General features: G+C 35.7%; 1 long non-coding RNA gene across 1 annotated transcript; it reads right to left on the minus strand.

The window, feature by feature from the left end:
* Window positions 1–29,051: 29,051 nt before the first annotated feature.
* LOC131894620 (uncharacterized) lies at window positions 29,052–60,734 on the minus strand. Its single transcript, XR_009374970.1, has 3 exons — window positions 60,607–60,734; window positions 51,338–51,428; window positions 29,052–29,250 (listed from the first exon to the last, which is right to left on the minus strand). It is a non-coding gene; the product is annotated as an uncharacterized LOC131894620 (long non-coding RNA).
* Between the last annotated feature and the right edge of the window lie 2,753 nt (window positions 60,735–63,487).

A 63,487-nucleotide genomic window follows, 5' to 3' on the forward strand; every position in this document is an offset into this window, starting at 1 on the left:
CCTCTGAGTTGAAAATGAACATGAAGGAGCTGCAGGGAGAAGTTAATTGCAGGCATGTAGACATGGATTATACTGAAAGAGCATACAAAGAAGAGCAGAATTAAAAAGTGCATCACTATAGAAATTGTCAACAATGAAACATGGTCATAAAATGGCAACTCTATTATCACTGTCTGACAATACCGGAGCCATAACGTGCAAAGGAGCATCATAGAGGAAGAGAAGACTACGTTATCAGGGAAGCCATCATGAACTATGATAAACTAAGTTATCAAAAAGTGTTATTCTGAGAATGAGTCACTGAAGACAAGCTGAATTCTCTACCAAGTGGTTCTTATGAAGTGAATTGCATCTCTCTCAAATTCATGTTTAGAAGACACAAGCCCTAAATGTGACTACATTTAGAGATGGTAACATTTGGAGGTGTAATCAAAGTTAACGGAATCACACTTGCTTGGGTCTCACCCCGGAAGACTGATAGACTAATAAGAGGAGAAAGAGACATGTGAGCCCTGTACCCTGAATGTAAATAGAAGACTATTTTATCATGGCAGCCTTTGCTATCTGATCGTCTATGTTGGACTTAACGTTTTGTATTTAATTTTCACTTTTTACCAACAAATATATGTTTCTAACTCATAATAATTTTAATAGGTGGTAAATAGTATGACTGACTTAGAGTCATAAAGACAAATAAGTGAAATAAAATGGATCCACCCAGAAGAAAACTGTTGCTCTACCATGCTTTGATTCAAAGTTCAGAGACAAATGTTTTAGTACAGATGATTTTTGTTGTGGGAAAGATGAATTCCTTTTCTATTAGTCAATCAGTCTATTAGACTGCAAAATGCACTTGGACCCAAATCAGGCATTTTTTTTTTTCAAAACAATTCAGTACAAATAGTTTCAAATTAATTATTTAATTGAAATTATGTCATCATACAGTGATTCCACTTCTATAAACTGGGACTATGTATTCAATACAAGTTATGATCAATACACCTGCAATCCTGAATGAATTAATTAAGATAACACACTCAATCAGAAATTCAATTTTAAAGACTTATAAATCAATACAACATATTCCAAGCTACCCTTGATACAAAGAAAATATATTGTTTAAGGTGTGGCTATAATTTTAAATTGTCCCAAGTTACTCCAGAAATAATCACATTTTCGGATACTGTCTTTTCCATGTTAAAAATATTTTATTTATTTTTTGAGGATTTCATTCATTGCATTTTGATCACAATAACTTCTCTTTCAAGTCCATCCAGATCTACCCTCCATTCCATATCCACCCAAACTTTGAGTCTTCTTTTAAAAAAAGAAAACACCACCCCTGGGCTCTAAATTTGCTGCTTGTATAGTTTGGGTATGTGACCATTGATGGGATCACCATTAACCTACTAGGGATCAGACCATTAACAAACCAATTCTCCTTCTCCAGGAAGCAATCAGTTACCATTATTTCCTCATTTTTATTAAATTAATAGCTCCCAAGGAAACTGGTACATACTGAGGTTTTTGTTTGCTTGTTCTAAATATTGTTTATGATGTTTAAGTAACTCGGTCATGCAAAAATCAAGGGTTTATTATTTATATTATATTACATTGTATTACATTACATTATATGTCATCAGTCAAATTCTGTCTGTGCAGAGGTAGGTAGACAGATTACTGATAGTATCCCATCTTCCCGAATCCTCCAGAGCATTTTAAACTGGGTAGTGGTACAATATTTGCAATTTCAGAAAATTGTGTCGTGTAAAAGAATGTGTGAACTGGGCAGGATACAATGGAAGAGTAGTTTAGGGATTGTGCACAAACTGAGAAGAAGATGGATATAGTTATTGATACAATGTACAAGAGACGACTTTAGGTGATTGAGGTGGACTACAGGCAGATATGCAGGAATTGTTGACTGAGTAAACGTGAGGTTTAATAGAGATTCACTACCAGATTTCTGACTTGGGCAACTGTAATATTTAGTTCTACTTTGCCATAAACTCCCATAATGATTTGACAGTTAACCATGTTTTGTGTAAAATAATAGGAAACAGAAAAAAACAGAATAACTGTGAAAACCCTGTTTCTACTTTGGATCAAAATTGTCCATTTGCTGTTATTGGACTTGTAAACAAACGCAGCATGAATACCTCTCTGCTTCAACAGTCTCTCATCATAATTGTTTGCACCTATCATTTCCACAAATATTGCCAATATTTTACAGCTAACCAAGTTAAAATTGTTGAGATTTTGGTTGCTTACTTAATTCCTTCAAGGTATGATTATTGGAATACATTAGAAAAAGGTTAAACATGGCATTAATAAAATATCCTTCAAATATAATCAGTTTGAATAATTGCTGAATTTTTGAATTTGGTGATTAACTTAACAAGACCCCTAATAATATCCCTTTTTATTTTTGTGTTCTATAAAGGCAATATTTTTAATAGAGAGAAGTTTTATAAATCTACAACATACTTTTAGAGATATGTACATCATAACTTGGATAGATTTTTATAAATTGTACTTTCCCACATAAAGATGACTCCACCCCAGAAAAAGAACACTGTCAGACCTGCCAGTGGTTTCTTGGTACACCCATTACACCACGACAAATGGACAGGTCATTACCACTCTGACCTGTACTACGTGTCCTTGTCTGCTTTCTGTTGCTGTGGTAAACACCATGACAAAAAACAACTTGGAGAAGAAAGAGTTCTTTTGGATTATGGTCCATTATCCCAGGACCTTCAGGCAGGAATTCAAGGCAGAAGCCTGGAGACAGGAGCCAAAGAGATCAAGAAGGAATGCTGCTTATAGGCTCACTTCCTCTAACTGGCTCAGCTACCCTTCTTATCCAGCCCAGGCCCACCTCCACCAATCAAGGAGGGCTGGGTCCTCCTACATCAATCAGCAATCAAGAAAATGCTCTACAGATAAGTCCACAGCCTAACCCAATGGAGCCAATTCCTCAATTGAAGTTTCCGGTTCCAAGTATGTCAAGTTGACAACTGACACTAACTATGAAACTACTGTAGATTTGCTCCAATTTCACACATTTATGAAAGTGGAGCTATAAAACATATACTTTCATAAAAAATACCCCTTTGCACTGTAGTTTTACCCATACATTATCTGTGGGATTCGACTCATGGAACTGTACGTCAGATACTTTGTTCAATGTGATTATTATTTAGTGGATTTTTGTATGAAAGAATTGCAGTATATCCACTGTGCAGTTCTGTTTTTGTACTATTGTAAAAATATTATTAATAACATTTACGTACATTTTTAGGGCTCATATTGTACAATTTTATTGATTGCACACTCCCAAGAGGGATGCTAGGTCGTCCTTGATACATATTGCCAAGCAGGGACTTTTAAATATAATTGTAACAAGACATCCTTTCATCAACAATGTGGAACTGCATTTTGCATAAGAAGAAGTTGATTCGGTCAAATCAAATTTGTGTGTGTAAAATTTCACTATAATTTTGTCATCTGATGACAGGTGACCTTGTCCTGTGCTAGCAGTCATTTAGATTTCCATTCCTTTAAATATTTTGATGGAATCGTTACTTATTTTATTGACTTGAAACATTTAATCACATTCATTTATATGATGAAATTTTATTTGCTAGGGTTCTATGTTTTAGTTGTATTTTCATGAATGAAATTGGCATGTAACTTTATGTACTCATAAAATCCTTCAACTGCTAGTAAAACAGTTATGTAGACCCTGTGAAATAATTTGAGAAATGTTCATTTTTCCATATTCTATAATATTTTGTGTTTGGGGAAAACATCTAGATCTGAAGAAGGTTTTAAATATTTGATTATTGTAGCTGGAAGTTTTCTTCCAGTCCTGCCCATCCCTGCGGTCTTGCAGCTGCTTATAAAATAATCACTCAGAGGCTTCTATTAATTATAACTGCTTGGCCATTAGCTCAGGCATATTACTGATTAGCTTTTACACTTAAATTAACCCATAATTCTTATTTATGTTTAGCCACATGGCTTGGTATCTTTTCTCAGTTCTGCCTTGTCATCTTGCTTCCTCTGTGTCTGGCTGGTGACTCCTGACTCATCCCTTCCTCTTCCCAGCATTCTCCTCATCTGCTTGCCTTGCCTACACTTCCTGCCTGGCTACTGGCCAATCAGCGTTTTATTTATCAACCAATCAGAACAAAACACATATTCACAACATACAAAAAGACATCCCAAAGTAGATTAAGAATTCAATTTGCATAATGTACTTATGATTATTGAGAATTTATAATTATTTTGTCAGTTTGGTAAATTGTATTAAGTTTGTTATTTACTTTTTCCAAAAATTTCAAGTTTATTTCCATAACTTTATTTACAGTGTGTTATTATAATTAATAATTTTACAATGCCTATTTTAAAAGTTTTTAATGCTAATACTATCTTTGATTCTGATAAGATTTTTCTAGGGACTATAATCCCATAACTTTGGAAGTCAAGGCATGTGACTGAGAATTCAAACCCAGTCTGTCTACATAGAATGGGAGGAAATTTTTTATCAGCTATGTTCACACAGGGTTCAATATCCAGATTACAAAGAACTACAAAAATTAAAAACAAGGAAACAAAAGTGTCAATCAACAAATAGACAATGAAATGAGCGGTTTTCAAAAGAAGAAATACAAATGGCTAATGATGATTTTTATAAGTATTCAACATCCCTAGTCATTTAAACTACTTTAGTATACCACCTCATTCTAATCAGAATGCCAATCAAGAAATATGTCAACAAATATTGAAGATGATTTGGAAAGAAAGGGACCTTACTTACCAATGTAACTTTCTCTATTATTCTCCCTATAAAAGGAATGCATGGTTTTGTTTTTTCATTTGTGAGTCTCGATTCTAAAACACCATTAATAAAATGTTACTTAAAATAGTGTATAATAACACATCAAGAAATAATAACAGAATAAAGAAATTAATTAGGATAAAAGTTTCAGGGACAACTCCCCTGAGCTCCCTACCCATCCATCTGTACAGTTTGCTGTGTCAAACATGAGAGAATTTGTTACTGCACTTAAGTTTTATTAACAAAATTCAACAGGCCATTAATGCCAGTAAAAATCACTAATGAGGCTCTTTCCTGTCTATGCTGTGCTTATTATCTTACTGATAAAATAATTGGAATTTCCTTTATTCCCATCATAATTAAAGTCTACATTATGCAGGTCTTTTTAAATAAGAAGTTTAAAGCATGGATGAGCAACTTAAGATAATAAAGCTCATATCTTGACATTACTGACTTAAACACTATTTTCCTGAAATAGTGGTGGTATCATTAGTGGGGTTGGTAGTGCTGACAGTGGTACATGTGTACAAAATTTTCTTTTATATTAAAATAATATGCTTGGTAGTTTGTTGTTAAATTGACACAGGCTATAAGCATTTGGGAAGAAGGAGTATTATTTGAAGAACTGCTTGTATCAGATTGGTCTTGGCATGTCTTTGGGGCATTTTCTTATTTATGATTGATGTGGGAAGGCCTAGCCCACTGTTGTGCCATCCCTAGGCAGGTGATCCTAGGTCATATAAGAAGGCAGGGGGAACAAGCCATGGGGAGGAAGCCAGATAGCATTCCTCCACGGCCTTTGCTTCAGATCCTGTCTCCAGATTCCTTCCTTGAGTTCCTTCCCTGACTTTCTTTCATGATGGACTGTAAACTTTAGGATGAAATGAATGCATTTCTCCTCAAGCTGCTTTTGGTCATAGTGTTTATCACAGGAATAGAAAGCAAACTAAGAGAGAGAAGTTCTAGAAAGTGGAATCTTCATCTCCAACAGGAATTCTGTTATAGGTATTCAAGCTGTACATAAAACAAATCTTGTCCTCTGTATTGTTGTGGTATTGTATGGTTAGCCCTTACCCGTAACCTTAACATTACACTCAAATAACTATATTTTTATATTATTATATATAATGTATTTATTTATTTATTTATTTATTTATTTATTTATTTATTTATTTATTTATATTACATCCCAGCTGCAGTTTCCCCTCCTCTCCTCCCAGTTCCTCCCTCTATTTCCCCCTCTTTTCCTACCCCCTCCCCAATACACTCCTCTGTGACTGTTTAAGAAAGAGCAGGTCTCCTATGAGTATCAACAAAACATGACATATCAAGTTGCAGTAAGACTAAGCACCTCCCCATGTATTAAGGTTGGGCAAGGCAACCCAGTATGAGGAGTAGGTTCCCACAAGCCAGCAAAAGAGTCAGAGACAGTCTTGTTTCCCACTGTTAGGAGTCCCACAAGAGGACCAAGCTATACAACTGTAACATATATGCAGAGTGCCTAGGTCAGTCCCATGCAGGCTCCCTGGTTGTTAGTTCAGTCACTTTAAGCCCCTATGAGCCCAGGTTAGTTGATTCGGTGGGTTTTCCTGTGGCATCCTGGCTCCTACAATCCTTTCTCCCCCTCTTCTGTAGGATTTCCAGGATTCCGCCTAATGTTTGGCTGTGGATCTGCATCTGTTTCCATCAGTTGCTGGATAAGGCTTCTCTGATGACAGTTGAGCTAGGTGCCTATCTGGCCCCACTAAATAACTTTAAAGTGGAGATGGAGATGAATGTTTTCCCAGAAAATTTTCAGACATTAAGGGTCGCGGTGACATAATTCTTCACTTGGGAAGTGAAATAAAAGCTATGATTCTCTTCTGTATCATTTAGCACTTAGCACTTCCACATTTTTGCCAGGAAATACTTATTGATATTCATAATAAAAAGGCTGAAATATCAAATTCTAAGGTGAGTTGTGTAGCACCAAACAGAATTATATTTCAGTATATACTGTAGGTTAAAATTATGTGTATGTGTGTATGAGTGTGTGAATGTGTGTGTCTATATAACACAGTGGTTCTCAACCTTAACACTGTGACCCTTTTATATAGTTCCTCATGTTGTGGTGACGCCCAACCATAAAATTATTTCATACTGTAATTTTGCTGCTGTTATGAGTCATAATATAGATATATCTGATATGCGACACTTGCCTGTGAAAGGGTCATTAGATTCCCAAAGGGGGAGCGACCCACAGGTTGAGAACTGCTGCTCCACCTTGCTTTCTTTCAGATTCTAAGACATTTAGAATGGAATTTTCAAGATAAGGGGGTAATTTGCAAGGGAAGTTTACAGAATGAAAGCTTTAACTGTTCCATTTTTTTTAACATGCAGAACAAAACTATTTTCACTGGATTCTAAAATATGTTCTGGAACTAAACTTGCTACTGGGTGGCTATGAATGAATCTGAATACAAGGAAGTAAGTGATTCTAAGCAAGGAAGGTTTTCTTATATGCTTCCTCATTCCAAGTCATCAGAATTTCACGAATTCTGAATTACAGAACTCCGTCTTGTATTCGGCAGTGATGTAACGCCAGCAGAACAAAACCAAAACATGAGCATGCACAAACGCTTGCTCAGATGTAAATCCATCTCCTTGTCACTGTAGTATTTTGAATTTTGCCTATTTTTCAAGGCTCTATTCCCTTTGGTGGTAGGCTCATAACCAGACTGCTATATTCCCTGCACTAACACTTCAGCATCTCTGAGTTGTTGTTTTAATACGTGTGTACTTCTGGTATATTCATGCATCTGCATCTCTTTGATGTCTATTGAGACTGTGATGAACATATGCCAGTTTGTTATTTTAAGTTTTGTTAAATTAATATCAATGGTTTGGGGATGTAAAAACATGTAAAGAATATTTTTTTCTCATAAAAACTGCAACACATTAGGACTGCACAGTTTCTATGCAAGGAACTAAACATGTTCTTCAGCTTTCAGCTTTTGAATACTTTGTACAATTATCTAAAGGTAATGAGGGGAAAACATCTTTAAAGACTCCATTACTGTAAGTTATATACAGGTGCACAAATAAAACCTTATTAGTCTGTTAGTATACTTTAAATTCAAATATAACTATATTACCCCCTTCTTTTTTCTCCCTCCAACCTCAACACACTGAGACTACATATGATAAAACCACAGCCAACGTTATCTTAAAAGGAGAAAATCCCACAGAAATCCCATTAAAATCAGAAACAAGACATAGACATCCATATCCTCACTTCTTTCCAACGTAAGTGACCAAAGCAATAAAAAACAAGAAAGAAATTAGAGAAATACAAATCTGAAAATAAGAAGTCAAATTATTTGCAGATGATATATTACACATATGATATCCCAAAAATTCCACCAGAAAACTTCTAGAAATAATTGACAATCTTAACAAAGTGGCAGCATACAAAATCAACTTGCAAAACTCAGTAACCTTTCCATATACCAGCAGCAAGAAAGAGATCATGGGCAAACTTTCATTCCCAACAGCCTTAAAGACAATAAAATAAACAATGTGGTACGAGGACAAAAATCAACATGTTTTTAGACCAATGCCATAAAACAGAAATTTGACAAAGAGACTGAAAACATACATTGTTACCAGGGAAACATCTTCAGAAAATGGTGCTGAGAAAACTGGATGTTCACATACAGCATAACGAATTTAGAGCTGCATCTATAGCTCTGCACAAATATTAACTCCAAGTGGATCAAAGACCTCAACCTGACATATGATATGATAAAACTGCTAAAAGTAATCATAGTTAGTACCCTACAAGATAAAGATGCAGAGAAGAACTTCTGAATAAGACTCCAGTTGCCCAGGAATTAAGGCCAACAATGGATGAATGGGACTTCATAAAACTGAAAACTTTTGTACAGCTAACAAAACAAGCAATCTATTGAAGAAGAAACATAGAATCTTTGCTGGCTATATATCTGCTGGAGGATTAATATCCAGAATATACAAAGAATTCAAGAGTCAATGAAACAAATGGCTCAATTTAAAAAATGGGCTAGGGAATATAAACAACAGAATTAATAAAAATGGCTAAGAATACCCCAAAAAGTATTTATCATTTTTATCAACTAGGCAAATTAAAATTAAAACATCTTTGAGATTCATCTCACCCAAGAAAGAATGGCTGAGATCAACAAAACAGCCAGTAACAATGCTGGTTGAGAAAGGGAAGCATCACTCATTGTTGGGAATGCAAACTGGTGCAGCTACTCTGTAAATCAGTGTAGAACATTCACAAAAATCTGAAGATAAATGTTCCATATGACTCAGCTAGACTACTTCTTGGTATATGCCCACAGGACACGAGATCCTATTTGATTGACAATTGTTCATTAATGTTCATTGTCACCCTATTCATAACAGCTAGGAAATGGAAACAGCCTAAGCGACCCTTAACAGTGGAATGGATAATCACAATGTAGTTTATTTAAACAATAGGATACTATTCATCTGTAGGAAGTAATGAAATCATAAAAATTTCAGGTTAAATTTGGGTTAACGGACTTTAGTAAGCATTGTGATATACTTACAGGCAGCTCTTTGCACTTTTCTGGACTTTGGCTTTCCAACATAACATCTCAGACATGGAGGTAGCTTATTGATTTTGATATCAAAGACAGACTGTTTTTTCCTGCTAGGTCAGTTGCTTTTTGTCACTATACTTTTATATATAGCTTTGAATCATATCTCATTCTGAAAACCTAACCTTTCAGAAACAGAAAAAAAATCCTTTTATCGTCAAGTCTAAATATTCTGTACAAGTAACCACAATAAGGTATTTTTGTGTAAATGTCCAAGGTTTTGTTTGGGATAAACAGAAACCAAAATAGCATCTGACTGTTTTGCAGGCTTTAAATCAAAGGCAAGAGACTCTCATAGCCTAGCAACTCTCCCTTGGTACAAAGGAAGTGTGACAATATTCCCTTGACCACAGTTCTTCAGCTTAGCCACTGAGCTATACTGAAGAAAATGCCCACACAGGACACTTTTAATTTATAATTTTATAATTTATAATTTTAATTATGTTACAGTGTGTGTGATCTTAGTATCCTTACATCTATCACATTCACCCTGAAAGAAGAAACATGGGATTAAGGTCTCTTTTGTTGAGATAATAAACACGAAGACATTTCACTGTCTTGAATTTTCCTAAACAGAATTGAACAGAAGTGAAAATCATCATAGTGTTTCAGTGTACTACCCCTTTGAGCAGCACAAAATTCAATCATTGTCTTTTAAAGTTCTTAAACATAAATACACACTACCATAAATTGTAATTCTTCATCCTGAAGGCATAGCAATCACTCAAGTGGTAGTTTTTAAGTTGCCCTCAATATCTGAAACAGCAAACTGGCGTAACATTATATTTATTAAGATGTAAAGCTGGCTTACTGGAGCTGGAGAGATGGCTCAGTGTTAAGAGTACTGGCTGCACCAGATCTCATTACAGATGGTAGTGAGCCACCATGTGGGTGCTGGGAATTGAACTCAGGACCTCTGGAAGAACAGTCAGTGCTCTTAACCTCTGAGCGATCTCTGTGAGTTCGAGGCCAGCCTGGGCTACCAAGTGAGTTCCAGGAAAGGCGCAAAGCTACACAGAGAAACCAAAAAAAAAAAAAAAAAGAGTACTGGCTGCTCTTACAGAGGAACCGGGTTTGATTTCCAGCACCCACACAGTGGCTAACAATTTCAGTTCCAGGTGATCTGATGCCCTCTTCTGGCCGCTGTGGGCACTGCTTAAGCATGTACATTGACATACACGCAGGAAAACACCCACACGCATAAAATAAAAATCAAAGCTTTCGAGTGGGAGATCCCAGCTGGATCAACAACAGAGAGGGAGAACAAGGAATAGGAGACCATGGTAAATGAAGACCACATGAGAATAGGAAGAAACAAAGTGCTAGAGAGGCCCACAGAAATCCACAAAGATACCCCCACAACAGACTGCTGGCAATGGTCGAGAGACAGTCCGAATTGACCTACTCTGGTGATGGGATGGCCAAACACCCTAATTGTCGTGCTAGAAACCTCATCCAACTACTGAGGGATCTGGATGCAGAGATCCATGGCTAGGCCCCAGGTGGATCTCTGGGAGTCCAATTAGCGAGAATGAGGAGGGTTTATATGAGAGAGAATTGTTGAGACCAAGGTCGGATAAAGCACAGAGACAAATAGCCAAACAAACGGAAACACATGAAATATGAACCAGTGGCTGAGGGGTCACCAACTGGATCAGGCCCTCTGAGTGGGTGAGACAGTTGATTGGCCTGATCTGTTTGGGAGGCATCCAGGCACTGGCACTGGGTCCTGTGCTCATTGCATGAGTTGGCTGTTTGAAACCTGGGGCCTATGCAGGGTCGCTTGGCTCGGCCTGGGAGGAGGGGACTGGACCTACCTGGACTGAGTCCACCAGGTTGATCTCAGTCTGTGGGGAAGGCTTTGCCTTGGAGGAGATTGGAATGGGGGGCGGGCTGGGGGGAAGGTGAGGGGGGCGGGAGGGGGGAGAACAAGGGAATCTGTGCCTGTATGTAGAACTTAATTGTATTGCAAAATAAAAATTAAAAAAAAAATCAAAGCTTTCAAAAACTGGTTTATCTTTTAGATAATAAATGTAAGGTCAAAATAAAAGGTATAATATGTTCTGTTTTTATTTCTTTATAGAAGATTTTCTTCTTTCATACATTTTGATTATATTCTTTCCCCTCCTCCACAATCTACCAAATCCTCCCTATCTTCAACCCACTTAATTCATGTATTCTATTTCTCTCTTTCAACACACCCATACACACACACACACATACACACACACACACACACACACACACACACAAACACTCCAAATAAAAAAATGAAAAGACAAAAACCACCAAACCAAAAGAACAACAAAAATGTACACGAAAACTACAAATTTTTTTGTGATGTTCAACTACTCCTGGACATGAAGTCCGCCTTGGAGTGTGATTGACTGTCACCACATTGGAGAAAACTAAATTTCCCTCTCCAAGCAGGTATCAATTGTAAACAGCTTTTGGGTGAAGGGTGGGGCTTTGTGCCCACTTCTCCTTGTTTGAGCTGGGATTTTTGTCTGGCTTGAATTTATATAGGACTTGTACATTTGATCATAGTCTTTGTGAGTTCCTATGTGCACAAGTGTAAGATGACTCTTAAAAGGTCTTATTAATGAAAACAAACCCAGAGCCAGGTTTTGGGGCGAACGCTGAAAGATCAGAGAAACAGAACAAGCCACATCCAACCTCACCTTGCCAACTTCTCAGCTGATCCTGTTTCCTGGAACTGGAAGCCTCTGAGTCCTCATCTGAATGGATCTCAGCTGAACTTCTGCTAAAAGCTAAAAGCTTAAGAAGGATAAAGTTCCTGGTCTTCATGCTTTAAATACCTTTCTGCTTCCTGCCATCACTTCCTGGGATTAAAGGTGTATGTCTTTCCCAAGCAAGACATAAGATCTCAAATGCTGGGATTAAAGGTGTGTGCCACCATGCTTGGCTCTGTTCTCAATGTGGCCTAGAACTCACAGAGATCCAGATGGATCTCTGCCTCTTGAATGCGAGAATTAAAGGCACGTGCAACCACTGCCTAAACTCTATGTTTAATATAGTGGCTGTTCTGTTCTGTGACCCCCAGATAAGTTTATTGGGGTGCACAATATATCAACCAAACACGAGCTCTGTTGTGTCAGGAAGATGCTGTTTCCATGGAGTTGGACATCACCTCTGTCTCTTGAAAAGTTTTTCTCTCCCTTCTCCTGCCTAGGTTCCCTTAGCCTTGAGGGCAGGGTTTGATAAAGACAATTCATTTAAAGCTGAGAACTTAAAAGTCTCGGATTCTCTACACATTGTCCATGTGTGGATCTCTGTAAATTCCTTTTATATTGCAAGAAGAACTTCTCTGAGGAGGGTTGAGCATTAGGTACTGATCTCTGAGTCTAGCAATATGTTATTAGGACAATACAATGGCATTACTCTGGTGTTAAAGCAACCGATTTCCCTTGTAATGCCTGTTTGAAAAGAACAAATATAATCTCAAGAGATACTTGTGTTTCCTCCCCTCTTTGGCCACACACACACACACACACACCAGGGTCTTGGGGCTAAAGAAATGGAAAGATCACTCAGCAATTAAGTGTACTCGCTGCTCTTCCAGAGAGGTCCAATGTTGTTTCCTACATTAAGTAGCTCCAGATCTAACCAACCCTCTTATGTCTTCTGTAGGTACCCATACACATGTGGTATTACTCATATAAGTACATACACATATGCATAAATTTTCAAACAACTGTAAAAATGAACTTAGAACGATATCTCACAATGTAGCTTGGACTAGCTTTAAGCTTACTGTATAGCATAGGCTAGACTGAAAATTCTGCTCTACCTTCCCAAGTACAGAATTACACAAATACATTAGCAAGCAAGTCCAGTGAATGTGAGCTTCAATGAGATTTCTTAAGTGTCTGGATATATGTTGTGTATGAAATAGATATAAATAATATTTTCAGTAGAGCAGAACTCTCCTCCCCTCCCCCAAGTTTAAACAGTATAGCAGTATGACTTCTAAGAGTAGGTCTTAATAGGAATTATGATTTCTATTTTTACTACTGGACAATAATGACAGCTCCTGGCAGCATGAGTCTAGGCTACAGAACTGATGTTCTCCAACTGCATCAGACAACTGCCAGACATGCAGACCAGGCTTCTTTGAACTCTTCCATTTAACCAACACTCCAGTTCAGTGGAGACAGATGACAGAGACCAGACAGAAGCCATGCATAGGGACAAAGGGCAATCAGTCATTTATATTGTATAGGAAGATTTTCACGTAGCCATAAGTAGTTAAAATATTTATGTATTGTCTACAGATGTTTTTAAAAAATCTTCAGAGCTGAGCTGGGCGGTGGTGGCGCACGCCTTTAATCCCAGCACTCGAGAGGCAGAGCCAGGCGGATCTCTGTGAGTTCGAGGCCAGCTTGGGCTACCAAGTGAGTTCCAGGAAAGGCATAAAGCTACACAGAAAAACCTTGTCTCGAAAAACCAAAAAAAAAAATTTTTTTTCAGGCATTGAAATAATATAAAGCTCAATTTTTCCATTTTCTACAAAACAAACACTAAATATAATTTCTCACATGTTGCTGTGCTTTTTACTCTGCCTGTTAATACTAAATGTCTTTTTGCTTGATTGAAGTCACAGCTGGTTCTATTATAGACCTTTGCATGACTCAGAAAGAGTCTAAGTCAATAGTTCATAGATAACTTGATGCTGGGAATAATAAGACAATGGTATATATTTATTTTTCCATTTATAAAGACTCAGTGTCTCCACCTAATTATTTTCCCAGAGTATAGATAGAATTCAGATCTTCAGACTAGAATGAGAAATGTATCTGATATAGACCATCCACCAAAACAACCTGGTAAATTTCCATGGTAGAATGAACAATCTGTGCTGACTGTTCTCTGGGAGACAGAATAACATCTCCAAATCACTCTAGGGAAAATACAACTTTTAATTATCTTTCATGAATTTAAATGTCGAGTAGATGTATATAGAGTTTATACTGTACTTTTTGTGAGTATGAAATTGAAAAGGATAATGAGAAGGTATATATTGCTAATTTTTATTGCTTCTTATTATTAATAACAGTTACCAATGGACAATATGGCCAAGTAGATTAAAATATTCAGCAAAATTTGAAAATGACTCTTTATTGACTGTTAAATTATATATTTATAGTTTTTATCACCACTGAGTGATATTTTATCATATTCTTTAAAGACCATCTTTCTTTTATTGATATGTGGTTTTATATATGTGTGTGTTTAAATATATAAAAATGCTAGCTAGATCAAGACTGTTTACAATAAGTTTACCTAGATATCATTTATAGAAATTTGTGGTAGGTGATCAAAGTAAGAATTCTGTATTTCTATTTAAGTCTCCTGCTTTGAACACTGAAAACTCATATGCATTTTGTAATGCAGGGAGAACAGAGACAGCCCCTTCCCTGTAGCACCCTAAGCCACGACTCCTGAAATAATAAAGTGCAACAAGCGACCCCAAATCAGATACATGACACGTGGGACTTAAGTCTCAGCTCAACTCAATGAGCCATACAGGTTAATTCGTCTGTGTATGCACATTTCCTAGCGTTTGTTCAGTTTTGTCCATTGTAATATTTTTACAGGAAAGATGGAAACGGACTGAAAGGACCCCTTTTTTCTAAAACTGTAAGTAAATTCATTTTCCTCTATGTCATTTTGGCTTTCGTTTCTTGTGGTTCCTGTAGGATCCGGATCCAGAACTCCAGTGCCTTCCTTCACTGGCAAAAATCTCTCCTCATGATCCTTGAATGTGATGTTTTATGTTTTCATCATTTTGAAAAATCTGCCTACTCTGGAATTAAGACTTTTAATAATGCAAATTTGTTAGAAAAATGAAGATAATGTCACAGCTGTGAGACTGTAATGTAAAACCTCACTTACTTTAAAATTTATCAAGAAAATTAAACCCTTAGAAATTAAGATTTATTTTGAGAACAAAATCCTCCTACATCTATAAGGCATGGAGCAGAATCATCAGTCTCAATTTTTTAAGTAAAAGTTTGCTATTTCTGTAAGGAATGTCACAGGGGTTTTGATCAAGAGTGTATTGAATCTGCAAATTGCTTTTGTAGGCTGTTCATTTTTACAACATTAATTCTATAAATCCATGAGCGTGGGATGTCTTTCTATCTTCTAGTGTCTTTCTTAATCTTTTTCTTCAGAGATTTTAATTTTTCATTATAGAGATCATTCACCTCCTCAGTTAGGTATATGCCTAGATACTTTTTTATTTTGAAGTTATTGTGGATTTGAGTGTTTCCATGATCTACGTCTTCAGCATGCTTGTTAATTGGTAAATAGAAACATTATTAATTTTAAAGTTCACTTTGTATTTTGCCACTTTGCTGAAAGTACTAATCATTTCTAGAAGTTTTCTGATGGCATCTTTGGAACTTTATGTATAATATCATATTATCTACCAATTGAGATAATATGACTTTCTTTTTCTATTTGAATCCCTTTACAAAAATCAGTTGCCTCTTTCTATACTAATGCATATTAATATCACATACTATTCTAATATATTTATATTATTAAAATGTAAACCATAGTAAAATTATATATGTGAGTTTACTATATTTATATATTTGGATTTATGCCACACAGGTTGATAATGACCCCTCCAAGAGCCATAGATCAAGCTAAATCTCCTGGGTTAGGCATGGAAAACCTCCCTTTGACTTGTCCTCAAGGAGAGTCAAAGAGACTCCTGTAAACCATAAAGGCTATTATCCTTAGTCTTAGTTGCCTCTCAGAACTTGAAGGTAAGACCTACTTACTGAATACAGCCCACACTTTGGCAATAAGACTTGGAGGAAGCGATCTGAAACTGACCTAGAAACTTGCCCACTGGAGACTCATAGTATCAGAAGGTGCCATGCAAGTTTCCAAGGAAGAAAAAATCAATAGTCTTACCCAGCTGTAAAGTCATTGACTGGGCAGGCAAAATATCAGTGATGCCATAGTGATACTTTTACCAAAGGGATAACTAACAGCTGTATAACTGAACTGAGGGACCATTCAGTAGGAAGGAATTCATATCTGGTACAGTAAACTGAGACAACTACCTATGACTAGAGAAATCATAGACTCTAGGGGAGAATCTGCTACTGCCATTTTCCTTAAAAATATAGTTTTTAACTGTATTCTAAATAATTATCCTTAGACCCATAGACAAATATTGTTCTCATGCATCATCAAAGATGCTTTTGTATTTTGCAGCAGCCAGAGGATCTTATAGAGAATCTCAACTGATAAAATGCAGAAGAAATTGACTACTGGGCATTTAACCCCAATTGGAACAATGCCAGCACAACCCTTACACTTAAGGCTCTGTGGAAGGGGGGAACAGAAAAGTAGTAAGAGCTAGAGGATCAGGATGCCTTCTGTGGGATGGTGTCTTCTAGATACATTAGGGAAGCTGCATTTGTGAAATATAGCAATATGTTTGCTTAAACAAAACCAGTACAATGATACTATCAACTGACACATCAGCACAGATAGAAAATTTTACAAGGTCCCATCCCTAAATGAAGAGCTGCAAGCAATCAATGGCTTCAAAGAGTGTGAGAATCAGCTTTATCCAGGCCTTTGAAAGGTTATCCAATACCAAGAGATCAGTACTAAACACATATACAGAGGAGCAACACTAAATTGAATGAGCAAGACACATACACATTGTGTGACACTATTCCTGGGGAGATGTAACGATCCTACCAATCTTAAAGTTGTTAAACCAATGTCTTTTTTACTAGGACTACTTGTAGGAATGAGGGGGAAGTGTAGCTTACAGGAGCAGACATGGCTCACTTCGTGGGTGACAGCTCATGGACACCCCGCATGTACTACACAATCTCCAGATACCACAATAGGTTGGAGAGTGTCCTTGCTTAGTAGCTCAGATGTTTTGAGCCTCTTCCAAGCAGCTTGGTTAGTTTCTGCTTCTTTCAGGCAGCTCAGCTTGTCTAAGAGTCTTATAGGAACCTTAGCTTGTCTGAGAATGTCCCTCAATGGTTCTTACTGTTTACATATGCTTGGGAAGGGAAGAGCCTGGTGAATATGACCAGTTTCTGGGACGTCTTGAAATCACTGAGTTGTTTACTTCCTGAACAGTTACCAAAGGGTGGAATGTTTCACCTCCCCCTGAACATTGTGTGTTTTAATGAGGTCCCTCCAAGATCTAATGTTTTGATCTTGGAGGAGACTGCTACAAAACACACACACAACCTCCCCCCATATATATGCGTATATATAATATATGTAAACATATATGTATGCTATTAGATGTGTGTATGTGATAATAATAATTATAGAATAGGCCATGAATTCAAAGGGGATTAAAGGGGAGGCCAGAAAGGAGCTGGAAAAAGAGAAAGTACTGAAAATGATATAAATATAGTATTCATATATGAAAACCTATAAAAGATCAAAAATTAAAAAGATTTTTTTAAACTTTCTAAAACATTTTAAAATTTAAAACTTTAAAAAATATATTTATTATGTAATGCACAGTGTTTGGTAATGTCTATATGAAAACATGTATAAACACAATATATACAAATTGCATATATAGCATTATATTGCTACATGGCACCTGTCCATAGAGTTTTTAGAATGACAAAAATAACAATGTTTCTATAGTAAGTAGCAGTTAATGAAAAATGCAAATGGGGAAAATAATCTATGACTTTGTGTGGGAAAAATAATTGTGCCTGCTATGAGCTTACTAGTATACCTTTGCTCTTAGTTTTGGTAATATTGTCCACCTTATGGCTCTACACTTTTTCCACCTGATTTGGATATTTAACTTGATAACCATGTATAAACACTTCTGTTCAACTTTAATCAAGCCCCTGAACTTTTCTTTAGATATTTAATTCTAAAATGTATTCTTAAATGTATCCTCTTCAGTTTAAGGAGAACTTCCGTCTTTAAGATCTTGGCATCATATTAAATTCACTGCTTTCTCTACTATCCTATATTTCTGGAATAGAGAATATTTCTTGAAAGCATGTGCACATCTGACCATGACGCTGTCACCTTGAACTGAGCCTTTATGTTTTGTTTACGTAAGCATGGTAGTCTTCCCATTGGTCTATGCCTCTTTGAATATGCCACAAGTGTCTTTTAAATGCAAACACTATGCTTTTCAACTGAAAACTACAAGGCTTGTGGGGGTGTTTGTATTTATTTGTTTATTTCTTTACATCTCAACTGCAGTTTCCCCTCCACCCTTCCCCCTCAGGCCCTCCCCTCAACTCTCCTCTCTCCCCACCATCCATCTACAGTTCATGTCTAACTTTAATGTCTCCCATCCTCCCCGTTACTCCTCCTTGTAATCATGCCAATAGCTCCCCTCCCCAGGCTCTCACTGTAGGGCATTCTCAAATGGCCAGTTCTTTTTCCCATGACTTCTGTGGGTTGCACTAAGATGTAACAAAGCCTCCCTAAACTTTTATTTTTGCCTCTCTCTCCCAGTCATTTCTTTCACCTTATAGGGACTCATCCTTTTTACAACAGTGATATCAATGAAAATGTTAAGTGGAAGGGGAAAAACTCACTGGGTCTTATCACTAGACAAAGAACTACAGGCAACTATTGACTGCTGGGAGAAGAAATCCTTTCCCATGGATGATCCTTCTTATTGGTTGTCCAATGCACAGTGGTCTGCCTTGAAGCAATATATAACCCAGCAATGAATAGGGACTTAACATATTGCAATTATATGTATTGGTGCACACACATACATAGATATGTATATATGTTATATGTATGTATCAATAATGATAAAAGAAAAAGAGGCTGTCAACTTGAGAGTGAGAGGGCTTGGCAGGGGTTCCAGGGAGAGTAGCTGGGAGGGGCTGGAGGGAGGAAAAAGAGAGAGAGAAGTGATATGGAAAACCTACAACCTTATAAGCTTCACACACACACACACACACGTATTTAAAAGAGTTTAATTGATTCACACTTCATAGGGGATAACTCTCTATTGACTCTATTGCTGATGGTTTCCTTGCTGTGCAGAAGGTGGTTACTTTGTTACAGTCCTGCTTGTCTAATTCTGGTTTTGTTGCCTAGGCTTTTGGGACACATCCAGCAACAGCAACACAACACTCTGCTTGGATCATTGTCACTCACTAGCTTCCCAGTTTCTTTTTAGCAGATGTTATTTTCAGACATCAGGTTTTCATGTGGTGAGACACATCGGTGTAGTTTTATCCTGTTTGTGGATTTCTAGCTCCCTTGGATGCATTTATCAAAGTATTTTGTTTTCTGTTACTATAGTAATAGTTATTATATACTATATAGTCACTATATATATATATACTATACACTATAGTAACTACGGCAAAGTTATTTTCATTGATAATTGAATGCCTTATCTTATATGGTTTTGTACCTTTCTTATAAAGACACACATTTTGCGGAGTTTCAGGTATAAAATGTGTTGAATCTGAATAACTGTCTTCTCCCTATCAAGTAGTGAATGCTGTACAAGATTTAAAATATGTTTAAAAGTTTCTTACTCTTATCCAAATTCAGAACTGTGGTGTTTTAAAGTTAGTTTCTTGTTCATTACTCTCCCAGTTCTGGATGTCCTTCCATGAGCTCCTTGTCATAGGTGCCTATTCTTCTGTGGCTTCTGATAGTCTTCAGAAATGACAAACTTCAACATTATGAAAGTCTTCAGAAAATGGCACAATTGCCTAGAAATTGGATATACGATTTCTTACATTCTTGGTTGTGAGTTAGCATTTAACAGCTGAGTCCAGTCCAGATAAGATTTCTTATCTCTTTCGCAACATGCCTAACATATAACACCACACCTACACACACAAACACATATGTAATGTTCACATATATGAATGTAATCTATTATTTTTATTTCTATATATTATCTATAAGTCACATTTAACTGAGGAAAAAGTAACTTTTTGTTACTTTTGCAAATCTATGATTATACAATTCTTTTGAAAATCATTACTTTGACTCAGCTGAACTATTAAATTCTAGAACATAAACTGAAAAAATTAATTTATTGAAAGCTCAATGTGAGTTTCACAAGTGACTAGCTCAAGTGGAATTCTTAAAAAGCATCTGCTTAAATAAAGCCTTAAAAGATTGTCTTATGATAGATAAATTTTCTTGGTAGGACTAATATAATAGGTTTATCTTATCCAACTTAATGAAAATTGAAAATGTCATTCCAAAAGCTGAAAATCATTATATTGAATTGTTAACCCCTGTTATTATAACTGGAGTGATTTTATATTTCAGAGTTTTAGTTGAAACTTCATGCAAGAAAATGTGGTTATCTGCCAATGCAGATTTTATATAGCTATTTGAATATCTACCTTTAATTTATGTTTCAATAGTCCATTAGAACATGAGTACCTATTTTAAATTGGCCTACATTTCTTACAGAAAATATTTTTCCACTCTATTTTGAGTTGTATATTATTGCCGGGTATAGCTAATATTTTTTTTTACTCTGTATATGTGATATTAAAAGATGTCATAACCAGATACAATGAAACATACCTGAATTTTCATCACTTAGTCAATGGAGGCAGGAAATAGTTCAAGGTCACTCTCGGACAAGAGTTTGGGGTGAGTGCTGTCATGGGTTCCATGAGGTGTCTCAACAACAACAAAAAACCCAGAAAGCCATAAAATAGACATTATGTTTTAAAAGTATTGTTTGATGGATATCGTTCCTTTACATTAACCTTCAATCTCTGTGATAGTACCTATAGTAAGCCAGCTCCTTCCTCTGTAGTCAACTATATGTTTTATTTATTTATACAGTACTGAAATAGGAGTTCTCTAGTTATCAGTCCAGTAGTCAAACAAAGGAAACAATTAATCAACCATCATTGATGATCACACTGATTTTTATGTACTAAACTGGAAGTGAATATACCCATTTTTTAATAAAAAAATTATTAGCTGCTGGGTCATTATAGAGCACACTCTCAAGTTGAGAATAAAGAATTTTGTATTTTTGATGCTTCAAGTCATATCAATATAAATAAAAGCTCACATTACTATTTGTAATATTATATGCTTGAAGTTTGCCCAGAAAGCCTGTCTTAACCTATCTTAAGCATTTGCACATATATACTGATGGTGATGATGACATCAGGAGTTAGAGACTGTTCACATGGAGCAGGGACCACAAAACAGCAGTGCCAAGAATGTCCATGTTGAAGGCCAGGATGCCGGGAGGAGCTTGGGTTCCCGTTTCCTTGGTATGTTTTCTCCTTAATGAGCGCCTCCATCTAGAGGCTACACACAACTGAAAAGGAGAGGAGACAGCTGGACACCTTGTAGATGGCCCTGCTGAACCGACCAGCTCATCTCCTTCCTCACAGCTCACCAATGTTTTTCTCCTAAGTCCTTTAAAATGCCTCCAAAGTAGTGAGCTCCTCTGTCTCTGTCTCTGTCTCTCCTCTCTTCTCTCTCTCTCTCTCTCTCTCTCTCTCTCTCTCTCTCTCTCTCTCTCTCTCTCTCTCTCTCTCTCTCCTCCCTCCCTCCTTCTCTCCCTCCCTTTTTCTCTCTCTCTTCCTCTCTCTTTCCATCCCGACTTGAGTTCCTACCTATGAATCTATAATAATTTTCTATCTAAAACTCACATCGCCATTCATGAATTTCATTCTCTGAATCTGAGACACAAGCAAGTGAAAGCCACAGTCTGGATGACTTTGGTGGCCTTCTAGTTTTCAGGGACCTCAGACACCTAAGCCAAACTCATCAAGAGCCCAAAAGGCACTATTGTTCTCAGACTTTTATCCCCACAAGAGTAATAGTGCAAATTGATGACTATGCTAAGTTGCTCAATCTTGGCAATCATGTCATACTATCTAAGTAACCAAATCATTATATTGCATCTTCCATAAAGCAGGCTTTTGTTAATTATACCTTATAAAGGATGAAAGAAGTAAAATTTCAGTGTTATTAATCTTTTTATTAACTGTAATTTATTTTTCATCAGGAAGACAACAAGTGCTCTTAAGACATTGCATTGGAAAGAATAAACATTTTTTTTAAATCTTCAAGTAAGAACTGTCTTCAATAATTTACATTAGGCTTAGAAATAGTTTGAACATGTAAGAAGATGAAATATAAATAAATAAAGCAGATCATATTGTGTGGGCATTGTGGAAAGCACTTGGTTCCCTATTTTTAAAAAGTAATGGATAGGCTTATAAAGTATGAATGTAAGCATTTAATAGAAACATAAATGTAAGTATGATAGGGAACAAGTATTGCATTTTTAATGAGATAAATAATGTAACTTTTTGTTGCCACAAAGAGAGTACATTTGATTGTTGGTGTAAGTGGCCACTATTTTCCTATCAACATATCAGTGAAATGAGTCTAGAATTAGTGTTATAGATAAAATCATGCACTTTATTAAATTGAAAAAAGGATAAAACTAAAAAGTACATTAGTACACTATTCACATATAATCTCTAAAATATCTCATTTTGAGGTAACACAATAAGAGACACAAATTCATTCTACTGTAGGCATCTTGAACAGCAAGTGGGCTAGTCTAAGCCACCAGATCATGAACTGAGTTTCATTCATTGTCTCAGCTAAATATAACCATAATTGTTTGCATCTCATTTTGTACTTATAGATGTTTAAATCATTCAGAGGTCTTTCACTGAAGCAAAAAGAACAGATTTTATGCTTTGAGTTTAGAAGTATGCTTTATGCACATATATAAAATGATTTCTATGTATATGAAGGTTCTGGGAAGTTATATTTGCATTTGAAACAAAAGGTAATGTTTCATTTTTTTATAAAAGAGAAATCAGTTTTATTTTCCTAAAAACCATGTGAAGAATTTCAATGGGATCTATAGATTCAATTATTATTTATTTATTTACCTACTTCTGTAGAAAATGACACATATTGTGTTTCATAGAAACAGTATTCTTCAGTTTTGACATAAATATCAACACTTCCTTGGATTTATACTTTTTATTTTTGTTTGTTCATTTTGCAATATTGGAGGGGAAATGATGATCTTGAACATGCCAAGCAAGTCCTCTTCGACTGAGCTGTATTCCCAACCACCCTTTCTTCTTGTTTTTAATATGTTGTTTTTAAATTGAAAATTTTCACATAATATATTTTCATCATATTCTTCCCCTCCAAGATCCTTCCCACCTCTCTCCCCATCCAAACTCATGTTCTTTTTCTTCCACAAAACAAAATCAAAATCCCCAAAACAATAATCAGGACAAACAATAACAAAAAATAATCAAAACAAGCAAACAAAAAAAGCACACATAAAGATGGAGTCCATTTGTTTTGGTTAAGTATCCCTGGTCATGAGACCTGTCCTGGAGTGTGGTTGATTTTCTCAGTATCACTCCATTACAAAAAAATTGATAAGGCCTTGCTATCAAGTTAATAGCCTTGGAAATAGCCTGAGATGTTTGGAGGGATCTATGGGACACTTTTGATGAACAAGTCAACAAAATACCCATTTTGGTCACTGATGGTGTTTTTGGTGGCATAAGGTATCTAGTTGGGACCTTGTTTCCCCAATTATATTTTGAAACAGGGTCTTAATAAGTTGTCCTAATTGGCCTTGCACTGAATGTTATGGAACACTGTTCATTGGGCATAACATTGCCTTCAACGCTGTCAGCAACTGTGAGTATTCCAAAGAGAACTACACAAGGTAAAGGTCATTAATTCCTTAATGGAGGGGGACAGGATATCTGAGGACTTTCTCTTCTCTAAAGATTAGTAGTCAGTGGTTAAGAGTGAGGAGGGCAATGTTCCTTCTGTTTCTATTTCGTAGAATATTTTGAGGAGTATTGGCATTAACTCTTCTTTTTTGTTGTATTATTTTGGTAGAATAATGGTTAGTAGGTTTTCTCCTGTCTACGATCTATCTAGTCTCAGATTCTTGGCCACTTAAACCGTGTCATGTATAGGTTCCATCTCATAGGGTGAGCTTTAAGTTCAATCAAATGGTGACATGAGTACTCCAATAACATTTGTGTAACTAATATACCAGTATATCTTGTAGGAAGGTCACAGGGTTTGTAGCTGGGTGATGGTGTCCCCTGCCTGGAGTGTGCAGTATACCTTCCAGTCCTGAATTCTACTCAGTAGAGATGAAGCTTCTATTTGGGCACCAAATGGGTTTTTCCATGTTCAAAAGTCTGGTACAATTCTTCACTAAAACCACCTAACCCTGGGCTTTGTTTGGTAGGAAGATTTTAATTACTGCTTCTCTTTTGCTAGGGATTATAAGTCTGTTTAAATTGCTTATCTGATCTTGACTTAACTTTGTTAAGTTGTATGAATAGAGAAAATTATACAGTTCTTTCAGATTTTCCAATTTGGTGGAGCATAGATTTTGAAAGTATGCCCTTCTGATTCTCTGTATTTCCTTGGTGTCTGTTGTTATGTCCCCCTTCATCTCTCTTTTTTTTTTTAATTTGGATATTCGTTCTCTGCCTTTTAGTTAACTTGGGTAGTGATTTGTCAAACTTATTGATTTTCTTAAAGAACCTGCTTTTTGTTTCATTAATTCTCTTGTTTTTTTTGTTGTTGTTTCTATTTTATTGATTTCAACCCTGAGTTTATTTCTTGTCATCCACTCCTTTTGAGTATATTTTCTTTTTGTTCTAGAGCTTGCAGATGTGCTGTTAGCTACTAGTATAGATGTCTCCAATTTTTTTATGTAGGCAATCAGTGCTATGAACCCATCCCTTAGAATTGGCTCACTATTGGGTGTTTTATTTTTGCTTATGTATTTGTTTGTATGTCAGTATTAGCTGTTAAGTCAGTACTAATCAAGCTATGATCCATAAAACCACAGAAGTTAGGCATAGAATGAGGGACTTGGGGGAGGCAGATATATCTCCCTAGGAAAGGAAAGTAGATTAGATAGTTATGGATGAATTTGGAGGTAGAAGGGAAGCATCTAATGGGTAGGAGTAGGGGTGAGGGTGACCAGGGAGGGAATACAGGGAGAGACAGCTAAAATTAAGGAATATTTTAGGGGTAGTGTGGAAATCTAATGCAGTCGATGCTTCCTTAAATATATACATATATGAAGGCCTTCTAAATGAAATCAGCAATGGGGTAGACAGGACCCCAACTCTTCATCTCTTATCACGAAATGAAGCTTCCAATACCTGGATTGGGTTACATCTAATTGAATTGTTGGCCAAATGGGTCCTATGAGAACCCCAAACTACCAGGCTGTTGCCAAGACTATAGGTTGCTCACCACAAACTGATGGTGAGGTCTTATTGCTGAATACCACACCTATACAACTCATTGCACAAGGAGACATCAAAATGGTGCCTCCATAGAACCTTCAGCCTTATGTACTAGTGTCTTTGGTACAGGAAAATACTGTGTACACTCCCAAAGGAGAAATGTAAACACCAACCCAGCCATAAACCCTTTGATCTGCAATGGTATTCTGATTTGAATGAAAGCCCACTTTATGAATGAAACCCATACTCAACACTCATTAGGTGACTAAGGACCTGAGACTAGATAACCCAGGAATCTAGGATAAAACAAAGACTACCGTTTTTTGGTTATTTTTTTTAACGTCAGAAAAACAAAACTGAAAAGTAGCAATAAAACCACTCCTAATGACATTCCGCCACAGATTACCACCTTACTCAACCATCATCAGAGAAGCTTCCTCCTGCATCAGATGGGAACAAATAGAGAAGTCCACAGCCAGACATTATGTAGAGAGTGAGAGATTTGGTACACTCAGCCCTAAATGGGATGTTAATCAAATCCTTCCCCTTAGGGCTCAGGAGACCTGTAGAAGGGGGAGGCAGAAAGAGGGAATAGAAGACACCCAGGAAACAAGGCCCTTTAAACCAACATGATCAATGGATATATGAACTCACAGAGACTGAGGCATTTTGAAAATGTACTTATATGTCTGCTTTTACTGTGAAAATATCTTATCACAAATATTCTTCACCAAAAAAAAAAAAAAATTCTCCCTGGGATTCACTTTTCTTCACATCCCTACAGGGTACTCTTCACCTTCAATCTGAAGTCTTATTTCAAGAACATTTTTGTAGCAAACATCCCTGGAACACAGTCTTTTTTTATTAGACAGAAAAGATCAGTTTGGTTTGCTGTTTGATGAGATAAAAGTAATGTCTTGCTCTTACTCCCTGGAGCAAAAGTCAGGTGAACTTAACTTGGGGTCAGAGTGAAAACTTTCCGTTCTGCTCCTGTAATGGAGTCCACTGAATATGTTGGAAACTAAGACTCCTCCTGTCCAGTAGGCTTATCTGACCAGGGAATTTGCAGGCCTGATACTCCAGCTAGTGCTGATGAGATTAATAAAGACATTCTCTGGTTCACAAATCATCTGTCTTCTGGTGACATCCTTGAGACTGAATCAGACTATCTTGAAATATATTAATGATTACACTAAAATGATGCCACAATAAAATTATAACCTCATATAACTGATGAATAATGCTGTAAAATCCTCAATAAAATGTTAAAAAAGCAAATGAAGCAACAACAATTTCAAAAACATGTTAGAATATATTTGAAAAGTTTTAGGTTATAAAATCCACAAAGACTCATTAAGCAGCATATACAATAATAATCTAGGTTGAAAGGAAATCAAGAAAACAGGTCCACTTTGACAGCATCAAAAACACTTAGGAATAAATTAAACCAAAGAGGGGAATCCTTGGTATACTGCAAACTATAAAAGATTGATAAGGAAACAAAAATTACAAATAAGTAAAAATTTCTGTTTATTGGTCAGAAGAATTTACACTGTTAAAATGTTCGTAGTACCTACATCAATATGCAGATATAATGTAATTAATGTAAAAGTTCCACTAGCATTCCCCAGAGGAAAAAATGTAAATGGGAATATAAGAATAGGCTCATGAGAGGCTCAGTAGTGGAAAGCATTTCTGCCTTAAGGCAGAAAGGGCCTAAATTTGATCACCAGGGCCTATAACAAAAACAGAGAATTTACTCTGGCAAATTGGTCATGCCATGGTACATATATGCCCTTCCCCCAACACCACACACACACACACACACACACACACACACACACACACACAATAAATAAATAAATAAAAGAAATGTAATTTTTTTTAAAGAACAACTAAAAAAAAATCCCTGATTAGTCAAGACATTACGTAGGATGATCCAAAATTGGAGGTATCACTCATCCTCATCTAAAAATTAAAAAGCTACAATAGTAAAATTAAAAAGTGTCATAAAAGTAGAAACATAAAGCAATGGAACAGGACAAATAATATTTGATCAGTCTATATTTTAAAATATATGTATATTTATATATATAAAATATATACATATATTTATATATTATATATATAATATCTGTCTAAGAAGACAGATGGGAGAAAGGCAGTCTTTAGTAATACTCAATATTTCAAACAAAAGAATAAAATCAAACTCACCTCTTACACTGTGTACAAACATCAACCGAAAATGGATAAAAGACTTGAATACAATACTTGAAACAATAAAACTTCCAGAAGACAACATTGGAGTCACTCTCATTGACACTATCTCAACTGTGTCTTACTTGACTATCACTCCAAAAGTTCAAGTGACAAATTTAAAGTCTGAATAAGTGGAAGACATTAAATTAAAAAGCTTCTTCACAGCAAAGGAAATAACAAGATGAAAGGGCAATGTACCACTTGGAAAATGATATTTCTACCAACTAATTAATTATTAAAATATAATGTCATCACTTTCTCCCTTCCTTTTCTTTCCTTCAGCATCTCCTATGTCCCACTCAACTTGATAGCTTCCTTTTCTCTGATTATATATATATATATATATATATATATATATATATATGGGAAATTAACACTCAAATTTATGGAGATTAAGAAGTCAATAGATCAAGCAAAAGACCTTATATGCATTTCTCTAAGGAAGATATGAAAAAAAGTCCCTATGGGTGTATGAAAAGCTGCTCAAAACACCAGCCATACACTCATCAGAAACAAAAATATTAAATCACACTGAGATACTACCTCAAACCTGTTTGAATTACCATTATCAAAAAGACAAGAAATAAAGGATTTTATATTTATAATGGCCTAGATATAAAGGACATTATAAGTGAAATACGTCAGATACTTGTTATTTTGTGATTTCATTTAGACTGACCTCATTGTGTATATATTTTAGGAAGCTTCTATTTTAGGTTTCCATATGACCCCTCAAATAGCCTTTAGTTTTAGATGACCCTCCACATAGTCCCTTTCTCATTCCTCCCCTTCTTCCCACTACCCATATGATCCTCCCATCTCAGTCCCCCATCCTCATCCACCCACAACTATTTATTGTTTCCCCTTTTTAGGGAGATACACCACCCTAGTCCCTTACCCTACACCTAACCTCTGTGGTCATGTGGATGGTAGTTTGCTTATCAATGACTTAATAGCTAACTTCTACATATAATTGAATAAATACCATATTTACCTTTCATCTGGGTTACCTCATGCAGGATAATTTTTTTTTCTGGCCCCATCGATTTACCTGGAAATTTTATGATTTCACTTTTTTAAAATGTTGAGTAATATTCCAGTGTGTAAATGTAGCACATTTTCTTTATCCATTCAGACATCTAGGTTGTTTTTTACTTCTGGCTATGATGAATAGAGCTGCAGTGAACATGGTTGAACAAGCGCTCTGTGGGAGGATGAAGAGGATATGCTCAAGAATGGTATGCCTGGGTCTTGAGGTAGATTGTTTTCCATTTTCTGAAGAACCACCACACCGATTTCCATAGTGGCTATACAAGTGTGCACACTCTCCAGCAATGAATGAGTGTTCTCCCTACTCCACATCCTTGCCAGGAATGAACTGTCACTTGTTTTATTGATCTTAGCCATTCTGACTGCTATAAAATAAAATCTCAAAACTAGTTTTGACTTGCACTTTCTTTATGACTAAGAATGAACATTTCTTTAAGTGCTTCTTGCCATTTGAATTTTGTCCTCTGAGAATTCTCTGTTTAGATCTGTACCCAATTTTTATTTGGGTATCTGGATATCTAGTTCTTTATAGACTTTGGATATTAGACTTATATTGGATGTGTAGTTGATACATATTCGACGATGTGTATTTGATAAAAATCTTTCCATTCTGTAGGCTGCCAATTTGTCCAAATGATTTACTCTACTGTGCAGAGTAAATCACAAACTGAAATTTTTTTATTTTATTTGAATTCAATTTTATTGATAGGTTCTAGTTGCTTTTGTTGCAAAGAAAGGTATGTATATGAAATGATAAGCATATAAGTCTGTGTCCATATAATCACCTTCATACTATCTATACAATATGTGTGCAACACACACATACAGAAACGTACACATTCCAGAGCATCACACTTTGACTCCTATTATGAGATTGCCTACACAACTCAGAGATGAATTTGCTTCCCGTTAAGCCAAAAGAAATGAGTTTGATCCCCAGAAACTACAAGGTAGATGGAGTAAATAGACTCTGGCAAGTTGTCCTTTGATCTCCACATGCACACTTTGGTATATACAGAATGGCACATGCACCCACATGCAAACATACACATGTAAACAAAATAAATAAAAATGTAATAATTATTAAGATTAAAGTAAACTTCATATACACACAATTCAATTATTTTATGTAAATAAGCAGAACAAATAAAAAGTAATTATTTCCATGATTTATCCTTCGAATAAAATATGTTTTTTTAACAACAGAGGAAACAGCAAAATGAAAAGGCAATGTACAAATTGAATAAATAATGTTAGTAAATAACGCACCTAATAATAACCAAATGGTATGAACACTAGCAAGTCAGTGGTCAAAAATACAAGGTAATACACATCTCTCCAAAGCAGATGTAAAAAAACAGCTGTATAAATATATGAAAAGGTACTCAAAGTACATGTCTTAGGGAAAAATATCAGCATGTATCATGTGCTAATTAGATGACATTAATTGCTTAATTATTCTTCAAAATGACATGACTCAAGTAAGAAATTTATTTTCTACATTCTCAAACTAGAAAAGCAAAAGCTTAAAGCTATTAAGTAACAAAGATGCTAATAATTATTGAGATGTGGTTAGACCCAGCCCACCATGTGTAGTGCCATACCTGGGCATGTGGTCCTGGATTGTATAAGAAAGCAAGCTGAGCAAACCACCGGAAGCAAGCCAGTGAACAAGCAGCATTCCTCATGTTCTCTGCTTATACTTCCTGCCTCCATTCCCCTGCAAGAGTCCATGCGTTGGCTTGGTCTGATGATGTACTATAATCTGGACTGTATTCTCCCTTTTGATTTTGTTATGGTATGTTACCACTGTAGAGAGAAAACTAAGACACACATGAACTATATGCTTCATCCCTCAGACGGCACAGATCTATCTACCCCTAAGTACACAGGACTTTGTGTTTCTATGGGTGGACTGGCATAGCCAATATTTCACAAGGCTCACAGCATAGAATGTTGTGCAGTTCCCAACATAGCACTTTTATTCTCTGCCCTGTATGTTATTTCATGTTAAACCCTATCTATTTAGATGTTTGTAACTGTTGAACAGTAAGTATGGTAATATATTGTGTACCCTAATAAAACTTACCTGAGGATCAGACAAAGGAACAAGCCACAGCCACCACCTCTTACCTCACCAGCTCATCAGCCTGAAAAAGCCTTCTAGCCAAAAGGCATTCTTCAGATGAAAAGCCTTCAGTTCCTGTCTCTTCACACGCTATATACCTTTCTCCGCCAAGGCATCACTTTCATGGATTAAAGGCATATGAGCTGTGGGTACCATCAAAATTGATAAAGGTTCGATTTGAACAAGAGAGACCTCTTAATTAGAGGAGGTGATAGTTAATCAACTATCATGAACATCCAATTTAAACTAACTTATACCAGTAACACATGCCTTTTCATTTAATCACATAATAACTTGCCAAAAAGGAATATCCCAAAAAAAACCTTGGGGAAAGGTTTTTGTTTTTGTCTTTTAGGAGAATGAAGGTTAAGGAATCTGAAGAACACTAGACAAATGAGACAACTAAAGAAAAGGGACAAATCACCTATGCCAGGAAACAGAGTGAAATGGCGTATGGGTATATCATCTAAAAAATTTTATGTCTTCCTAAATGTTTGTTTCTGCTTTTCTCTAAAGATTTAACACTATTGGTCTTCTAATAGTCCCAGTTCAATTAAAATTTAAAGCTGACTTTGGAGTTGGAGAATGGCTCTCTCCTTCTTTAAACTCAAGCATGTTATTAAAAGGAAAATGCAAACTCCCTGTATCATGCCAGAGGAAAAGAGCCATCTTCTGCTATGGGACAGGAGAAAAGCCAAATTAATTAAGGGACTATTCTATTACTAATCTCAACTCTTTGATTCTATTTCTTTAAACTTTTCTTAAAGTATGAATTTTATATCAAAATTTACAAGATTAATATATATATATGTATACACACATTTTAAACTTTGTTAAGATATGAATGGTCATATAGAGTACTAACTAATTCTAGAAAGAAAAAAGGCTTCAATTAGCTGCATATATATGTCTTTGTGTTCGAGTCTCTTACCAGTTTTCTGCAGGAAATCACAGCCAGGCCTAACATCAACTGAAGTCTCCAGGAACAAGATGGGGCCCCACAACAACAATTCCACGTGGACAATAATAATATCACTAAGCTGACAAACATCATCTACAGATCAGCTTTGAACTACAAAGTGCTCAGAGCAATTTTGAGAGGGCTAGCTGAGATGATCCAGTCTCAAAGACTACGTGACTAAGGATTTGAGATAAACCCTGAACTTTGGCATTATACACAGACTGGATAATGAAGGATATAGTTACCTTTCCTAGAATTTGACAATTAACCTAAATTTTTTCTTTTCAGGATAAAGATACCTTCGCCCATACCCAGCAGGAAGCAATTTTAAGAATACGACACCCACATTCCCAAAGAGGTGGTGTGGGGTGGATGGTTTTTTTTTTTTTTTTTTTGGTCTTTTAATGGGTTTTGGGTCTGGGATAATTTTCATTGATTAGGGGGGTTGGTTACAAGTTGTTGTCAAGGGTTAGGAAAAGGGCTAAGCAAAGATTAGATTTAAGGTTCTTGTTTTTTAAAAAAAAAGAAAGAAAAGAAAAATGTAAATACTTTACATTGGATTGGATTGTTTTATATTGTATACAAATTATATATATTGAAATTGATATGGTTAGAAAATGCTATATGTATATTTCTAATTGTACTTATACCATTCATTTAACAATGTAATGCAATTTTCTGATCCTTGAATGTTATTATTACCAACTATTAGGATATAAAGAAATGAAAGTTAGTAGTTAGGCATTATAATAGAACTTGTAGTCATATTAGGTATGTTTTCAAGATTGAGCAGATATATTTTAGATAGACAGGTCATCTTCAAACCCTTCAGAGATCTACAGAATATGGCATTTAAAGTGTTTTAATAACTTAGAAAATTTTTCTTTTTTGTTATGACTATGAGACATGTCGGCTCCTGGCAGTACCAATCTACTTCAGAGAAAATATGGGCATTGAAAAAACTGCAATTGGAGTTAACTTTCATTGTGGCAAAAGTTAGCCACTGGACAACAAAGTATCCTCGAATCAACTGCTGACAAACAGGACAGACAGGACACGAAACAAAGGACTACTGATTCTTGCCAAAACAAGTGTGGCTATGGCTTTATCAAAAGGCACCTTCTGGGGCTGGAGAGATGGCTCAAAGGTTAAGAGCACTAGCTGTTCTTCCAGAGGTCCTGAGTTCAATTCCCAGCAACCACATGGTGGCTCACGACCATCTGTAATGAGATCTGGTGCCCTCTTCTGGCCTGCAGGGATACATGCAGACAGAACATTACATAATAAATAAAAATCTTTAAAAAAAAAACCAAAAAAACAAAAAAAACACCCCAAACATTCATTTACTTTAAAAAATAAAATAAAATAAAATAAAAAGGCACCTTCTGAGGCCAGGACAATATGGCACCATCCCTGAAGTGGCCTTCGCAATCCGGAAAAGTTACAGTGCCCTTTTCTTCAAAGGCAACTGAACAGGCAGTGGACCGATGGCTTCTGATGTGCAATGGAACAACAGCTGAAACAGTTATTCTTGAAGAGTAATTAAGCTCATGCCTCTCAATAGTAGAATAGCATTTAATAGAGGGATGTGGAGAAGAACGGGATGCTGAGATGAAGCTACATACACACATAGCCAAGAGGAGTGGACAGCTGAATTAAAAAAACATCAACAATTTCCAGAATTTAAAATCCTGAATCATGACATGACACTAGTGGAATTCAGGTATTTCTGGTATATAGACTGCTCTCACCCAATGTGAGGTTGAACTGTTGACCTTGTGTACATCCTACTTCACAAATGAGTCTGTAAGATACACTAAGCCTATAGGCTGAAGATGATGCCCCAGCACTGCGGAGAAACCTCAGGTGACTGTCCAGGCAGCTGGCTGTTTCTATCAACTCACAATTTTTTGGAAGTTGCTTGTATGTACTTCCTGTTTTTATTTTTGTTAGCTAATATTATTTCCTTCTTGGGTCTCTGAGGGAGTTGAAGATTAGTTAGTTATAGTTGAAGATTAATTAGGATACAAAGTGAATTAGATACATTTTGGACTTACCAAAATAGGATAGACAATGGAATTATTTTCTCTGAATTTGTCAAATACAAATGGACTAGACATTGTTTAGGTATTTATTACTTGTGTATATTGTATATAGTTATTGTACTTTTGTATATAGTTTTTCTTATGTTAGTTATAAGCTTTTTCCTTTTTACTTTTTATTAAAATAGAAAAGGGGAAATATGGTGATATTTTATTTTGTACTAAAATGTTATTTGTATGTTAATAAATTAAGTTGCCCAGGTGTCAGAGCTATTAGCAAGCCATAGGAAAATCAGGCGGTGGTGGTGCATGCCTGTAATACCAGAACTTGATTGGCAGAGCTAGGTAGATCTCTGTGTGTTCAGGGATACAGTCAGCATTGGAGACACACGCCTTTAATCTCAATACCAACCATAGAAGACCTGGAGGACTGTACAGATAGGCAGTGATGAGGCGGTCATGTGGTTGGGTTTACAGCCAATGAGAAGGCAGAACCGAAAGTCTTTATAAAGACTTTAACCCAGGAAGTAGCTCTCCTTTGGAGAGGTAGGACCACCACAGGAGGAAGGGTAAGGTTTTAGCTCTTAGCTCTGACCTCTTGGCTTTCTTCTTTGCATTGGTTCTGTGTTTCTTATTTAATAAGATGGTTGGTTACATCTACACATATGTATTTCCCAGTACTGGGATTAAAGGTGTGTAACACCACTGTCTGGCCTCTATGTTTAATCTAGTGGTTTGTTCTGTACTCAGATCTTCACATAAATTTTATTAGGGTACACAATATATCACGACAAAAAAAGCACATAGGTAACATTATAAATATTTCAACTAAATAGAAAAGTATGTAATATCCAATGATATACTTGTGATATTAGTTGAAAAAATATATTAGCTACATTTGCATCCGTAAACATTCAAAGTTATAGAAAAATAGCCACTTCTACAACTTAACCAAAAGAATATTTCAAAATGTAAGGAATGAGATATGAAACATATGCTCCATTAGTTAAATCTCTGACCCACTGTTGGTAATATTATTGTTTCAATGAGATTGTCTTAGTGGGTGATCCTAGCGCGCGCGCGCGCACACACACACACACACACACACACACACACATCTTCTCTGGTCTAACTGTTATTAAGCTGCTTCTTTATAGCTTCAGACATCTAGGTAATCATGGAATTTTTACAGATTTGAGTAATGGGCACAAATGATTTAATTGAGATCCAGAATCTGTCAAGAAAATCCAACAATTTTAATAGCTGATTCTCAAAGCTATGAAACAAGTCTTTGACCTTGAAATTTCTGTCTTGAATTGTGAACTTCATATTTTACATTTTTTCCTACATGCATCTTAAAAGACATTTTAATCCACTCTTATTTATTTATCTAATTAGTATTGAATAAACAAAATATTGAATAGAATTCAAAATGTATCATGACAATAGTTACTATACAGTCGGTGTACTTATAAAAGGTCTGTGAGTTTTAAGTGGATTTAAGTGTTGAATGGGATAAACAGTGTCTCCTTTCACACACCTTATAGGATGGTTATAACAGATATGAGGTCATCATTTACCATACCACTGCTGAGCAAGAAAATTCCAAATGCATAATTAAAGAGCATCAATTGCATCATTTAACTTTGGTTCTTTTAAAAATGCCTTGTCAGTGAATGAATGAAATGTTCATCCACTTAAATTTTGGAAAAAATAAACTTCACTAAGGTAAAGTTTTTTTTAATTACACCAGGTAATGAATACTTTTAAAAATCATTCATGTTGTAAAATAGAAATAAGAGTCTAATAAACTTTGTTTTAAAACACAAATTTATATTCTTACATTTAGACAAAATGCAGAAAGTCATTTTAGAAATAGCTGAATTAAGCCAAAGATGAGATATATTTGTAGGAATCATTAAATTGCATAGTTATATTATTAAAAATCAACACCAAGGGAACTTGGTAATTCTTCACTGTCTGACAGCAGATAATATCCAAGGACTGAGTGATTATGAATTCCCTAAATTCGTAGTGAGATTTTTTTAGTAATGCATTTCATTATGCGTTCTCATACTAATTTCTCTTGTATTGTCAAGTTTAATAAGAGTTTTGGAGAAAATAGGAGAGCTAATTCTGAAATCGTTTCATGACACTGTTTGATGAGAAAGATATCCTCAGAAGAGAAAGAAAATATGAAGAAAACAGGAGTGAACATAATCAGAACTGACCATTTCACGTAAGAGAATTGAGTTTTTGAGTGTTTTTCTAAACCTGGTGCTTTGTAGCCTTTGCATTTGGAGGAGCCTATTTTAGCCACAATCATATGTTATGAGCATATATGTGATATTATATTCTAAATAAGTCTTAAAATACAAGGGAAATAAAAGTTTTTTTTAATGTTCATCACTTCTCTTTTCATAAATTTTGCAGTTACTTTCCTATGTAATATTTATTTGGTTCTGTTTACTTAGAATTGTTATAATATCTTTTATGTGGCAGATATTATGACAGGTGTTCAGGATAGGATATGCAAAAAACTGACTTATTGACTTGTAGGAATTCATAGGCAATATATAATTGTTTATATATATATATATAAATTCAAATTAAACTTACCTTTATAAATTTATGTAAATGTAAACAACATGCCATTTACTACAATTATAAGAAACCTTAAGTCTTCATAAATGGTCGTGGTTACTGTAAGGGGAGGTTTTACTACAACACCTCTGTGCATCATAATCAGAACTGAATTACTGGATTCTTAAGGATGCTGTGAAAAATGGCATAATGCAAGATGAGAGGTAGGTAGATGCATATCACTCCAATGGCAGGAACTTGTCTTTATTCTGTAAAGTAGGGAGAATTTTAAAAAGTTGGAATTTTCATTCCAGCATAATTAAATGCATAAGTGCATACTCTAGGCACTGGATGTGCACTCAGTACATAGATCCCCTGAAAATTTCAATAATAAGTTACAAGTGTAAAAAAAGGACTTTTACAGAACTGTAGTTTATATATTTACCTGGTATCACATTAGGAGGAGGGTTTGAATACTATTAATACAGAGGAGGAGAGACATAGTAGTATTTAATAGTTTTGAATGTAGATGACAAGACTGAACCTTGAACATTACCATAATTTAATAATGCTGTGTATGTTCCTGAGATTCATTAAATATTCAAATTTATAGAGTATATGGTGATTTCCTTCATCTGGAACATAGTGATATTGTATTAGGCTCTTGGAAAACCTACAGATTCAGTTTTGGTCAACCCAATCATAAAGTTCTTAACTGACACATAAGCATCTTTATCTTTAAAGTAGTAATACTACATAATTACTCTGGGCTATATTGATGAGTCCAATTAAGGACTTTTTAACATGAGTTATCCATATGCATTACCGGTATTTTCTCTTTCACAAGGAATAAGATTTTCTTCTGAAGTTTGCATCACAAAGCATAGGTGATTTAAGCACTCATCTCTTATAATTCCATAAATAGTTTCACATCAAAAGTAAGAAGCAATTGTAATGAAGTATTGGAGAGGAAAGCTGAATAAGCAAAAGCTAATTTAACAAGGTACAAAATGAATAAATATATAAGTTCATGAATATTTAAAACTTCTGGAACTTAGAGGCCTAAAGATTTAATTCTATTATTTTTATATGTAGCAGCTTCCAATGCTTAAATTTTCTCTCTGCTTTCCCAGATTTGCCTCACAGAAATCCTTACCTTGTTTAAATCTTTGCCGATCACATATTTTGACAGTTTTTGTTATTTCAAACCATTATTGCGCAGGATTACTCTAGATTATCATTAGCACCAAATCATTGCTACATACTGTGAAACACTACTTCTCCTTCCCCAATGGCAATTTTAGATTTACTTCTTGGTAACTTAATTTGTAAGGAAATCGGTATCAGTCCCCACCTGAGTCTTGTATCTCAAGTCTGGTCTTAATCACTTCTAGAAAACAGTGAAGTCATTCCAACAGGACAATTTAGCCAGCACATATAAGACCCAAGTTTATCAAACCATTATGAGGATGATCACAGGGGATGGGAGAGGGGTGAGGTTGGCATAGAGATGTGTTCTAGCCATCTAGAATGCATGCTTCCCCAAATGGCATCTGAAGAGCCTGTATTTTTATTGATATGGATTAAAAAAGAACAAATTGGTTAGACCAAGTCTGTTATTCAGGTTGCATTAGCTGACAAGAACAACACAAAATGCGGATTAGGCCAGTCACTTATGATTTACATTCCACTTACGAATAGCAGGAAGGAGAGACTTTCTCTGAGGCTATTTACTATTTTTTTTTTTTTTTTTTTTGCACTGCATAGTACAGAAACCTGCCACGTTGGGTCAGAATGACCTAGGTGCCTGTTAGCTCATTCCTCTTGTTTCCCTGTAATGAAAAATTTTGTGACCTCGTTCCAATTTTTTTTTTTGTTTGAAATACATTCACAGAATCATTTCTCTATGTGTGCACAGTAATGGATTAAAAAAAAAAAGCCAAATAAAAATTGGAGTAGGAAACAAAATAACAAAAACAGAAAGGTCAAAAATAAAAACGTGCAAGCACGTGTATAGAGGGAAACTAATATTTGCTAATTCGCTTGAGAAAGAATAAATCTAATAACTAAACATCATAACAATGGAACCAGTCAAAAAGCTAATGAGTCATTTCTACCAATGAGAAGTGCTTCAAATATCTACACTGAATAAAAACTAATTATTACTAGAAAGACAGACTGGAACATAGTATGTCCTATTAATTTCTTTTCAAAGTAGCAGGTTTTAACTAAGACGGAGTGATACAAGCACCATAGTGGAATTTGAATTTAAACCGGTACAATTCTACAGAAATGATAATATATGAAGTACTTCACAACAATGTTTCAGCTTCTGTATTAGGATGATGCACCTATTTGATTAACTTGGCATTTAGTGTGCATTCATTCCCCAACCTTATAGAGAGGAGCCATTTAGTTTTCTCAAGTGAAGTAAATTAGTTTCTGCCAATCAAGAATTCTCCTGTATAATGGAGAGGGCAGAACTTAGAATCTTTATTCCTTCTATTTTGGCTCTGATCTTGGGAATAATAGAAGTGGTCAGAGTTTGATCACTAACAATTAGAGACTCAGCATAGTATAGGTGCCTATGACTCATCAATATGATGGAAACTCTAAAATTAACCTTAATGTCAATGGTCTGATAGAATTCCATTTGATTTTGATCACTCGGTTTTATCTATCTATCTATCTATCTATCTATCTATCTATCTATCTATCTATTTATTTATTTTATAATTTAATTTTACATATCAGCCACAGATTGTCTTGTTCTCCCCCCTCCCCCACCCCCTGCCTTCCCCCCAGCCCACCCCCCATTCCCGTCTCCTCTATGGCAAAGACTCCCCTGAGGATTGAGTTCAACTTGGTAGATTCAGTCCAGGCAGGCCCGGTCCCTCAGCCTGTTCACTCAGTTTTAATATTGTCTGTTGAATATGTTGTTAACTTTGAGGATTCAAACTGAAGCTTTTATAACCATTCTATTCAAACATTGTATAACTAGAAGAGAATTTTTAAGTAGTGTACTAGGAGTGAATTTTTTAAAAAATAAGAATTATTATTTACAGAAATTACATAACTATAATGTAAAAACACAGCAATAAATACAACACATGTACCAGTACACATAAAACTACAATATAATGCTGAATTAAAAAAATTAAAAATTATTATCTACAGAAAATACGTATATCCAATGTAAAAACACAGCAATAAATGCAACGCATGAACCAATGAACATAAAACTACAACATAATGCTAAGACAGAGTACGGATGAATGTAAAAAGTACAGAATCCTATATTCATGACCTGCATAGTCAGTATTAATCCAAGATCAATTTTAACACAATTAATGTACATATTTTTTTATTTTAAGAATGTAATTTTTATTTAAAATCCTTAACTTTTTTTGGTTCTTTTTAAAATTAATAAATAAATAAATTAATTAATTAATATTTTCCCAGCCTGATCACAGTTTCTCCTCCCTCCCTCCTTCCCTCCCAATCCCTCCTCCCATTTCCCCATCCTCCCTGTCCACTCCTCCTTTCTCTTCAGCAAGGGCAGGCTTCCCATGTATATCAGCCTGCTATGGCATATCAAGCTGCAGTACCTTTTCTTTCCTTCTCAGTCTGTGTCTCACTATGTGGCTGGCTGTCTGGCCCCTTCTTTTCTCACTTCATTCTTTTCCCAGATTTCTCCTCCTATTTATTCTCTCTGCCTGCCAGCCCTACCTATCCTTTCTCCGGCATTTCTATTGGCCATTCAACTCTTTATTAAACCAAGCAGATGTTTTAGGCAGGAAAAGTAACACAGCTTCACAGAGCTAAATAAATGCAACATAAAAGAAGGCAATACATTATTGCACCATTAAACAAATGTTCCACAGCATAAACAAATAAAACACACCTTTAATATTCTACAACACACATACAGACACACACATACACTGAAAGATGAAAAAAATTACTAAACTCTTTAGCCATTATGAATTTTTACCAAGCACTATGTGAATTACAGTTCTTCTACATTTTGATGTCCATGTTTAATGCTTCCACTGGTTTTAATATTGACTGTTTGGTGAGGTGATGGTGGCATTGTGTTCCCATTTCAAATTACAATTATTAAGTGCCAGTTGTGTGGGTCTGTTTTGTGGAATATTTGCTAATAATAGTAAGTAGCATGGTCTTAGGATAAAATTTCATGTGCTCTTTCGTGGTCCCAAAGACAAAGGCATTGCAGTGCTCTGCCTACTGCTTTAACTAGGGTTTATATTGTTGTGATGAAGCACCATGACTTGGGGAGGAAAGGATTTATGAGCTAAAATATCCTTGGTCATAGTCCATTGAGGGAAGCCAAGGCAGGAACTCAAGTAGAAACCTGGAGGCAGGAAATCAAGCAGAGGCCATGGAAGAATGCTTCTACCTGTGGCTCCTCATCCTCTTTTCTCATACACTTCAGGTCACCCTGCCTGGAGGTGGGGGGGTAGGGAGGATGGGGAGGTGGGGGGCTGGGGGTGGGGGAAGGTGGGAGTGTGAGGGGTGGGGAGGGTGGGGAGTGTCACCACCCATTAGGGGCTGGCTCCACACAATCACTAATTAGGCAAGTGCCCCACAGGCTAATCTTATGTAGGCATATATCTCAGTTGTGGTTCCCTCTTCTCAGATACCTCTAGCTTTTGTCAAGTGGACAAAAACTAGCCAGCATACCTACCAAGGTTCATGCAGAGAAATATGGCTTTTATATACTAAATTTAGAATGTGTTATCAGAATATATAAACAGTCAGTATATTACAGTTATGTAGATGGAGCTTCGGTGAAGAATTCAGGAACCTCTGCTGAATGGTTATCTCTTAGTGCCTCCTTTTAGCAGACAGAAATCTAATTGAATTGGCTAAGCTGTTTTTCTTCAACACTTTTCAGTTGTTCTTCTACTCTTTTCCCATTCCTTACCCCTTAGACTCCTGGGACACCCATCTCCACCTGTGCTGTGTGACTTTTGAACTTTGCCTGGTACCATTCTGTGGAGGGGCTGGGGGAGAAACCGGGATCCTTTCCTTTACCCTGTATTTTTGCCATGACAGTTAAAAAAAAAAAAAGACTGATAAATACTTTCATCTTGGTTTCCTGTCTTAATTTACACCTCAGCATGTACATTGTACTGTATAGTGTCTATTTCATGTTTTTGAGTCTATCTGTCCTTTAATAATTTATTGTGCATGTGCGTGATATGTACTTGTCGTGGTGGGTGTGTGCACATGGGATTGTAGGTATGTATGTGGGTGTGTGAACGTAGAGGGCAGAAATGGACATCTGGTTTCTTTCTTCAGTCACTCTTCTTGAGACAGGGTTTCTCATTGAACCTGCAACTTATAGATCTGGCTACACTGACCGACAGCCCAATGAGCTTTAGGGATCTGCCTGTCTTGGCTTCCTCAGCAGTGGAATAACAGGCATATACCACTGTAGTCAGTTTTATGTGAGTTCTGGGGATTCAGACTCACTGCTTTATGCTTGTACAGAAGGTATTTTATAGACTAAGTTATCTCCCCAGCTCCAGGTTTAGTAATTTTTAAGTTAACAATTTACTCAATGTGTAACTCAGTCACCATGCCATTTTCATTTTATTAGTTGAAGATAATGAATGTTTGTCTTGATAAAAATATTTCTATGTGAATGACCACAGCACCTGTAAATGCAATAGACAAAAATTGGAAGTGACACTAATATGGAGACATCATCATCAGGGCTGCCATTTGAGTTCAGGGACAAGTGGTTCACATATTCCATTTCGGACCAGTTCTGACTTCTGGATCAATGATTTAACCAGGGTCATTCTGTCTACTCCATTGCTCAGGTTAACTGAGTAGGGGACCGATGTAGACCCACAGACCCCATGAGCAGAAGTCTTCAAACTTGATTTGATGTTCTGCAGTCATCACTTTTTAAGTTCTTAATGACTCTATTGTTGAATGTGTTTTTATGTAAATCATAAAACTTTGGAACATACATATGAGCAGCAAAAACATTCAATAAGTTTTCTACGGTTAAGTAAAGTCAAAAACTGTGGGATTGGCTATGTGGACACAAGAAGCAAAAAATGACAACTACTATTGGGTTACCTAAGCTCCCTACCCTTCTTCCCTTCTTGCTGTTTTGTGAATGTTAAAGAATTAGAAATTCCTTACTCTGCGGACTCCAGTAGACCAGACTTATTTGTTGTTGTTGTTGTTGTTGTTGTTGTTGTTGTTTTGTTTTGTCTTAATTGTCTTTTAGATTGGAGACTAATTTTTTTCTTTTTAATTTCAGTTTTATTAACAAACATAATACATCTGAAGGTTCTGGTCTATGGATACCTAGTGTAAGATCCCAGCCTAAACTAACAGCCTCCCACAATTTTGATTACCAACTTATAAAGGCATTAAAACATAGTTTGCATAGTTTCAGTGATTTTTCTTTATCCTAAGTGCTAATATTTTCATTTTAAATCATCCTTTTGAACAACATAAGACAAATGTCAATATGCAAGCTAAGATTTTATCTTTTATTTATTTATTTACTTAGAATGACAGAAAAAATCAAATAACGTGAGAAACCAACAGAGAACACCAAAAGTAGAAAAAATATTTCATATATTTGATGGAAAATTTTTCTATGTGATTTAAACAAGGATTATATGTGGTCATTTCACAGTGGGCCCTGATAATTGTGGCACTAGCTCTAAATGTGGGAGGCATATGTGTTTTTTGATGGGGCCTTGCATTGCCTAGGATGGTCTCCAGTGCCATATGTAGCCATGAATGACACTGAATTCCTAGACCACCTGCCTCATCCTGTATACTGGAATTCTACCATCATGCACAGTTCACTGAAAAAAAAAAAAAAGCTTAATAACCAGTTCTCTAGTCCTCCTAAATTGTGCGGCACCAAAATTTTTGAGAAACCTCTTTTCTTTATAATATTAATACTTCGGTTTCATATTTTATTAAGAGCATTGAATAATATTAAGTAGAAATATGATGTACTATTTTGTACTTTAAGATGGAAAGAATTTTGTAACAAAATGACATAAAATTTTACATTGTTAGTTTTCTATAAGATGAAGGAAATGTGTTCTAGCTATTAATTGAATTAGGCTTTCATTTCTCTCACAATAATTATAATACCCTGAAATCAGTATTTCAGTTATGCTTTAAAAAGATACACAGTTATAATTTTAATGATATATGAGAGCAATGTATTGTAAATTTCATTTTCCTGTGGCTTTTATGATATTGTTATTTCTAAATCCATTATGTCATCTTTCCTACCTCTTTTAAATTTCCTATCATGATACTACAGAAGTTCTTATATTTTTAACAATTTCTCTGAAATTGCCTTTGACTTGAGATATGTTCCCAAAAGGAGCCAGTAGTGAAAACCATGGAACACTGGGTCATTTTTTATTATAAAAATTTAACATAAGAACTTTATAAATATTAATAATCTAATGTCTGCATAGAGATGATAACAATACTGTAATCTATAAAACAGCAATAAAAGCAAAGTCACTTCAAATTGTCTCATTTTTCTGCAAGTCTTTAAAAAGTACTAGATTCTGATAACATTATCCAGATTATTTCTTAAGATTTGATAGTAAAACAACATCCAAGTTATTTTGTAAGCTGTCCTAAAATAACTGCATATATACTTTTGCTGTCATTAGTAGAAATTCGAAGTATCTAACAAGCATAATCTAACAATAATAATAAAAGGTGGATTAATGAATCAGTTATATATTTTCCATTGTGGTTGCTTTGAAAGTGTATTTTTCTGTCTTTGTTAGTAACTTTAAAATCTATTTTATGGCAAAGTGACCTCATTTAGACACAAATTTGCTGCAAGCAGCCTTCACTTAAATTATTTATACTCAGTATAGCAACATAACTGAGGATCTTGGTATTTTTAACATTCTTGGAAATTGCCTTTGACTTGAGATATGTTCTCAAGAGGAGCCAGAGGTGAAAATAATAGGTTGGCACATAAGAATAAAATAAGTATGGAAGGTTACAAATTTCACAAAGGAAAGTTACTTCACTTTTTGAATTTTTGTGCTTCTAAGGTCTATGAGCTTTTCTCCTATAAACTGTAAGCTCCATTTCCCCCCAGCTTTTCTAAGTTTCAGCTTTTATGTTGAGTTGTAATATTTTAAAATTTAAAACTTTAAAAAAATGTATTATTGTTGTTAAGTGTAGAAGTTTTGAACCATATAGCTCATATGAATACATATAAATTATCTCTCAATATTATGCAAATACATTTGTAATATATAAAGCTATTAGTACTTACTTTCATTCTTCTGTCATTAGTAATTTTGAGTTCTTTATATATAATAAATACATTAATCACACATAGAAGACCCAAGATTTTAAAACTTCTATCTGAGTTGGGCATAGTAGCCCAAACCTATAACGCTAGTACTTGGGATGCAGAAACAAGATGATTACTCTGAATTTTATTAATTTAATGCCAGTCTATGCTACTTTGTAAGACTGTCTTGAAACAAACAAAAATATGGTAGTAGACAGAAGCCATCAAAAATGCATACCATCACATTTTAGTTTGTTCTAAAAATGTATCAATACCTTAAACATGCACAGGGCAGATAGAAATAGTATGATATTTAAGTTACACATGCCATGTTCTCTTTGGGAAGCATTCTATCCAGGAAATCTGTTTTCTATGAACTGTATTTTAAGGTACTGGAAGTGGACAACAGCTGCAGTCTTGTTTTTCCGACCATGGGAAAGTTATTTACTTTTCTGGGTTGGATTTCCTTAATTGCAGAGGTGTAAACAAATTGTGCACATGTCTGAGAATTTCCCAGATTAGGAAAATGGCTTTACTGCGGAAGAAGAGAGAAAAGGAAGGCGAAGGAGACTGTGGATGCAGAGGAGAAGGAAGAAAAGCAGGAGGAGGCAGAAGAAGGGAAGGAGTTTGTTGAACTTTCAAGGTTATGTAACTCCTTAGTTCTCATCCACCTGGAGAGCTGTTTTGTATTCCTCACCAGGCAGAATCCCATTCTCTTTTGATTACACAGTTCCCAGTTTAATAGCTACGAATTTAACATTACTTGGGAGGTTATTAAAGCTTGAAAGACAATTCTATTTCTTAGCACTCTTGTACAGTTACTGAAAAGAAATGAACTGCAAAAACATACCTAGCATTATTTTTAATCTTTAGGAATATAAAGGCCCCTACAAGTTAGGCTTTGAAAATAATATGGATATGAAAGTTTGCATAAATAAAAATTAAAAACATTATGATTCAATCACTTTAGTTGTTTTTTTATGTTACTGTAATTTATTATCAAGGCTAGTATTTTGAAGTGGCAAATCTTTTTTTTTTTTAATTTTATTTTATTTTTCTTTATTAAATTTTCTACTCACTCCTCATGCTATCCACAGAGCCCCCCTCCTTTCTCCTCCAACCCCCCAGCCCTCTTTCCCAAGCCACCCCGCATCCCCACATCCCCTAAATCGAGGTCTCCCATGGGGAGTCAGCAGAGCCCGGCATACTGAGCCTAGGCAAGTCCAAGGCCCTTCCCACTGCACCAAGGCTGTGCAAGTTGTCACACCACAGGCACCGGATTCCCAGAGGCCTGCCCATGCTCCAGGGACAGATCTCGATCACTTTAGTTTTAAGAGTATTCTCTTTCTACAAAACAAATGATGCATGATATGTAATATAAGCTCTCTTAGAGTTTTAAAGCTGTATACAGAATTGTTATCTAGGAGTAAGTTGTTACAACATACCTATGGAACTTGACCATTTTTGCATAGTTGAAATTCTATAAGCATTAACTAGGATCCCTTATTTCCTCCACTTCCCTGATTTCTCAGGATCACTATTCTATTTGGTCCTGTGGGTTTTATTACTTTAGATGAGTTACTGGAATTATGTAGTGTTCGTCCTATGTGACTAGCCTATTTAATTTAGAATAATGTCCTCCAATTTTCTCCATTTTCTTGCTGCATTGCAGTACGGATTTTCCTTGTTTGTATAAATGTGTTGGTGTTTCATTAAGGAAAGGAAAAAAAAAGTTACTTCCACTTGGGTTCATTTCACCAAGAGTGGGTCCAAATTTGAACTTGCAACATCTCCTAAGTCTTCTGTCTGACTGGAATTTATAGATGTAAGGCCTGTCTGGAGTCTGTCTTTCATGTGTGTCTATCTGTCCCTCTCCATTGCCTGTGTGTTGTGTTGTGCTTATATGTGTGCCTGGTGAGTGTGTATGTGTGTGTGTGTGTGTGTGTGTGTGTGTGTGTGTGTGTGTGTGTGTGATCTGTCTTGTCTGTCCCTAACAAAGGGATTTGCTTTGCATTTATTAATCAGTACAGAAAGAAACATTGTGTGGGAAAGAAATGAAGAATACTTTATATTCTTTGAATATTACAAAGGAACAAGTTACTTTACTGACACTGACCCAGAGCAGAATTCAAAACTTCAGACATTATCACCTACATCACATGTTGCTTCCAACATTTATTCGGTGTCTGTTGTTTAATGTTGCTTCCACCTGTCGACTCTTTCCAGCAAATGATTTCCAAAACACACTCATATATAGCATATCGTATCCCAGGTCAGGAGCACAGAAAAGTACATAACTCAAGATTAAAGATATGCATTTCGCTTAGTTTGTAAAAGCTGATGGCATGGGAAATCCAAGGCAAGTAAGGTTTGTTACAATGTTCTCTCAAAGTCAGGTTAAACAAGCTGAGTAGACAGTAGATTGAGGTTAGGGTTAGAGTTAGGTCTATCGAAAGTTCAGTCTCTTTGTGATCAAGATATACTTTTAGAAAAAATGAATCTCTGTAGATAAATATGGCAAGCATAATGCAAACACCTAGGAATCCAGCATTCAGAGGCTTAAACAGTATTGAGAGTTCGAGGCTAGTCTACAATCTATCTTGACTCCACTTACTTTCTTCTTTATCTTTGAGTATCTTTTAAATGAAAGTTCCATTGTCATTTTTAAATTAATTTTTTTTCATTAGCTTATGAGCCAACCATTTCTTAAGTACTCAGGATTGACATCTGTGTGTGTCATCCAGACAGTGGTGGCGCATGACTTCAATCCCAGCACTCAGGAGGCAGAGGCAGGCAGATCTCTGAGTTTGGGGCCAGCCTGGTCTACAGAGTGAGTTCCAGGACACAGAGGAACCCTGTCATGAAAAAAACAAAAAAGAAACATCTGTGTATCCTTTAGTTATATTTAGCTAAGTCTATAAACATCTTCTTTACCCATTAGTGAAATAGTGTTTTACTTAAAAAATAATTTTATTTTTTATTTTGCATGAATTGATGTTTCACCTGCATGTATATCTGTGTGAGGGTGTCAAATCCCCTGGAACTGGAGTTACAGACAGTTTTGAGCTGCCATGTGGGTGCTAGAAAGTCTTTCTTTGGAAGAACAGCCAGGTTCTTAACCACTGGGCCATCTCTCCAGCCCTCGGTACCCTAACTTCAATAGAGCTCTGTGCATCTATCATGATTTGATATACTATGACTGAATGCTAATTTAATTATTTTGTCTGGTTGCTTTGTACTAAGAATAATATCAAACACCATTTCGTTTAGAGCCATCTTAGCTTTGTCTGCTCTTGAACTTAGAGTAAGCCAGTGTGGGCATATGGTTCATACAAACCCTACTCAACACAGAGCATAGATAAATATAAGAATATGTAATTGGATTTCCAGCAGGCTAAGATCGTTAATGTGAAACACACTTGAATGAGCATTGCTGAAAGGTTCTGCACTATTGGATATAAATCACAGGGAAAATGAAGGCTGGAAAGGGTAGAATGGCTGTGAGGGTAAGCAGAAAATAGTTAAAGCTGTTTGAGCATGCCAAGAAATTAACCTTAGTAATTAAAAAGAAGGTAGCTTCACTATCAGCTACAGAATTTCCTAATTCGTATTGTGTCCTCAGGTTAAGGAAGGAGAAGATTTTCATTTTTTTGTAAATAATGTTTGCCTCAGCATAAAATAAACATAGAGCCCTCATCATAAAATAAACATAGAGCAAAGTCAACGTCAGCATATTTTTAATAATGTGTTTCAGTTTTATCAGTGACTTGTACTTTCTATAAAATACAAATATTTTAGTGAAAAGTCTGAATATTTAATGTTATTGTATTTGGAGTTGTAATTTAAAGTTATATGCTATTCTAATTAACCTAAAATAACTTTTGCATATAATGTACTTCACAAAATATTTTAATTATCATTAACATACTGTAGAACTACAGTGTTTCATATTTTATAATATGGTTTCACTAAAGCTTTAATAATAATTAATATGTTAATTTAGAATCAGGGAAAATTTCTGAACAAAGTCTTCAAATTTTGTGGCATAGACTAAGGAAACATTATGAAGCAGAAAGATTGGGAAAAAGTATGGAAAGGCAAGACTTCTTCTTACAGGGTGACCTTAAAAAATGTATTCAAACAATGAAATGCAATCATTCATCATCATCATCAAGAGAAAGCCTTTAATTTTATATTGTGGGCAATTCACTGTGGCTTAATGATGGCACTGTGATGATTCATAAGAATAATACTTTGATATAATTTTATAAAATACCTATGCATGCATATCTTTCTTCCTTCTTTCTTTGCAAAGCATGGTGACTCAAGGGATTGAGAAAAGCAATGAACAATGTGCTAATGAATGTTCTTCCACATGATATATGAACTACAAGAATGTTTTTTTAACAGTTCCTAACTACAGTGTGCTTTTATAATATCAAGAGTAAAGAGATGAGTGAAAGACACAGTAGGGACTTAAGATAGTATTAGAGGTAGAGTTGTGCTTCAGGAAGTTGAATATGGCAAACATATAAGACTGCATATAATTAATAGAATTTGAGAAAATTAAAGATGATATGGTCACAAGGGGTCAGCAGTCGTGAAATTGCACCATTGTCCTCAACAAGTGTGCAGGAGGTAACTGGTAATATTATAAAAGATGTAGCTATTATAGTTTTTTAAAAATCCTGGCCTTATGCTCCAAAATATGTAATTTAAAATCTCAAGTAGAGGAGAACAGAATTAGAGTCTGCCCAAGGATATATTTAAACAGCATAAAATATAATGTGATTGTAAAACAAAAATATATATGGGGAAATGGGAAAGAAGGGTCCACGAGAACTGTGTAACATATTTGTTATGCAAGCATGATTTTACTTCAAAGTAAGGACATAAAACAAAAATAGAAAAAGGAGTGATTCAGTGGTGTGTTTATATTGCCCCTGGCAAGAATAAAGAGTGTTCAAAAGTGGAGGCAGAAAACAGAACAGAGTGGGAGCTGGAAATCTGTCAAATCACTGCTTTCCACTCACTGATTTGTATTTTTGAATCTATGATAATCACTAATGTGTGTATGACGTGTCTAGGAGGCATGCATGGCACACATATGTTTGGAGGTCAGAGACCAGCTGTGTGCACTCAATTCTCTCATTCCCTCTTTATATGGATTCTTGGGATCGAACTCAAGTGCTTTCACTTGCTGAGTCATTCCCCCCTCCCGCCCCCCCCCCCCAGCCAGTCCACTTATTGATATTTTAAACCCATGTTTATTTTCTTCATTCTGGTATTTATATCCCCATTCTTATTTTTTTTATTCTTTTAAAGAAATTTTTTGTTCATTTTACATATCAATCACAGATCCCACTCTCTTCCTTCCACCCTCCTCAGCCTTCCCCTCAGCCCACCCCAACCCTGTATCTCCTCCTACAATAAGGTAAGGCCTCTCATGAGAAGTCAGCAGAGCCCAATAAATTCAGTTGAGGCAGGTCCAAGCCCCTCCTCCTATATCAAGGCTGTGCAAGGTGTCCCCCCTTTCCATATATTTCCATTCTTAATGATGACCTAAAACAAACATTCTTGCATTTAATTATTAACACTCATCTCCTAGAAATATGTAGAAATGGAGCATAAGGAAAATATTTCTGGAAAATAATATAACATTTCTTATTCTAACAGTCAGTAGAATTCTTACTACCTGATGAGATCTTGTTTCTTGTAGGAAGGAGTGAACAGATGGTGTATGGATGCAAAGAAGAAGGTCGGAAGGTGGTCCAGGTAGGCTTACATCTTACATATTACATGCTAGACGATCATCACCATGGATCACTGACAAATGTGGACTCAGAGTTAATACTTGGTTGTCACCTACATGACCACTCAGGAACAAGAGTGGGAAACATTCTCCATTTGCTTTCTCAGTGTGTGAAACAATAATCAAGAGAATACAGGCAGTCATCCACAGACTCAACATATCCATGTGCCAAGCTGGGTATGTGCCAAGTTAGTAAAAGGCTTGCTTTGCATTCATAAAGCACTGGGTTTGATTTCCAGCACCAAATAAACCAACCATGATGGCACAATGCTTTAATTCAAGCACTTGGGAGGTAGAAGAAGGAGAATCAGAAGTTCAAGGTCATCCATGAACTACTAAAACAAAACCAGAATTCCCTGCTAACTATGTACCTGTGTCTTTCCCTTTGAATCTGTGCTCCCTGAAGCATTTCCTTGATGAAAATTAAAAAGTAAGCCAATAGCTCGGAGAGAGATGTATAATCTGAAAACGTAAGCAAAAGCAATTAGATGTAAAAATGGTATTACCAAGTAGGATTTATCTGAGGAAAGCAATAAAAACAAGAAAAAAAGTAAGAAAGAAAGAGAAATCATGAAATATACTATACAGTATTGTGTATATCTCCTTAGAAGAAAATATTAAAAATGATGTAAAATCATACCTATATTACCTGTTTCTTTGGCAGAAGTTTTAATCACATTAGGACCTTTTCTGCACTGACCACTAGCAAAACCAAGCCTGTTAAGTATTCTGAATGTTGTAGAGAATGGGGCCATGTTCGAAACAAATGATCAAGGGTCACAATGGAACGATTGTATGTCTGCATATAGCATTGGTATTATTCTATGCCAGAATATAGGCATGAGCTTTAATCTGTGAACATAGACCATTCTAGGCCAAAGCATGAGTCACAGAATTACTTTAAGAAGGTATCTGATATCTCACCCCTATTTCAGTTATTAAAACTTATGCCTTTGATTTGTTTAATCTATAAAACAGGCATTAGATGATTTCTGAAATATAGTATAAAGAAACACAATAACATAAGTTGACCAACAGCTTTCAGCATGCTTAAAGATTATTTTAGGCAATAGGAAGTAATTCTTAAATAAAGACAAAGCAAAGAGAAGAAAAATCAGTGATGGTGATGTTTTTAGGTAACTGTCTAGTGTTTGAATAATTTTGGCCATGGACCACAAATGTTTTCATGCTAATGAGCATACTACACATGCACCAGAAACATATAGTTTATCATTCCCATATTTTCTCTAGTAAACACGGTGGTTTTCTAAGACTGTCTAAAAATGGCTTGAAAGATCAGGAAGCAAGACTACCTAGTCTTTTTGGTAGTTAAGGGGTGAAGCCTTGATGATGATTCTGAGACCAAAGTAGGCTATGGACCATATGAGCTGAATTTCTCACTGGTGCAAAAGAAGGGAGTCCACATCTTGCTCAGATATGATCCAAAAAAAAAGAGGGACTAGTGCTAGCATTTGAAAGCTGCCAGCTGTCAATAATCAAAAGAAGAGACATATTTTTCTGCTGGATATGAATGGTAAGCCTGAAAGCTACAATAATAATTGTCCTGGTACAATATCCCCACTGATACAATAGTGGCACAAAGTCATGGGAGCAACCAGTGACTTTCTGATTGGGATTATGCTATGCTTCATAAGTTGAAACCCATATCTTTCCCCAATAATGGAGCCGAGAAACTATTGTTGACTGGTCATAAGCTTTAGAAGAAATCCCACTAATATTACTCTTCAAAATGGACACAGTATTAAACCCACTCCTAACTGCTTATTCATTATATCCATAGATTAGTGCATTTCTCAAATCTTGTCAGAACAACTTCTTTTTGTAGCAGATGGCTATTAACACAGAGACCCACAAATGGTCAAAGTGCACAGAATAGGGGACTGTGGAGTTCTCAACACTAAATGGGACATCCACATCACATCTCTTCTTCTTAAGGCTTAGAGATCATTTCACAGGAAGAGGTGGTCAATGGCTATAAGGAAATAATGGTTTTAAGACACAACAGCATTTACACACATAAACTTACAGATATTGTTATAGTTTATGAAAGACCAGTGGAAACTTGAGCTGAAGTCCTGAAGTTCCCATCCCCAGCTGAGGAGGAGCTATTGGTAACTGGTAGATGCTGGGAGGGAGTGTTAGTTTTTGCTGTTATTGTTGTTTGTTTTTTTAGCATATGGTCCCTGATAGGTCAAATAAGCCACTCTCACAAGAGCACCAATTGGACTTTATGGATTTTTAAAAAATTATACCAAGATAAGTGGATATGGAATCAAAGGTGGATTTAAAAGGAAGTGCCGGAGGAGAATATAATCAAAATATAATGAACTACATTATAATTCTCAAAGAATTAATTAAAGTATTTAAAAAGACACAAGAACTGGAGAGATGGCTCAGAGGTTAAATCATATACTGCTCTTGCAGAGGACCCGAGTTTGATTCTAAATACACATGTCAGGCAGTTTCCACCTTTCTATAACTGTAGTTTCAGGGAATCTGATGCCTTTAGCAGCATGTATTTGAAAAACAAGAAAACATTGGAAGAGGTTTTTCATTAGATTGTTCAAATGAAATGAAGCAAAATACAGGAAAGAATTAATCAATGAAGCAGACAAAAATACAAAGAGTTATCATTAGTTTGATAAAACTGAGAAATTTCATAATGAGATAGAAAAGGTGACAGACAGAGACATATAAGAGAGAAAGAGAGGTGGTTATACACATAGTTTCAGGATTGAGACCAAATACATTGCTGCAGATATGGAAAAAATATTTAACAAAAAGCGAATATGAATACTATGCTAAACAATCTTGAAAACTGAAAATAAAATAAGTTCCTTGAAAATAACAATTTGAAACTGTCAGCTTAGGAAAAATCTGAGGAATCTATAATAATGAAATTAGTTACAACAACAAGCAAAAATTAAGCCAAAGTTGGAATCTAATCAAAACATTATTATATATAGCTACACCAAACTAGTCAACATAGTCTCTCCCACATCTTTATAATTTTGTCATCAACAGTTTCTCTGAGGTGTGTGTATGTGTGTGTGTGTGTGTGTGTGTGTGTGTGTGTGTGTGTGTGATGGAACATTCTTTTAAACTCCACATTTTGCAGCCCGAGACAGAAAGATTTTAAGCCTGAGCAATCTGAAATCGATAAGAAAGAGAGTAAGAGAAAAAAAAAGCATCTCCAAGTTATTTCAGACAGCTAACACAGTTAACTATTTTTAAGTAAGGTCTAAATTCGGATAAGTACATCGTATTTCTGAATTTCTATATTCTCGTTAGTCAAACCGTTTCCAAATTGGTAGACACATAAATGTTATTAATCACCTAACTGAAATTTAGCTCTGTTTCCACATGCTAACTATATTATTAACTCAGCTAGAGAAAAATACACAAAACTCATGCATTTTTCTTTGCTTTTTAAAAATAACTTCTTTCCCCTTGTGACAATAAATGAAAATGGCTAACTTTTTCAAAGTCAAAGGAGAAGAATATATTCTTGGCTAATAACAGAAGTATCCTTTCCAGTGGAGTTTCCCAATATATAACTAGGAGAGAAAGCAGATATTAAGGACTGCTTGTGAAAAGTAGTGGGGGAAATGTATACACTATTTATTTTTAAATTTTTGAGAAATCTTCTTGCTATTCCTCCTAGGTTAATAATTTCTGATTTCCATCCCAGTAGTGTAACAAGGCTTCCTTTTCTTTCTAACTTTACATTTCTCATTCATTTTTTTCTGCAGTAACCAATTGCAAAATGATATCTCACTGTGAATTTGATCTGCATTTCCAGGATGAGTGATGTTGAGAATTTTTCATATGACCATATACATTTGTAGGTCACTTTTTGAGAAGCGACTTAAAAATTATATATATTTTTTGAGATTAAAATACAATTACATAAGATTCCCCTTCTCTTTCCTCCATCTAAACCCTCTCATATTCCCCTTCCTTTTCTTTTTCAAATTCATCACCCCTTTTTCATTATCTGCTATTACACACACACACACACACACACACACACACACACACACACACACAAATTCATTCCTAAACACACAGGTACAACCTGCTTAGCCTGTATAACATTATTTGTATTTATGTTTTCAGGGCTGACCTTTTGGTATTCAATAACCAGTTGACATGTTCTCCATAGGGAAGATCATTACTCAGTGATATTGTGGAAGAGGGTGCAGACATGTTATAAGAACAAGAGAAGCTGAGAGTTTGCTATGAAGTTGTGTCTCCTAGGAATGTCAGAAGCTGTTTCCATAAAGCCTCACCAACATGACTGCCTAAATACTGACTGAACAGAGACTACAGCAATAGACCTGCTAACATGGACAAGGAAAGCTCATGATGCCTCAACCCTACCTATAGAACTACAGGCAACTGGGGAATTCTGAGAGCCAGCCTTGAAGATGTCTAGTCTTTGTTTTCTTTTTAGAGAACTGACTTATTTATACATGGTTTGTATATTAACCAATTACCAGACTAGATTTTGCAAAACACTTTTCCCATTTTGTAGGTCCTCTCATTCATATACTAATTTTTTACTTTATTGTGCAGAAAAACATTAGGTCAATTTTTTCAGTCTTCTTTTAGTAGTTCATAGCTTCACATTTTGTTTTAAAGTCACATTGAATTTATATTTGTATATAGTGGGAGGTAAGGGTTTAATTGCATATGAGTATATTCCTCAATTCATTTATTGAAGAAATTATTCTTGTCTCTATTATGTGTTTCTGGCACTACTACTGAAAATGTATTGACCATATATGAGTGCATTTATTCATAGCTTCCCAGTTACATTGCATTGGTTTATATGTCTGTTTTTGTACCAGTAGTTATGATGATGTTTTGATTTTTGTGACTTTAATACGTATTGGCTTGAAAAACATTAATTCTTCATTTTAATTGTCCACGAAAATTTATCTAGTCATATTATTCAAAGAAGACATAGAAAATACTAATATATATTTATGACTATATTATGTATTCATTGTATTGGCATCAAATCACTACTTGTCCTTCATCTCTTCCTATCAGAGTGAAAATTTGATTGTAAAAATTGTACTTCAAATATTATATTATCTACTGTAGTAGATATCTTAGTTCAGCAAAACAATCAACAACAGTGGATTGCAGGGAGAGTACCTTGGGATGATAGATGATATTCAAAGATCTTTGTGATGAGTTGAAAGCAAATGACCCCAAAGGAAGTGGTATTATTAGGAGGTATGGCTTGTTGGAGGAAGTGTGTCACTGTTGGGGTGGGCTTTGAGGTCTCTTTTGCTCAAGCTTCTCTTAGTGTGTCTTTCAGTTGGCTTCCTGATGCCTGTAAGATATAGCACTCTCAGCTATTCACCCAGGACCATATCTGCCTACATGCCGCCATACTCCCCACCATGATGATAATGGATCGAACCTCTGAAATTGTAGTTGAGCCATTCCAATTAAATGTTTTATTTTATAAGAGTTGCCATGGTCATGGTGCCTCTTCACAACAATGAAAAATCTAACTAAGACAGTCTTTATATTTGATTTTACTCTTTTGGAAATAACTTTTTTTTTTCAAAATCTGAGACCATGAAAAAATTTAGAAGAAATAAAGCTGGCTAGAAAAATAATAGCTGTACATATGAGAATATTGAGCACCCAAACAAGAATTCTGAGAATACTAAGGAAATCATTCCTGAAAAAAGGAAGGACGATTCTTGGAAGTATAATGTAACCAGTTTCCATGACTAGTCTTCAGATGTATCTCATAAAGAAATATGCATATTAAATCTCTTACGAAATATTCTAAAACAGTAACCAGCTTTTGAGAGTTTACCTATTGAGAAACTCATATCTCATTTTCTGTGTTGTGAAGGTGAGACATCCAGTATAGTGTAGTGCCTATCTGACAATGATTGTTGCTTATAGCAAATGAAATATTAATAAATACACAAAATATGTAGGCATTGTGTCACACACTTTGGAAAAAGTAAATAGACGATACAGACCTAACTTGTTGAACTGAAGAATAAATTTACTCAGAATTTTCAGGACAAAGTTATATTTTGAAACTTTTAAACTGTAAGTAATACAAAGAAAATAAGTATCCGGAAGGACAAACTTGTCTAGCCTTCATCTAATCATTCAAGTAATGATTTTATTAACCAATGAGCCCTCTCTCTGCCCCAGTAGGGAAATTAAATTAAGAGCTCATGGTGTAGCTATAAAAGTAAAAAGAATAAAATGTTCTGAGTGATATAAAGTGCTCTATTAAATACCACTTCCCACAGTAAACAGTGCAAAAACAGAAGACTCCAGATTGCACACAATCACATCCTGGTACTCAGGCATGTTTTCCTTCTCTTTCTCTTCTTCCTCCTCCTCATTATTCTTATCGTTATCCATATTGAACCTATTCTACATTCTTGTACTTCTTCACATACATTTTCTTGTCAGTAATGAGACCTTCCTCTCATGGAAAGTGATGATGGGTTCTTCTGTGTACTTTATTGTATCTACTCATTAGTCCTCCAAAGTATTCAAAAATATCTCAACCATTTCCCTAATAGATAGGGAACTTTCCTTTTCAACATCTCTATATGCCACACAGATAAGCTATTTGGTTGCAATTTGCTTGGATTACTAAAGACACTTTCTAAGCTGTTAGACTCACAGCCATGTCATTAAACCTTTTCATACTTTTTTTTTTGCACCTTCCCAAATCAATCTTGAGCAATCTTCAAAGGATTAGGTATTTGATTTACTCTTGCTGCTCCGCCAAAGACAGTTTGGTTTAATGTTCTTATTAGGGTATATTAATTATACATAATGAGTTTCATTATGACAGTTTCATATATGGACATAATATATTTCAATGATATTCACACCTACTATGCTCTTTTGTTTACTTCCCACTCCTATTAAATCCCCCCACTTCTACTTTCATGTCTTTATTTTTCAGCGTCATAATGAATTGCATCAGCGCTCTTTACTGGGGCATGGATAGGGATTTGTTAATGCACAGCTTCAATGTCTGGGCCCTTTTTTTATAGTAAGAAGTAAGCATTAAGCATAGACAAAAGAATCTGTACAATTTCTAAGTTCACACTTAGAGACATACTGCATTTTAAGATTTACAATTCCCCCTAAGACGATTTCAGCTAATTGATGCTTGTGAAAACCTGCAGCTTCTCCTAATACAGTTAATAGTATTTGTCCAAACCTGCAGCTTTCCTAACACAGCTGATTTCCCATAGCACGAAATGATATGAAACAACGCAAAGCGAGCAGTCACGTAGGGGCATTTGGTTAGTTTATCGGATGAGATGGGATGTACTAGGAGTCACGGAGAACTCATTAAAAGTTAGCTTTGGTCCATGGCAGTTGTCAGTTGTTAGTGGTGGTGGTGGTGGGACGGAGGGGGGGGGGTTGTCATGAAAAGCTAACTCCTGGCTGCAGAGAGCTGTTGTAAAAGTTAGCATTAGTAGAAGGCGAAAGATTTATACCAACTGGATCAGGCCCTCTGAGTGGGTGAGACAGTTGATTGGCCTGATCTGTTTGGGAGGCATCCAGGCAGTGAGACCGGGTCTTGTGCTCATTGCATGAGTCGGCTGTTTGAAACCTGGGGCCTATGCAGGGTCGCTTGGCTCGGCATGGGAGGAGGGGACTGGACCTACCTGGACTGAGTCTACCAGGTTGATCTCAGTCTGTGGGGAAGGCTTTGCCCTGGAGGAGATGGGAATGGGGGGCGGGCTGGGGGGATGTGAGGGGGGGACAGGAGGGGGAAGAACAAGGGAATCCGTGGCTGATATGTAGAACTGAATTGTATTGCAAAATAAAAATTAAAAAAAAAAAAAGTTAGCATTAGGTTGTTGACAGAGCTGCTAGTGGTAGCAAAGGAAACCATTGTTAAAAGTGAATCCTAATTTACTGTCAGAGTCGATGGCTGTCAGCTTCCATCTCTTTAGGCTTGTAACTTTATATTCCTACGTTTCTGTTTCCTATCCTGGACCCTTAAACCAGTATTTTATTCCTATTATTACATGCAACTCTCCAACACATATATTTAAAAAGTTTATCACAATTTTTATTTTTAACCAACACTTGGCATATTAATTAATGGCTCATGTAGTTTTACATGCTCTCCCCTTTTCCAGTTTCCAACACTGTACCTTTCATCTTTATAGCCTAACTCTTGACTACATTAGTTCAATTGCTGTTGACCCAAATCTTCAATCCATTCTCCAGGCTTCTGTTGGCTTTTCTCACTCGTGAAACACAGGGTTAATACTTCTAGAAAACACACACACACACACACATACACACAATGTAGTATATTGAGGGATGTTTAAGATTACAAAATAAATTAGGATAATATAACCTGAGACCTTGTCCTAATGAATGAAGTCATGAATAGGTAGATATTCCAAACAATCATATGTTTTTAATACTCTAGGATATATTACATAAATATTTTTTCTTTCTTTCTTTTTATTTTTTCTTTCCATACTTTTTTTATTTTTTATTTTTTGGTTTTTCAAGATATGATTTCTTTGTGTAGCTCTGGCTGTCCTAGAACTTGCTCTTGTAGAGCAGGCTGGCTTCAAACTCACAGAGATTTGCCTGCCTCTGCCTCTAGAGTGCTGGGATTAAAGGGATGTGCCAACATTGTGTGGATCCACATTGTTCCATAATTTTCTTTTTCTAAGTTTTTTTTTTCATCAGAACATAGCACTTTCAGCGGAAAATGTTATAGTTGTCAAATCTGAGCAATAGTGATTAAAATCATAAAAATATAAATTTGTCACTTAATGCTTGTTTTAGATAGAGTCAAACATGTCTGTTAACTTCGTGCTATGTCTTTGTAGAAAGGTGACTGGGAATTTGCTTCAGGCTGAACATCATTTCTTAAAAAGACTGCTTTGGAGGCTCCTGCAAAGTGATTAAGTAAATATTGGGCTTACTCCACAGAATGCCCAGAGCCCACAAAAGCCAACAGGCATTCGGGACAAGGCCTCCTGCTTGTGAGTAAAATGATGCTATGGCTCCATGTCTCTTGATAAGATATTCTATAATTATTATGGAGTAGGATTCTTTTGTGGTAGCAAATGACTGCTTACTAAAAATGTAGCATTTTAAGACTAAACTAGTATAAAATTCCCTGTATTTATTTTGAAAACTTCAATTTACAAGCATGAAGAAGGAAAGAGTTAAAATAGTTAAGCCAAATTGATTTTGTACATTACATTATTTTGTATCGTAACTCCGTAGGCCTCCTGAGAAAACTTTTAACATTTTCAGTAATAATGCGGCATAGTACTGTAACTCTACAGAAACTAAACAGACAGCCATGTATTTATCTCTGTGTCACTGTTATTTTCCTTCACAATCTATAGAGTGTAAACCCATTGGTTTTCAAAGTACAAGTAACCAGCACAACAAATTTTAGAGCATGTTCCCAAATATTTAAAAGTAGAGAGAAAGAAAATAGCATCTCCTCAAAATGGACACTTAGCAAACAAAAAGTCATTCCAGCTCTCTGTTTCTGTATTCACACATACATAAATACTGGTGATTCTGTCCTGTAGAGCAGATGTTGCAAATGACCTACCAAAATGTGAGTTTGAGGTTTCCATACTCTTTCTAGTATGACCTTATTTGCTGTTGTTTCTAACACCATCTATTAGTATAGACATTTTTACTTGAGACTTGCAAGTACGAAAGGGATTTTAAATCCTGTGCTCTAGTTGGCTGTAATTTACATTCTAGATTTAGTTGCCTAGCAACAAGTATTTCAAAGGTATTGAACATAGCAACAGAGTATCCTTCTGTTCTAGCTTCATTGTATCCACCAGATTTCCTTTCTAATGAACAAAGAATTAAAATTTTTAATTCATTTGTTTAAAGAAAAATATATATTTTATACATATTTAATACAGTTTGACAGATATCAAAATTATGTATTTTGTCTGAAACTCTGTTTTTTAACTAAGTATTCATAAGCCTGGTTTTCTTACCCTATTATATGGTGGTCACCATATAATCATTTTACCTTCTGTACTATTGTTCACACTGTTCTTGTTTTTTAATTCTAGATATTGCTTTTACACCGAATTATGCTGTGGAATCATTGTAGTATTTAGAGTTCTATTAAAAGTACAAGCCCATTTACAATCTTTTGAATGAAAGCATAGATTTTTTTTAAAATTAATTTATCTATTCTCTCATATAATACATCCTGACTGTGCCCCCAACTCCTCCCACCTCCCCTCTTCCCCCAGATCCACTGATCCTCCATTTCCCTTCAGAAAAGAGCAGGCATTCCAGGGACCTCAACCAAACTCAGCATAACAAGTTACAGTAAGACTAGGCACAGACCCTTATATCAAGGCTGAATGAGGCAGCCTAGTAGGAAGAAAAGGATAACCCATAGTAGGCAAAAGGTTCAGACAGCCCCAATCCCACTGTTAAGAGTCCCCCAGCTAAACAACCACAACATATATGCAGAGGACCTAGCGCATACCCATGCAAGCTCTGTGATTAGAGAACATAGATTTCTAACCACTATGTCTTTCTAACGTGAATGAAAAACTCAGAAACATTGGATAGTCACACATAAAAATTATGTGCTTATTACATAAAAGTTATTTAAGAAAGGGAAAAAAACCTCAACATTCAGAAGTTATAATGCTAACATGAAGTACTAGTATGGGACGATTCTCTATGCAAGTTGACGAGATGTCCATAAGTGTCCACAGACATGGAAATAGTGTCGCTTTGGAGAGTTGCTAGGTATACATAGAAAATGTGTGGTAGACACTACAGCTGTTGCGAGGTGCTCACTGTTACTGGGGCAATGCTGATGTAAGCAGCAAACAGATCCCCAGAGTTGAAAGTCTTCCTTCAGTTCCTCCATTGGCAGAAATGTATGCAAAGGATTGAACAGAACTGCTATTGTAGATTTTATCCTGGTTGCCAAGTATGAAAAAATGAAAGAGTTTGGGGATTGAGAGACAACAAAACAGAAAATTTGCTTTGGAAAAGGTACAAAACTCATGTCTCTAAACCCACTAAAATTTCTTTTTTTCTCTGCATTTCTCCCTCTATCCTTCTTCTCTCTTTTGCCTGCCACATCTCCCTCCCTTCTTCCCCTCTCTCTCCTCTCCGTCTCTCTTCTGTTTCTGTCTCTCTGTCTCTGTTTGTCTGTCTCTCTGTCTCTGTCTCTCTCTGTGTGTGTGTGTGTGTGTGTGTGTGTGTGTGTGTGTGTGTGTGTTTGTGTGCTTGTGTATGTGTGTTTTCAAGACTATAACTCTTGTAGCCAGGATGGTCTCAAACTCAGTAATGCATACTGTATAGTAGAGAATAGCCTTTAATTTTGCATCATGCTTTATGCTCTTTCCTAATGCTGGAAGTTCAGATATTTCTCATCATATCTGGCTTTGAAAAAATGAAAATTAAGAACATGATAAGAATGGCTTCCATTAATAACATGTTTATGATCCTGAAGCATAATAAATAGTGAAAGTTTCTGTCAGTGATCTCTAACGGATGTAGTGTAGTAAGACTTCTGTCAGCACACTGAAATTTTCACTAAGCATTGAGATTATTTTATAAATACTCTTTTATAGATGAAGTTTGAACATCTGAGGTCTTGTGCCAATTTTTGATACTTTGTACATCTTCCAAAGGAAAACTGACAAAAAAGAGAGAGAAGGTAAAGAAAAGAGGAATGCACAAATGCAGTCTGAAGTTAGTCCCTTATTTCACCCATTTCACTTTTCCTGGAGTATTTGGTCACTATCAGCACGATCTCCACTGCCTTCTGTCAGAAAAACAGTTCCTCCAGTAATAGCTCCAGGGGTGAATGATGTTCACTGCTGCAGTTCCTTTCTTTCATAGTCAAAGAAGCAAGAAGCGTTGAAAGGAACATAAGGATATACTTCCTGTGGAATAAATGTTTTCTAGTAATAGTTTTCATTGTGATATTGTCACAATGAATGTAACTGTGCTGACCCCACACTTAGTGTTTTGTTGTTGTTGTTTAGTGTGTGTGTGTGTGTGTGTGTGTGTGTGTGTGTAGGGATTGCTTTTAATTTTGTTTGACTTTGGTTTTTATATTTGCTTTGCTTTGTTTGTTTGTTTTTAAACCAAATGTCTTCTCTTTTTTGGGGTGGGTTGGGAGTGTTTCTAGATTTTTGTGAGGGATACTGTAACCAGTTGTGATGGCTATTCTTGGTTGTCAACTTGATTGCATCTGGAATTAATTAAAACCCCAAGTAGAGGGCTCACCTGTGAGGGATTTCTGCTTAATTTTGATTGGGAGGATCTACTTTTAATCCAGCTCTTTTAGGTAGAAAGACACATCTTTAATCCAGATACTTACATAGATCATACCCAGGCCATACCTTCTGCTGAAAGCCTACATAAGGACATGGAAGAAGAAAGCTTTTGCTCTTTGCCTACTTGCTCTCTCCTTGCTAGCAATTCTATTC

The sequence above is a fragment of the Peromyscus eremicus genome, chromosome 17 (genome assembly GCF_949786415.1).
Source record: "Peromyscus eremicus chromosome 17, PerEre_H2_v1, whole genome shotgun sequence".
Classification (NCBI taxonomy): Eukaryota; Metazoa; Chordata; class Mammalia; order Rodentia; family Cricetidae; genus Peromyscus; species Peromyscus eremicus.